At 34.4% G+C, this 72,089-nt stretch overlaps 3 protein-coding genes across 4 annotated transcripts; all 3 read right to left on the bottom strand.

The window, feature by feature from the left end:
* Window positions 1-37,287: 37,287 nt before the first annotated feature.
* Window positions 37,288-38,809, bottom strand: LOC137825168 (senescence-specific cysteine protease SAG39-like). The gene is made up of 2 exons (XM_068630845.1): window positions 38,383-38,809; window positions 37,288-37,871 (listed from the first exon to the last, which is right to left on the bottom strand). The coding sequence occupies exons 1-2, from the start codon at window positions 38,807-38,809 to the stop codon at window positions 37,288-37,290; spliced, it is 1,011 nt and encodes a 336-aa protein (XP_068486946.1).
* Window positions 38,810-44,272: 5,463 nt separating this feature from the next.
* On the bottom strand, window positions 44,273-46,400 carry LOC137829627 (large ribosomal subunit protein uL5). The gene is made up of 5 exons (XM_068636479.1): window positions 46,135-46,400; window positions 45,897-46,004; window positions 45,765-45,807; window positions 45,201-45,396; window positions 44,273-44,655 (listed from the first exon to the last, which is right to left on the bottom strand). The coding sequence occupies exons 1-5, from the start codon at window positions 46,135-46,137 to the stop codon at window positions 44,460-44,462; spliced, it is 546 nt and encodes a 181-aa protein (XP_068492580.1). The 5' UTR covers window positions 46,138-46,400; the 3' UTR covers window positions 44,273-44,459.
* Window positions 46,401-54,568: 8,168 nt separating this feature from the next.
* LOC137828549 (uncharacterized) lies at window positions 54,569-56,190 on the bottom strand. Of its 2 annotated transcripts, XM_068635172.1 has the most exons (3): window positions 55,893-56,190; window positions 55,650-55,732; window positions 54,569-55,234 (listed from the first exon to the last, which is right to left on the bottom strand). In XM_068635172.1, the coding sequence occupies exons 1-3, from the start codon at window positions 56,025-56,027 to the stop codon at window positions 54,658-54,660; spliced, it is 795 nt and encodes a 264-aa protein (XP_068491273.1). In that variant the 5' UTR covers window positions 56,028-56,190; the 3' UTR covers window positions 54,569-54,657. The 2 variants fall into 2 exon arrangements, with proteins under 2 accessions (XP_068491273.1, XP_068491280.1); XM_068635179.1 differs by lacking the exon at window positions 55,650-55,732 and having other exon boundaries at window positions 55,893-56,113.
* Window positions 56,191-72,089: the final 15,899 nt, after the last annotated feature.

The raw sequence follows: 72,089 nt of genomic DNA, 5'->3' as shown, positions 1-72,089 counted from the left end.
AGGGTAAAACCGCAAAAGTTCCCCATGGAGGAAAATTTAAAACTCACTCTTACTGAAAAACCAACTAATCAAAGTCATCTACTGAAGTAGAATATTGGGCCATGGAAAATGCATGTCTGGAGCTAACATGGTTATGTTATATCTTCCGAGAACTCAAGGTTCCAATTAGCATGCCTACACCTCTATATTGTGACAACTAAGCAATACTCCATATTTCAACAAATCCTATATTTCATGAGTGTACAAAGCATATCGAGATAGACTTAGACTGTCACATCGTACGAGAAAAGTTGCAAGCCGCCGGGATAATTAGTCCATCACATATCTCTTCCACATTGTTAGTTAACAAATATATTTACTAAGCCTCTCGTAAAAGATCAAAGATCAGTTTGTGATTTGCGAAACAAGTTGGGATCCATAATATTTAAAATATTTATGTTTATTATGTTTGATTTTGAACTACCTCTATTTTTTGGTTGGTGGTGATGAATATAATGATCTCATAAATAAATTATGTGGGAGTGAAAATGAATTGTAGATAGAGAGGAATAAAGAGTAGAATTAGGAGATAATACATTCATATAATTAGAAATTGTATATTGTAAAGTATCTACGTTATGTTAAATTTTGCACTGCGAGTAATACATAGGAATTTTTATTTTTTTTTATTTTAGAATGTTTGAATTTAAATCATTTTAAAGAATATATAACAAAGAAGAGCAACAACAATATTTTTGAATTTTTTGGGCTAAATAAATTTAAAATATTTTTGTTGGTTTGAAATATTGTACTCTTATATTAGTCAATAATTCTTTAAAAACCACTTTGATGTAATAAAATTTAGATTTTTTTGTTAATTTACCATGGTTTTTATTTCGTGTGTGTCTGGTGAATGTTTTTGTTTTCTTCTCTTTTGTTAATAATAATAAACTTTTGTTGAAATATAATTAACTGAAAACATATGATAGTAATGTGTTTGATTTATTAATTATTCTTTAATGTTAAAATAAGTTTATGTAATATATGGTAATTGATATAATTTAAAAATAAAATAAAAACAATTCAAATTTAACATATTAAAATTTTATAAAACTTAGAAATTTCGTAACTAACCCTCTTAATTATTGAATTTTATAAAAGCAAAAAAAAGTATTGTTTTAAAAGGGTTGTTTTTGTTAATCTGGAAAATGATATTATGTTTGAGTTTGTGGCATGCAATGCAAAAGTAGTGTTTCGGAAAAGATTTGTTAATCTCGTAAATGCTTTGTTGCAACTTTCTTGCTCCTGCACATAACTTCAATCATCTTTCGCTTTTTGAAAGCCCACATCCAACAGTTAAAGGAAGATCTTAGTATTTATAAACCGCTGACAAAGTACATAATATTGCCGAGCTAGGTAGCGCTAGTTTGTAACTCTAGCGGAGGCATTAAGGTGTTGGAATACTTACTATTAGACCAAAGTGCTACCACTTCTATTTCAAATGGAAAATGATAATTTGAAAACTTCTCAGGTATTTCAATCGAAAAATGATGGTTTGTGAACTGCATAGGATAAGTTATAAAAATAAATATATCATTATCCATTTCTATTAGAGGTGTCCACCCCTCACCACCACAAAGGACCTACAAAATTATAGTGCTAGAAACCTTCACCTTTTTTATGGAAGTTCGATAAAAGGTTTAAAAGTTATACCATGACGTGTTAGTATTAGCTTAGCAAATGGCCTTCGTTGCCAAGGACAAACAATTGGCTTGTGAGTATATGGAGTAATTAAAAATTTAATAATATTGTTGTTGCTCTTTTTGATATTAAACTTAAGATTATTTTTTATTTAGGATGTTATCCTCCACCCATGGCTAGATAACGGTATCTTTTTTATCTGAGAAAGCAATCTTATGCAACTAACTAATGTTATAGACCAAGAATTTTCTATTTTCATTTTGCATTTGTATTAATCAATATTTTTTTCTAATTATTTAAAAAAAATCATAATCAAATATATACTATTGTCAAATTATGATGAGATGACGAAAAAACTTTGAAAAAACAGAATCATTTTAATTTATTAAGTTTGAAACCACACATACATAATAATCGTTTTATGGTTTATTTCTGAAGATTCAAGAGTATAATTAAGATGGCAAAATAATGGAGGATGCGTCTTAGAAAATGCAGTTGTGTGATGAGAGGACTTGTGTGAAGACTATACTTAAGTCCATTTTTATATTTGAACACTAACTTTTTTTTTTTCAATAAATAATGAAATGAATAAATTTGAAGTATTTAAAGAATGTTTTATCTCTTATACAAATAACATCACTCCTGATAAATATGCAATACAACAGCATACTACATCTAGTAGAAAATAAAATTCCTCATAAAAAAATGATGTAGCGAGAATAAATTGGGGTATGTTTTGAATTTTTTTTATTAAAATATATACTAAAAATTATTTTCCAATTTTTTATTTTTGAAATTTCATTAATAAAAGGAAACGACCAATAAATTATTTAGAAAGTTAGTAACAGTCACATTTATTAAATAATAATTATTTTTAATTATCTTTATTCCAGAAAAAAAATGTGATAGTAACAATCACATCTTATAACAAAAATTAATTATAAAATTAAATAATAAAATAATCAGATTGTGATAGAAGATAAATCCTATTTAATTTTAGTAATAATTAATATAAATTTAAAGACTATTTATTAATAATGAAAGTTATTTTATATATTAATAATTTTATAATTTTTAAAATAATATTTAATTTAGTCAATATGACGAATTATTATTTTTATTTTAAAATTGTGCTTATGTAAACATATATACTTTATTTTTTAATCATGGTCATGTATGAAAGTTTGCATTTCTTTTAAGTATAACAAGTTATAAGGAAACATACAAAATTTATGATAAAATAATATATATTGGTATTGTATTAATGTGGATATTTTGAACATCGTCAAAATAGGTTGAAAGGATTACTTACTCTTAATTGATCTCACCATTTTGTTTTTTTACTAAATCCTAAAAAAATAGAAAATAAAGGATCTCTAGCCTCAATTGAGCGTAGTGCGATCAAATCTAAATTTTAAAATAGATTAAATTTGGAAGAGAAAGTTAAGTGAGAAAGGAAAGGAGAAACAGAAAACTAGGTAGGAAGAGGTCTCCTTACTGAGAGAGTCATCACCTATTAACAGGTCTTGTTGGACTCGGTCTATTAAGAAAAACATTGAGTGGTTATCATGAGATATAAATGAATTTTATAACAGTAACATATAACTGCTAGTAACTTATAACCGATTTATGGTCTGATTTATGTGTCTTAAATATAATATAATATTAAACGGAAATTTATTATCTAATTTTTATGTCTTTAAATATTATATTAAATGAACGGTTATTGATATTAATATACCGGAGATATCTACAACTTTCTATTTTAACATTTTTTATTTTTTTTGGATTAAAATATGCTGTAGGAATTATTTTCTGTTTTTTTTTTGAAATTCCATTAGTAAAAGGAAACGACGAATAAAATATGTAGAAAAAGATAATAACAGTCACATTTATTAAATATTAATTATATCTTTATTCTGAAAAAAAAATGTGGAACAAAAGATATTAATTATAATTGTACTTTAATAATCTTTATTATAACAACAAATTACAAAGCTAACAATAACTAGGATCAAAACTTTAAGTCACCATTTTCCATGCATAACATAAATTAATTATAAAATTAAATAATAAAAAATCAGATTGTGAAGGAAGATAAACTCTATTTAATTTTAATAATTAACTAAATATAAATTTAAAGACTTTTTATTAATAATAGAAACTATTTTATATATTAATAATTTTTTAATTTTTAAAATAATATTTAATTTACTCAATATTTGATTAATTATTATTTTTTATAAATAATATTTATTTAATAGTTTTTAACAATGCTTTTGTGGTCTTGTACTTTTTTTTATATATTAGTTTCTTCATGTACATTGTTAATGAATTATACCGATGTCAAAATTTATAATTATATCTAATATATGCATATGTGTTAGTATTAGTATTAGTATATTAGTACATATTAGTATATTAGTATTAGTATATAATAGTATATTAGTATTAGTATTTTTACGTTTTTTTAATGAGTATTTATGATTTGTATTAATGAATATTAAGAAAAAATAATAATTAATATTTAAGATTAATAGAGTGCACTAGTTAATTTTAAAAAATCAATTAAATTGATTGCTTTTATGAATATGTGTGATAATGTTAGTATATATATTCCAATAAAACTTCACTTCAACCCATCAAAAAGATATTTTGCAGTATTGAACAGAGTCACCAACTTAACATTACTCAAATATCATTTAACATGAAGCTCGTCACCTCAGTTTTGATCTTGCTACTTGTTCTTGCCATTGAGATTGGTATGTTTTATTTTCCTCATTCGATCTACTCATTATATTGTGCTTACTAATCCTTTAAATTCACTTTTGTTATGAATAAATTTATGAAGTTGAGATTGGTGGTTTAGTATTGAATATTGTGTTTGTGATGTAGAAAATGAAGGATCAATGAAAGTAGTAGAAGCAGGAAGGTGTGATGAGAAGTTGAATGAGGATTGTCAAGAAAGCAAGTGTGACAGAATTGTGTCAGAAAGCATGGAAACTTAGCCAGTGGAAGGTGTAATGCCATAGAAGATTGCATTTGTCGTTTTCCTTGTTAAGTTTTTCATCACCCAACATTTTCTTATATAAATATGACTTTATGTAATCGACAGTGATAGATTCAAACAAAAAAAATTACTCTTTTAATGTTTCATTTCGAATTTAAATAATTTTAAAGAATATATATCAAAGAAGAGAAAAAGCAATATTTTTGGATTTTTTGAGCTAAATAAATTTAAAATATTTTCGTTGGTTTGAAATATTGTACTCTTATATTAGTGAACAATTCTTGAAAAATCACTTTGAGATAATAAAAATTTAGATTTTTTTTTAATTTACCATGGTTTTTATTTGGTCTCTGGTGAATGTTTTTGTTTTCTCCTCTTTTGTTAATAATAATAATTTTTTGGGTTGAAATATAATTAACTGAAAACATATGATAGTAATGTGTTTGATTTATTAACTACTATTTAATATTAAAATAAATTTATATAATAGATGGTAATTGATTTTAAAAAATAAAATTTAATAAATTTAAATTAGCTTATTCAAATAAAATATTTTAAAATAAAATAAAAACAATTCATATTTGACATATTAAAATTTTATAAAACTTGAAAATTCCGTATCTAACCCTCTTAATTATTGAAATTTTAGAGTCCATCTCATTGGTTAGAGTCCATCTTTCGCTTTTTGAGGCCCACATCCAACAGTTATAAGAATATCTTAGTGTGTTTACTTTTGGGGGTGATGGAGGTTGAGGGTGGGATGAATGGGTGTCACCCTTGTTTGCTTCTATTTGAGGGGGAGGTTGAGGGTGAGGGTGAATGGAAAATTGAGGGTATTTAGGATTCTCTTATAATTGAAGAGAAAGGAGAGTGGAATGAGATGAAAAGATATGTCCTTCATGAAATAATATTTATAATGAAAATTATTATTAATAATAATTTTGTGTATATATATATATATATATAACATAACATAATTTAAAGAATCATAAATAACCTTAAAATTATCTAAATAAATTAACTAAGTAACAAAATTAATTTAAATTAATAAAATGAAAAATAATAATTATACTTACATTTAAAATTATATTTAATTATTTATTTGAATTGTATATTTTTTTCTTTTATTTATAAATGAAACTTTAAATTATTTTAATTAACTAAAATATGCACAAAATTAATAATTATTTATTCTTTTTTTTTATATATAAGGGTAAACTTGTAATCTTACAATTTACCCTATTCAAAATAATTTAAAATACTCTTACAACCATCACATCACTCACGTATCTCAATAAACTTTCTTCACACATCCACTCTAACATACCCTAATCCAAACACACTCACTTTTTTCACACTTTATTCTCACACTCTCACTCTCCCACCCCCAACTTTCCGCTGACAAAGTGCATAGATTGCCGAGCTAGGTAGCGCTAATTTGTAACTCTAGCGTGGCAGTAAGGCGTACTTTTACACTATAAGTGGTATTGTGTAGCACAACTTGCTACCACTTCTATTTCAAATGAAAAATGATAATTTGAGAACTTCTTAGGTATTTCAATTGAAAAATGATAGTTTGTGAACTGCATAGGATAATTTATAAAAATAAATATATCATTATCCATTTCTAATAGAGGTGTCACCCCTCACCACGACATCTAAAAAATTATAGTGGTTGAACCTTATTTTTTCAAGAACCACATTGGACAGATAGTGAAACTATTTAATGTATATAGAACACGAGTGTTTCGTCTTTTGAACGGATAAAATGTTTGTTTTCAGCAGATTTTATAAACTAAAACTTTCACTTTTGTATAATTTTATTCTGTATAAGAAAGTTTTGATGAATTAGTAGCTAACTCACAAATTAAAAGAATTTTTAAGAAAAATATTTAGTTAGTCAGTCTTCAACTTGAGTGTAGAATAGTCAAGATTATAATATACAGGTTGAGATATCCTTGAAGTATAAAAAAACAAATGATTTTGATTTAAAAGAAGTAACTTGGATTAAAAATACATAATTAACATAAATAATAATTAAGACCAAAACAAACACAATTAGAATAATATTAATTAAAACAATGAATTTATTTATTATTATATTTCAATTATTTATGATTAAAGTTAATAAGTGTGAATAAAGTTATGTTTATCAAATATCCCCACACTTATCCTTTTGCACTCCTGGATAAAACACTCTACGGACTCAAAAAATAAAAAGAAAAAAGAAAAGCAGTGCAAATAATAAATAGCAAATTCTACGAACGCATAATGATAGACATGATATCATTTCAAGAAATTAAGGAATTAAGAAAAATGTGAATGGAAATTCCTATAATTGAAATCAAAAGATGAATCAAAATTGACAAAACTTCACTAGACACTCTCTAACTCTCAAGTGTTTAGGGTTTGTATTTACACTCAACACTTATGCAGAAAGACACTATCATATGCTTAACAGGACTATAATATTCACAACCTTAACAAGACCGTCTAGCTCAAAAGATTCAACCCAAAACTTCTCATAACCACCTTATTTTTCAAATTTTAAGGAAATCCAAACAACATAGATCAAGAAACCAAGATTTGCAAGAATTATGAAATATGTCATCCATTAGACGATCCTAAAATCCTTATTTATTTTATTTTTTAAAACGAAAGCAAAAAAAAAAAAACTCAAACTCAAACCCAAAAAACAAAAGATAAAAACCTAAATTATAATTTTCCTCCTCCACACTTAAATCATACAGTACCTTGCTTATGTTTGATCACATAAGGAAATTGCTCAGGGAACTCCACCCACTTGGCATGTCTCTTTTTAAGCTTGCTTTGGCTTTTCAAATATTTGAGGGATTCATGATCACTATGTATCACAAACTCCTTTGGAAAAAGATAATGTTGCCAATTTTGCAAGGCTCTTACAAGAGCATAAAGTTCTTTATCATAGGTGGAGTAGTTGACATGACTGCCCTTGAGTTTCTCACTAAAATAAGCTATGGGGTGACCATCTTGAAGGAGAACAACCCCAATGCCTATATTAGAAGCATCACATTCGATTTCAAATGTTTTAGTAAAGTTAGGAAGGGCTAAAATGGGGGCCTTAGTCAAACCCGCATCCTAGGTTTGTCCTTCTAGAAACTAGGTCAAAATGCCTTCCAAAACGGCCAGGAACAAGCTAAAATGCTACCTACACCCCATATTATACTAAAGACACTTTATTCTAGCCTATCTTTGCTATTTGGACCCCTAAAGTGAGCCCAAATTATTTATAAACATATTCTATTTTTCTTAAGGAGACCAAAAGGAAGAACTTCTGATATTCGGGTTTATAACTTCTTCTTCTTTTGCTGATTCTTTCTCAAGGCTTGGTGGGGTCTAGCCTTGTATCTTGAGATGACTAAACCTTTTAGGAAGTGCTTGTTGTGTCCTTAGTTATCTGTCGGCTTGTATCACCTTCACATTTTCCTACCTCAAAGATCACTCCTTTCTCAGGAGTGGAGGACCCTGAGAATCACTTAAAGGCGTTTAGGGCCTAGATGATCATATCAGGCGACTTAGATGTTGTTCGTTGCAAGATGCTCATGGGAACATTTACGGGAACGACCCTCCACTGGTTTAGCAGCATCTTAGATGCACATATAACGTTGTTCCATCAGTTTTCGCGAATCTTCAAAGACCAGTTTTCAGCCAACAAAGTCGACCCTCCACCTGACTACTTGACCTGTTTGATATCAGACAAAGGGAGGGCGAGTCCTTGAAAGACTACCTAAATCGTTATTTCGCCTTCTCAGTTTGACTCCCAACATCGAACAAGGAGATGGTTGTCGTCGCTTTCGTAAAAGGCATGTGGGCAAGCCCTTTTAGTGACTCCCTGATTCGAAATCGAGTTGAATCCGTGGCCAAGGTCAAGGAGTGAGTAGTCACCCACATAGAAGCAGAGGAGGTGGCAATAGTAAAAAACAACAACTCACAGCCCAAGCAGAAGAGGTACAAGAAGAGCGGGTGAGACCACCGTCCAAGGAATACCGATTCATCCACGAATTGATGCTCTGACCAGAGATACGTCCCTTACGTAGCGAAAAAGGCGATACCAAAGAAGGAACGAAAGGAGAGGTGCCCAAGCCATGGTTTCGAGTTTCGCATATATTGCTCATCATCGAGTGTTGTGTTACCTAAAAGAAGACAGACTGAGTGTTGGGAGGACACAGAGACAATTGGTGTGAGTTCCACCGCGCCTGAGGTCATGACACCGAGCAATGCCTCACCTTGTCCTACCAATTAATGAAGTTTGTAAGTGAAGGGCATCTGAACAATGAAAAAGACCACGAGACACTGATCCTAGGAGATTTTAACACTATTTCTGAGGGATTCTCTGAAGGAGAAACCTCGGCATCTAGCCGAAAACGTTACAACCAAGCTGTAATGACTCTGGAAGCCAAGAAGTTCGAGTCTAACATGGTCCCCTCTCTATATTTTGTAGCCTCGGTTTTTGAAGACGTGTTTCCTCACAATGACGACCCTATTGTCATATCGGTCAACACCATAAGACAAACTGTGGATCACAGGAGCTCGACCAATGTGATGTACTGGGAGACGTTTCTAGGATTACAAGTCCCACTGGACCAGCTACGACCTTATGAGGGCTGCCTGGTAGGATTCACAAGCAATCAAGTGGAGGTCCAAGGTTACGCTGACCTCCAAACAACCTTTTCAGATAAGCATACATCCATGACCATTCTTGTAAGGTACATGGTAGTTAATGCACTCTCTTCGTATAACATGCTTTTAGGGCGTCCATCACTAAACAGGTTGAAAGCGATTCCCTCATCCTATCATATGAAAGTTAAACTACCCTCACCAAAAGGGAAAGTCATCATTATGAAAGTAGACTAGAAGATAGCTCGGAAGTGCTACAAAAGTAGCCTGAGGAACAAAAGAGGTACGTATATGAGGGCTACCACTCACGAAGAGCTTGACATTGAGATAAATCTCGTACCCTACGGGGAAGGGCAACCTAGACCAGTGAGGTAGGTAAGAGAAATAGAGATAAATGGGAAGAAGTTCAAGCTTGGAGCTTCATTGCCAAAAGAGGCAGAGGAAAAGATCCCAAAGGTGATTTCTAGGAACATGAATGCTTTTGCGTGGTCGTCGGCTGACATGCCCGGGATTGATCTTGACTACCTATGTCATCACCTCACCCTCGATGAAGGGGTCTGACCCGTCATTCAGATGAGTAGAAATTTCAATGAGGAGAAGTACCTCGTCATCCGTGAGGAAACGCAAAAGCCTCTCACAACTAGCCACATTCGGGAAATCCAGTACCCCGAATGGTTGGCCAAATGGTCTTGGTAAATAAGGAAAGTGGGAAGTGGAGAATGTTGAAGATAGGCTTTGATGACTCCAAATTCTTGAAGTTTTGTTCAAGGCTTTGTTGCTGCTTGTGTGTGTGGTTTTAGGGTTTAGGGTTTTGCGTAGTTTGAATTTGTAATTCACTCATAGATTTGATCCAAAGTTGTTTGATTTTAATCCTTTTTTAAAAAGATGTGTTTTCAAAGAAAAGTGGGAAATCAACCTGTTGAATTGTCATTTAAACCGGTTTTTTTTACACTTAGGGGTTTTTGGAAGGAATTTGAAACTATTTGACTTTGGTTAACCTTGCTGCCAAACCCATTCAATCGGTTGTTTCGAAAAATCAAGCAATTGTTTTTGAATTTTCTTAACAAAATTCTGTTAAGTTAGTTCAATTTGTTTTAATTGATTTAAAACTGATTTGACTCTTGCATTAAATGTTTTTAACAATTGATTCGAGCATATATAATCTGTTTTACGCTCCTGGTTGTTATTGATTCACAAGATTGCTTCCAAATCAAGTTTTTCCAAGATTGCTTAAGACTTTGGATTCTTTCTAAGAGTGGAATAGGATTGCACTGTATTTTCTCCTCTTCAATATGTGATTGTATCAGACGTGATCATTCCTAATACAATCCAAACCAACAAGGAGATGACCAAGGACTCAAATTATCATTCACACTATGAGAAGTCATCTCAACTTTCAAGTGAAAAGCCCACCAAGGATCTAGAAGACCTCACCAGAAAGAGAAATGGGCAAAGACCGGAACATCAATGTTCTTCCTTCTGATCCTCTTAAGAATAAAACAAGTTGTAAATAAATTGGGCTCACTTTAGGGGTCCAAATAGAAAGATAGGTTAGAATAGGGTGCCTTTAGCATAACAGGGGGTGTAGTTATCATTTTAGCTTGTTTTTGACCTAGTTTCTTGAATAAGTGGCCTAAGGTGTGGTTTTGACTTAGTAAACCCCTAAAGGAAGCCCTCTCACATTTACCATCCTATCATTGCTCATGTTGTTTTCCAAGGCACCCATTCCTATAAATAGGGTGCCTTACTCCATTATTTTCATGTTGAAATTTATAGAAGAAGGAAAACTTTGCACCAATTATGTGAGGATTGTTTGCTCTAGAAATAAGTCTATCTTGAGTGAGTTTGAGAGCTCTCAAGTGACGGCCCTCTACACTCCTCTTGGAGGAAACCATACTCCAAGTGGTGTGTCCCTTCTCAATTCACACCATAAGCTTTCTTCTTCTATCCTTTTGCTTCATTTCCATTTCAGTTTCCTTCCATATTTTGTGTTTCCTTTCATGTCTTTTACATTGCACACCATACATCTTGTTCACCCTAATATTTGATTTTCCTCTTTACTTTTGGAAGTGAACCTTCACACGTACTTAATCACTTGGTTAAGTTCGTGTCTAGTAGGGATCTTTCCTAGGTCTCACCATATTATTGCTAAAATCTCAATTCCTTTTCTCTTGACAATTGTAATTATGTAATAACTGTTGGTGTGAAGATTCAGAAGGTTTTCTGAATTTTGTGTTGTGATTGCCAAAGGTGGTGTGTGTTTTGAAGGGTTCAAGATCACCACTTTGGTGTGTGTTGTAATCAAGGTGTGTTGATTGCATAGTGGAATACTCAGAGGTTTTCTAGGGACTAGATGTAGCTCTTGGCTAACAGTGAACCAGTATAAATTTATTGTGTGAATCTTTTCATCCCTCATCTCTTTAAATCTATTTTTTCTTGAAATTTATAATTGCAGCTATAAACAACCGATTGTTTCACAAAAACAACCGATTGATTTTCTGTTGCTTTTGTGAAAACATATTTTAAATTCAGCTGAACAAATTTCTGATTAAGTGATTCTCTTTGGCCTTCATTGTACCTTCAAAATTTGCGAAAATTTTCTATAAACAATTCACCCCCTCTTGTTTAAGCCTACAATTCTAACAGAGAATGTGCGTGGATTTCACCAACCTTTATAAGGCCTGCCCCAAATATCCCTACCCATTACTGAATATAGATTCCTTAGTGGACAATGGCTCAAGATGTGGCTTGCTGAGTTTTTTGGACGCCTTTTCTAGATACAACCAAATTCGAATGCATCCAAGTGATTAAAGCAAACCGGCTTTCATGACTGGGCAACCAATTATTGCTATAAGGTCATGCCTTTCAGCCTGAAGAATGTTGGGGCGATCTACCAAAGGCTCGTGGACAAAATTCTACTACTAATGCTTGGACAGAATGTCCAAGCCTACATGAGGACATGGTGGTGACATCGCTAAAGGCGGATGGCCATATAGACGATTTGGAGGAGTTGTTTGCCATGGTAGGAGCTCACAACTTGAAACTCAATCCTTAAAGGTGTGTTTTCGGGGTCAGAACAAGAAAGTTTCTCGGTTTCTTGCTAACTGAAAGGGTAATTGAGGCCAAGCCGGAAAAATGTTCATCCATCATGGAAATGAGGAGTCCGATCAACGTAAAGGAAGTACAAAGATTAATTGGGCGCGTGGCCGCTCTCTCTTGCTTTTTCTCGGACAACATTGATATGGGGTACCCGTATTTCCAATGCCTAAAAAAGAATGATCGTTTTACCTGGACTTAGGAATGCGAAGAGGCATTCGCCAAGTTAAAAGAGTATTTAGCTAAGCCTCCCATACTCAGCAAGCCTGCACAAAAGCTCCCAATACGTTTGTATTTCTCAGTCACCGACCCAGCTATGAGCTCGGTCATCTTACAAGAGGATGGCAGAGCTCAGAGGCAATTCATTAGCAAGGTTCTACAGGGTGCGGAGACCTGCTACTTAGCTATTGAAAAAGTAGCTTTTTGTGGTGGTCTTTAGAGCTCGATAGTTGCAGCACTATTTCCAGATCTTCACGGAGATAGTCATGACTGACCTCCTTATTCGGAAGGTACTCAAAAAGTTGGATATTGAGGGTAGAATGGTCTGAATGGGCTGTGGAATTATCAGAATTTGATATACATTACGAGCCATGTGGACTAATAAAGGGGCATGTATACGCAAATTTTCTTATTGAGCTCGCCCCTAGAGGATCTGAATCTGATCCCGACGATTGCTTATGGGTGCTCTCTGTTGATGGTTCCTCAAACCTGGAGGGAAGTGAGGTCGACATCATCTTGGAAGGACCAAACGGTGTTCTCATCGAGCAATCTCTCTTATTTGCATTTAAAGCAAGCAATAATCAAGTTGAATACAAGGCCCTTATAGTAGGCATGTTATTGGTAAATGAGCTAGGAACTCGCTAGTTGCTAGCAAAGAGTGATTCATTACTCGTAACAAGGCAAGTGTCTAGAGAATATCAAGCTAAAGACTCACACTTGGCCTCTTACCTCAGGTACGTCAAAATTTTTTATTAAAGGAAAAGAAAGAATAGGGTAAATCCCTTGTGTATATTGAACACATAGGGTTATGTTTATATAGGAAAAGAAACATATGGGCTAAGCCCATTACATAAATATGAGATATCTAACAATATCTATAATATCTCATAATATCAAATAATATCTAATTATATCTAATAATATCTAACACTCCCCTTCAAGCTGGTGCATATAGATCATATGTACCCAGCTTGTTACAAATGTAATCAATCATAGGCCCTCGTAAGGGTTTAGTAAAAATATCTGTTAATTGATTATTTGAATTAACAAACTCAGTCTTGATATCTCCCGATATAATCTTTTCTCGAATGAAATGACAGTCAATCTCAATAAGTTTTGTCCTTTCATGAAAAACTGGATTTGAGCTAATATGAAGAGCAGCCTGATTATCACATATAAGTGTCATTTGAGTAATCTCTCCAAATTGCAATTCTCTAAGTAACTGTTTAAGCCAAAGAAGCTCACAAGTAGCCGAGGCCATAACTCTATATTTTGCTTATGCACTAGATCTTGCCACAACACTTTGTTTCTTGCTCTTCCAATGGAGACACAATAACCAGAAGTTGATCTTCTATCAGATGGAGATCCTGCCCAATCAACATCTGAATAACAAACGACTTTAGTATGGTTATTATGACCATATAACAAACCTTTTCCAGGAGAGCCTTTAATGTATTTCACTATACGAATGACTGCATTCCAATGATCTTCACATGGAGAATTAAGAAATTGACTCACCACACTGACTGCAAAGGAAATATCAGGACGAGTAACAGTGATATAGTTCAATTTTCCAACTAATCTCCTGTACTTCTCAGGATCTGAAAGAGGCTCCCCCTGATTGGGTAGAAGCTTGACATTGGGATCCATGGGAGTATCAACAGATTTTGAATTCATCAACCCAATTTCCTCCAAAATATCTAATGCGTATTTTCTTTGAGAGATAATAATACCAGTATTGGATTGTGCTACCTCAATCCCCAAGAAATATCTGAGTTTGCCAAGATCTTTGGTCTGAAAGTGTTGACAAAGGTGTTGTTTTACTTGTGAGATGCCATGGTGATCACTTCCTGTAAGAACAATGTCATCAACATATACTACAAGATAGATACACCCAACACTCGAGTGACGATAAAAAACTGAATGATCTCCTTCACTGCGAGTCATACCAAATTGTTGAACAACATCGCTAAATTTTCCTGCTTGAGGCCATATAAGGATTTGCGAAGACGACAAACCAATCCAGAAGACTCCCCCTGAGCAACAAAACCGAGAGGTTGCTCCATATAAATTTCTTTCTGCAAATCCCCATTAAGAAAAGAATTTTTAACATCCAGTTGATAAAAAGGCCATTGTTGAAGAGCAGCCATAGCTATGAATAAGCGAACAGAGGCCATTTTTGCTACTGGAGAAAAAGTATCACCATAGTCTAAACTAAAAATTTGGGTATAACCCTTAGCCACAAGACGAGCTTTGATATGATCAATAGTACCACCAGGACCAACTTTGATAGCAAAAATCCACCTATAACAAACAACAGATTTCCTAGATGGTAAAGGAACAAGTTCCCAAGTTCCTAAGTTCCATTATTCTGAAGTGCATTCATTTCATCAAGCATGGCCTGATGCCAACCAGGATGAGCTAAGGCATCACCTACAGATTTTGGAATGGATATAAGAAATAGACGAAAGGTAGGTATAAAAGGGTTGAGATAGTCTATGGTAACTCAAAGCAGTATAATGTGGAGAGGGATTACGAGTAGAACGTATACCTTTACGGATAGCAATAGGAAGATCAGGTTCAACAGTCGGAGGTTCAACTGTAGGAGCCGGAGGGGGATGAGGTGTTGGCACTGGAATAGAGTCTGCTGATGGACGATGAGACATTTGACGACGACTATACACCTGAAGAGTTGGTGGCAGTGGTGAATCGTTAGGTGCACTAGGCACAACAAGAGGAATATTAACTTGATTAGATGAAGAAATTGAAGGAGAAGGACAAGTCTTAAAGTAAAGGGAAGATTCACTGAAGGTGACATCTGCTGAAATAAAATAACAGTTTAAAGACGGTGAGAAACATTTATATCCTTTTTGTGATCTAGTGAACCCTAAAAAGACACACTTGTGTGACTTAGGAGATAATTTATCAAGACCAGGACTAAAATTATGAACAAAACATGTGGACCCAAAAACTTTGGGAGGTAAAGAGTGGAGAGGGTCTTGTGGAAATAAAAGAGAATGAGGAATTTTGTTATCTAAATCTGAAGATGGCATGCGATTAATGAGATAACATGCACTAAGAACAACATCACCCCAAAAACGTTGAGGAACATCACCATGGATTAAAATAGTACGAGTTGTTTCAACAAGATGTCTATTCTTGCGCTCAACTACCCCCATTTTGTTGAGGTGTATAAGCACATGAAGTTTGATGAAGAATACCATGAGAAGCCATAAAATTTTTAAAAGAATGAGAAAGATACTCACGTCCATTATCACTGCGCAAAATTCGGATGGAAATTCCAAATTGATTTTTAATTTCATTGTAAAATATTTGAAATATAGAAAACAACTCAGAACGGTTTTTCATTAAAAATACCCAAGTACATCTTGAATAATCATCAATAAAAGTAACAAAATACTGAAATCCTAAATTAGACTTAATACGACTTGGTCCCCAAATGTCAGAGTGAACTAAGGCAAAAGGAGATGAAGCACTTTGTGAGACACTACTAGGAAAAGAACTACGAATGTGCTTCCCTAACTGACACGACTCACACGATAAAGTAGACACATTAGACAAACTTGGAACAAGTTGTTGCATCTTGGCAAGACTAGGATGACCCAATCGAGCATGAATGAGAGATGGAGAATCCATAATTGCGCCAACATGTGCAGAGATCTGTAGTTGATAAAGTCCATGAGACTCACATCTGGTGCCAATCATCCGTCCCGAACTCCGGTCCTGTAAAGTAACAGAATCTTTGGTAAAAGAAATAACACAGTCAAGGGAACGAGTGAGACGACTAATGGATAATAAGTTAAATGGAGACCCAGGGACATAAAGAACATTATCAATAGATAAAGAAGAAAAAAGATTAATAGTACCAACACCATGTGATGATACCCTATATCCATTGGCCATGGTAACCGAAGGTAAATAACCCGTAGTAGATAGGGAAGAGAAAAAAGATTTATTACCAGTAATGTGATCAGTGGCACCTGAATTTAGAACCCAAGGGCCATGGGAAGTGGAGTGAGTGAGGCCAACAAAAGATGTACCTGAATGTGCAACTGAAGCCGTGGAACTAGGGTTCTGACAATCCTCATACCATTTAAGAAATTCATTGAAAATAGCAGGCTGGCCTGGGGTATCAATTGAAGTATGGTCCATGGTAGAAGGTTGCATAGGGGCAATTTGAGCAACCGCAACAGATCTAGGAGGACGACCATGTAAGGCATAACATCTGTCAATTTTGTGGCCAAGTTTGCCACAATGGTCACACTTGTGACGCCCTTTGCCCGGCTTGTAAAGGCGAGTATGATCATTATGCTGATAGACTAAAGCAGAAGAGTCATCAACACGAGACGTTATATCAGTGGTGTGTTTACCTGGCACGCGCAAAAGGGTAGAACAAGTGGAAGTAAAATTGGGCACAATAGGAGATCCCAAAATTTGATCACGAACGTGAGAATAATCATCAGGAAGGCCATGTAAACCTAATAACATGAAGAACTTGGATCTTTGTTCTAGTTCTTGAGAAGGAGTAGAGGCAGGAGGTAATAACTCATTAAAATCATGAAGAAGAGCATGAAATTTACCTAGATATTCTGCCATTGTACCATCAAGACATTTGGGAGCAACAATTGTGAGAAGATTTTGACCCACACCATAAAGAAGTTGAGTATCATTGGTATATAATAGTTTTGCTTGTTCCCAAACTTCTGAACATGTCTCATAGGTACGAAAAATTTGTTTTAAAGATGAGTGAATGGTCGATTTGATAACAATGCATAATTGAGCATCAATTTTCAACCAACGAAAAACCTCATTTTCAGTAAGAGTAGGATGAGTAAGATGATCAACATAACCTTGACTCTTAAGCTATAATTTAATATCTGATGCCCAAGTGTCATAATTGGTTCCATCCAATTTGTCAATGGAAAGATGAACATTGACGTAATTAGTATAAATAGATGAATCCGACATAATGACGGCAGAAGAAGCCTCAGTGGTAGCGGTAGCGGAAGAAGCCATAGTGGCAGCGGAAGCGGAAGAAGCCATAGAAGATAAGGACAAATCCAGTCACCGGTTAGTTGGCGGCAGTAGCAAAGATGAAGGCTCCGACAGAGATTCCGGCAGCGTCTCCAGCGGAGACTCCGACGAGATTCCGGCGTCGGCTCCGGCGAGTTTTCGATGACGGGTTCGACGAGTTTCTGACGACGGCTCTGGCGAGGGTCCGGTGGCTACTCCGACGAGGTAGTGGTAGCTCCAGCGAGACAGTGGGGCGGTGGCTGGAAAATTCCAGTGAATAATGGGTTCACCAATAAAAATTGAACCCTAAGTCCTAAACCCTAACTGTATGCTCTAGATACCATATTAAAGGAAAAGAAAGAATAGGGTAAATCCCTTATGTATATTGAACACATAGGGTTATGTTTATATAGGAAAAGAAACATATGGGTTAAGCCCATTACATAAATATGAGATATCTAACAATATCTATAATATCTCATAATATCTAATTATATCTAATAATATCTAACATTTTTAAAGAAGTGTTTTCTGCCTTTGACCTCATCTGTGTGCCCAGAGAGCAAAATTCTTGTGCAGATTTGTTATCCAAACTCGTAAGCTTGGGCAAAGGGGGAAGGCACTGATAGATCATCCAAGAGACTTTGGAAGCACCAAGGGTGAGTGTGCGGGAAATACCCGAGGAGAGCAGCTCTCTGGTTATGTAAGTCACCTCAACAGATAGCTGGATGACACCTTATATCCAATACCTAACAGATGGGTTACTCCCTTCAAATCCCATAGAAGCTAAGATCATAAAAAACAATGCAAGATGGTATACAATGGTGGACGGTCATCTCCTCTTATATGGTTTCACACACCCGTTGCTCACATGCATAAGCAGTGACCAATGCGCTCGAGTAATGTCCGAACTCCACGAGGACATTTGTGGAAGCAACATTGGTCGACAAGCCCTATTGCTGAAGGTGATCCGTGCAGGTTATTATTGACCGACGATAAGGGAAGATTGCATGAATTATGTGAAAAGATGTGAACAGTGCCAAAAGAATGTCGATTGGAGCCATTCACCCCCTGAATGAATTACGTTCGATCTCCACCCCATGGCCTTTCCACACATGGGGAATTGACATTCTTGGACCTTTCCCTTTGACCTAATGCCAGATGAAGTACTTGATTATCGCCATTGAATACTTCACCAAGTGGATTGAAGTCGAGCCAGTCGCTCAGATAACAACTTATAAAATCCAACATTTCATGTGGAAAAGTGTCGTGTGTCGATTTGGTGAAACTCGACATCTCGTATTAGATAATGGGACCCAATTTGCTAGTTGCCATATGTCAAGAGTTAGGTATCAAACAAGTATTTGCCTTAGTGGAACACCCACAGACCAATAGTTAAGCCGAATCAACTAATAGAGTCCTACTAAGGGGCCTGAGAAGAAAACTCGAGAAGGCCAAAGGAGGATGGGTAGAGGAAGTCCCTAGTATTTTGTGGTCATATCATACCACTCTGCAGTCCACAACTCGATAAACGTTGTTCAATCTGATATATGGGACCGATGCCATGATACTCGTAGAAATATTCGAAGATTCATCAAGAGTATGGAATTTTGCCTCTGAAGACTCCAACAAACGAAGAAGGTTGAGTTTGGACTTAATAGAAGAAGTGTGTGACCGAGCACGTATAAATTCGAAAGCATTGAAAAGGAGAGTAGAGTAAAGATTCAAAACTAAAGTGAATCGGAGATAGTCTGACCTTGTGCTTCGCTAGGCTCTCCCTTACCAACTTAAGAATAAGTTGTCACCAAAATGGAAAGGCCCTTACCGAGTAGTGGAAGCACTCGAAAATGGAGCATATCGACTAGAGACCATGGATGGGAGACCCATTCCCCGGACCTAGAATGCAGCCAATCTCAAATTTTATTTCAATTAGTTTATTTTATATTTTTGCATGTTTGACTTATTTACATTCTTTAGGACAACATTCTTATTCCCTAAGGAGGGTTTTTAATGAGGTCGTCCATCAATAAAGCACATTTTTGTCATTGGAAAAAATTTATTTGTTTGCAAATCAACTTGGTCGAACTCTAAGGCCGGACCAACTCGACAATATCATTTTCTACAAATTTGCTTGGCCGAACCCTAAGGTTGGACCAACTCGACAATATCGTTTTTTACCAATCTGTTTGGCTGAACCCGGAGGTCGGACCAACTCGACAATATTGTTTTCTACAAATCTACTTGGCTGAATCCTAAGGTCGGACCAACTTGACAATATTGTTTTCTACAAATTTACTTGGTCTGACCCTAAGGACGAACCAACTCGCCAATATTGTTTTCTACGAATTCATTTGGACGAATCCAAAAATCGGAAAAGACCAGTAAAAGCATGTTTTTACATAACAGCTTTGTGAAATTTCAAATCGACTTGGGGTTAATACAATAGAACGCCACACCTAATAAATGTCCTTGACCAATGAGGGAGTGACAAAATTCACTTCAATGTTCTACAAATAAACAAGGTATGAAAGCTCATGAATTTTACTTTTTCAGTTAAGCAAATGAGGTTTAAGTAAGTTATAGTTTTTTCTCTTCACGCTCTTAGGCGCTATATTCAATAAACATGACCCTCAAGATGCTTACCTAGGACGATGGCAAGAATAGTTTGAAGGCAGTATTCTTAAAAGCTTGGAATTAAATAACAAACAAAAAAAAAGATATGTAAATTGTTCAAACAACCACAAAATAAATTAATTTGAAACACTGAAGCACCATCAACTATTTCTTCGTCCACCATGGTTTTACATGGATTAATATCTGACAAATCCATAGAAGGGTGCAAAATGACGGCTTGATCCTTGGCAACTTCGAAAGGTATAAAGCAAGACTAGTGGCAAAGGGATACTCACAAACATAAGGCATTGACTACCTTGATACTTTCTCTCCAATAGCAAAGATGACCAGCGTAAGGTCAATTCTTTCACTTACTTCTATCTATAATTGGGAATTGAAACAATTAGATGTAAACAATGCTTTTTACATAGATAGTTGAAAGAAGATATATACATGGTTGCTCCTCCTGGATTGACTTTTATTCAACTAGCACAAGTTTGTAAATTAAAAAAAAGGTTTTATATGGCTTTAAGCCAGCCAATAGAGAGTGGTTTGTCAAATTGTCATTCTTTTTGCTTTTTGCGGAATATAGTCAATCTATAAAGTATAATTCCTTATTCATTAAATCTTTTGAAGGATCTTTTACATCATTATTGGTCTATGTGGATGATATAATATTGACAGGAAATGATAAAGAGGAGATTTATATAATCAAACAAGCCTTGAATCATAAATTCAAGATTAAGGATCTTGGGGATTTAAGATATTCTACTGGCCAGAGCGCTCAGAGCTCGCTGGTCAGAGCTCAGCACCTACCTCAGTTAGGTCAGCTCAACTTTTACGCCAAGATGAGCCATGTGGTTGGGCTCAAGATACGTGTTAACTCTTTTCTATGTACTTAAACGCAACCCCCTTGGTAAGGCCCAGGCGGTCAACAAGGGGTAGTAATGGACCTAGGGGTGCGTATGGGTCTAGCACGAGAAAAATGTTTCCTTCAAACCTAAGCCCATGTGTGTTAGGGAATAATGGGTAGGTCGCATGTATGATACGTATCGCCTCGCCAAGGGCACCTATGTGAAACAAATTGGACCCCTGATGTTGGTACATGAGTTGGTACCCTGGTAGTTATTCTGTTAAGATTTGATGCACTCCAGAGAGAGAAGGATTTTATTCAGCTGCAGTGCTAAGAGAGTGTGCCCTAAACAAAATATCTTCTTAATGCATAGGCTTTTAGTTGAGAGAGGTCTCTCGTGACAGAAAGTTGTTAGAAGAGGTAGGCTATAAAAAGGACTTGAGATCCCAGGTAAAGGTACGTTGTTTCTAAGACCGAAACTAGTTACTTCTTGTTTCTATAAGACTTGTACTGACTTGATCATAGGAGTGCAATCAATAGGAAGAGCCCCTCTGTCTCAATGGAGCCGAGTTCCAGCATCCGAAGGAAAGCACAAATTTTTCCAGAGATAGACGGAGCCAAAGCTTGGGATTGAAGTCGCCCGGTGACCAGGTCAACCGGCGAGAACATTTGGCACCCACCGTGGGGCCCGATAAAACCAGGTCCCACTCACAGAGCCTTCAAGCGAAATGAGGAACACGAGGCAAGGTCGGGAAGGACCAAAAGGGAACGATAATCCAACCCTACAACAAGTCATGGAGACGATTAACGCTCTTCAAGAGACGGTGGAAGCATCCAAGGATGACCAGGACAGGCTCATGGCGGAGGTTCAAGCTGAACAGGTTCTTACGCAAGACCAGTTTAGATTGGAGCTAGATGCGTCACGAGCAAGCAATGAAGAAGTACGCAAAGCCAATGAGGAATTGCATAGAGACCTACAATGGCTAGGAGAGCGCTCCATGGGAGAACGGAGCCCAACGACACAAGAAAGGGCTCGCCCCATGCCTTTCTCATAGGCAATCATGGATGTTGTCGTGCCGACTAACTTCATGATGCCCAAGACCATCTTCAAAGGTACAAAAGACCCATAGGTCCATCTCACAGCGTTCAACGCTCAGATGATGATCTCGGGAGGAACGGACGCCATGCACTGTAAGTTGTTCATGGGCACGTTCATATGCACAGCGCTGCAGTGGTTCGTTGGCCTCCCAAATGGCCACATCACGTCCTTCGACCAGTTTTCTGCTTTGTTCAAGGAACAGTTCATAGTCAACCGAGCTCGATCGCCTGTCCCTTTTGACCTTTTTAGGGTGAAACAGAGGCAGAGAGAGCCTTTGAAGGACTTCTTGAACAGGTTTGGGGCGTTTGTGGTAAAACTCCAGACTCAGGACGAGGTTTTGATGGTCCATGCCTTTGGGTAGGGTATTATGTTAGGGTCATTTAGTGATTCACTGATTAGAAACTGGGCAAGGACTTTTGGGGAGATCCGACGACGGGTTGTTGCCCAAATCACCGTAGAGGAAGCTGTAACAGTCAAGCGCGGGAGCTCGTACACAGAGCAAGCCAAACCCAGAGAGCGGTCGAGCCCAACCAATGAGGGTGTATGAGGCTGCGATTGGGAAGAGGTCAGACATCTGGCGAGCACCTTATGCGCTGAGAAAGAATCAAACTAGGTCAAAGGCGAAGGACGACTTGCCTTTTCAACCAAAGTTCAAAATGTCTTACAAGGAACTGTTGGCTATGCCAAGTATGGCAGACCACCTGAGGTTCCCCCCAAAGTCTAATAGGAATTTGGGGCTATGGAAGGAGATCTGGTGTGATTTCCACAAGGCCTTCGGGCATGACCTAGAGCACTGCATAACTCTCGGCTACCAGCTAACGGGGCTAGTGAAGGATGGTTTCTTGAAGGAATACCTAGAAGGGAACCAGGACCAGTCGAAGGAGGATCTGCAATCAGCGGTCAGAGCCACGAGGTGCCTTTCGATGGTGAGATTAATACAATCTCGAGAGGATTTTCGGGATGAGGTTGCACCGCCTCTCAGCGTAAGAGTTACGCAAGGGATGTCATGACAGTGGAGGCACGAGAGCTTGATCAGCCGATCGAGCCCGACCTCTGCTTCACCAAGGATGACTTGAGAGATGTAGTCCCACACGAGGACGACCTAGTGGTGATCTTGGTCGTGACAGTGGGAAGAAGGGTACACAGAGTCCTAATCGATCAGGGCAGCTCAGCTGATGTGATGTTCTAGGGGACCTTTAACAAATTGCAACTGTCACCCAACCAGTTGAGACCTTACGATGGTTCCCTATTTGGTTTCGCAGGAGATCAGGTAGAAGTAAGGGGCCATGTGGAATTGAGAACAACCTTTTTTGATGGCACCTCATCTCGTACTACCAGTATCAGGTACTTGGTTGTTAACGCAGCTTCAGCGTACGACATACTTCTAGGCAGACCTGGGATAGGATGGTTCACAGAGAATGCCTCCCTCTTGAGTAAGAATGCCAAGGTTGAATGGCAGGGTTCAAACAGTTAAATCCTCTCTTGCTCTCATGGAGCAAGGTTGAGGTCAGAAAGCGAACCTCTCCCTTTCTTTTAAGCCAAGGTCGAGAATAGCATGGTTCACCAGTATCACCAGTAAGACATCTCCCTTGACCTTAGAGGCAAGAATGAGATCGGCAGGAAGACCTTTCCCTTATCTTGCAAGACAAAGGTCAGAAAAAGCAAGTGAGGATTTTCCTTATCTTCGTCCAACGCAGGTAAGGCCAGCTAAAAGTTTGTGTGCACATCACCATTGCCTTAAGACATTGAAGATTGAAAGAAGGTAAAGCAGGTGGGAGAAAGTGTGCTACTTAAGGTGTAAATATGCGTCAAAGGTGTTGTTAGCAAAGTTAGTGCAAGACACGACAGTTAACAACCAAGACAAAGAAAGCGGTTTAAAGCAGGCAGATTCATAAATAAGAACAAGGTGTATATACAAGATACCGAATGTTCATCAAACTATTAAATTACAACGAAGAAGAGGCTACTCCTTGGCCACTAGTAGCCCATCAACGACCCGCTTTGTCACCTCAAATGGGGAGAGATCCATCTCAGGATGCACGCAGGCAACCTGAGTCATGGCATCTTCGAAGCCAGCGTCATTGGTGAGCTCTTCCTCCGTCTGCTTGAAGAGCTCGACCTTCTGGGGTAACTCCCCCTCTAGTTGGCCAAGTTGGACCTCTCGTTGAGTGGCCCTTTCCTCTAGTTTGGCAATCTTGAACTGCGTCTCTTCAGCTTTGTCCTTCAGCTTGATAACCTCATTCCGAAGAGGCAGAATCTTGGACTGAGCTTGAAGGGCTTCTTGAGATTTGTCAAAGAGGAGCCTCTTGGTCTCCTTTTCGATTTGGCGAAGATTTGCTAACTCCTGGTGTAAGGCAGCTTCGCGTTGGGAGAAGGTCTAGGCCTGGAAGGCTGATTCCTCTCTCAGCTTCGACATCTCGGACTGCAAGTCTTGTACCTTACTCATGGAGAGGCTGAACGTGATGAGGAACTCCCCAAGGCCTTGAGCTGCACGGTCTTGTAGGGGGTCCTCACCCAAGCTCTCCACCACTTCCTGGTTCTTGAAGCACTTGAGGGCCTGCTGCAGGAAGGCGAACAGATAGCTAGCGAGGGGCGCGCCTTGATCAAATCCAGGGGCGCTCTCCCCCCTGCCTTCGAGTACCATGAGGTCGCGGGGGGAGGAGGCACTAGGGGTGTTTTCCCTGAAGGAGGGAATGTGGCCATCAGAAGCAGAGTGGGATGGAGCCACGACGTCATCCCCCCTCTTCCTCTTGAAGACGAGCCTGTGCAGGTATCCTCGTCTTCGGAGGCAGTGGCCTCCACCACCCCTTTTTGCCTCTAGTCGATGGGGGCTGGTTAAGGAGAGATTGGGGTGGAGGTAGCAGGAGGAGGAGTGCCCGCAGGGGTAGAGGCACCCGCATTAACAAGAGCAGCCTTGTGTTTGGAGGTTAACTCGGCCAGTTTTCTCCTCTTCTCTTCATTAAGCACCATATCTGCATGAGAAACAACAAAGCATAAGAAACTAAATCCACACAGCATGCAACTAGCAACAAATACAAAGTAAAAATGGTAAAGGCACCAATGTAGCCCTTAAGGACCTTGGCGTTGAACTTAAGCTTGATCAGCACAGCAGTGTTGAACACCACTCCCAAGCTCGAAAGGAGTTGGCACACCTCATGATCAGGTGGGGCCAAGTCGTCGAGGCTCCTAGGTTTCTTGATTCCCGGTTTTCTCCACCCAGTAAAGTGGAAAACCATCCAACAAGGTGGGGTCATGGATGCTACAGCATATCTTCAAGAACTTCTTCTTAAATCCCTTGTAAGATTGTTGAAAGAGAGTCAGGAGAACTCTCCCTGTCACCCCATTGAAGCTCATCCACAACTTCTTTTCGGGGTTCTTAGCCTCAAAGAAGTAGAGGAAGACGTCCACAGAGGGCGGATGGCCAAGATGGTCGCAAAGGATCGCGAAGGGCCGCACAAAGGCCCAGCTGTTGGGATGCAGTTGGGCAAGGGCCACGTTGACCACTGTAAGGAGAGCACGCTAGAACCCCAAGAAGGGAAGGTCGAGCCTGAGCCGCTTGAAGACGGTGTTGTACATGAAGAAGAAGGGTTCTTCAGGATCCGCATGATCGTCCACACACACAGGAACGCCTTCCCGACAAGGCATAAAAAAGGAGGAGGGTTCGGTGTGGTTTTTGTTCTGGCTATCTCGATAAGAAAGCTAAAAAGGGAGAAAAGAAAGGAAGAAAAACGAGGGTTTAGAAGAAGATGATGGTGTGGCTCAGGAAACCTAGAAAAACAAAGACTCGAAACGAAGACATTGGACATCGGTAACTCGAACAGCAGAGCTGGGCCACGAGAGGTGGATCCCAGACCACACACCAATTATCAGTTAGGGAGAAGCCTAGGTCATAAGAGTCCATGCGTGTGGTGTGGATGACGCGTTCAGGCGTAACACAAGTAAAGAGCCACTGGAAAACATACGACCTGTAAGGGCCACGTTCCAGGGGTTAAACTGCACGCATAGCACGTGAGCAGCTAGGGCACTCCTAGGAAGGGTAACCCCAGAGACCATGTGCACGAGGTGGTACCCAGGTGGTCATCCCGTCAGAGGTTGCACTCCAGTAAGGGAGCCTCACGCGCTAGATTGCCCTAAGAGTGGGTAATAGCGGCGCTAGGGCCCACCCTCAGAAAGCATATTTTGTGTAATGGAAACAGTGAAAACCCTGGACTATATAAAGGGTAGTAACAAACCTAGTAAGGTACGCTATTCATTTGCATCGCTTCGCACACACAGTTTACACAGAGCTTTTACGCTTAACAGTTTTGGTGTTTCCTGGCCCTAAGATTGACATCAGCGTCGGAGTGCAAACGACCTCTAGGGCGCCCTTTGTCTTTGTGATTTCAGGTGTTAGATCGAGAGAAAGACACGAACGAATGCACAGAGAATCGGACGTGGGAGTATCGTGAGACGTACGAAGGCAATCGAGTCAACCGACAGGAACAGATTCATACAAAGAATTTTGTTAAACTTTAAAAAAATTTCAAAAACCTCTCTTAAACAATTCACCCCCCCCCCCCCCTCTCATTTAAGGTCATATATTCTAACAATATATACAAAGGAGTTAAGAGATTGTTCAAAAGGCTCCGAAAGGCAGCTGATTACAAAAAGATTTAACACTCTACTATACTTCTCCTCATCCACCAGTTGCCCATCTACCACAATCTTTCCCAAACCTAGTTGGGAGAAGTCCATCTCTGGGTAGATCCCCGAGGCCTGGGCAACAGCATCTTCGAACCCCGCCATGAAGGAGTTCGCAGCATCGTCAGTGAGAGCTTCCCTTTCTCTCGTCTACTCCACTAGCTGGTCCTCCTCCAATCTTTCTAGTTTTTCTTTGCCCAAATAGCAAAGTCTTCTCGAGGTAAGTGGAGGCATTTGAGGCAAGAGGGGAAGGCACGCGACCATCTGAGGCAGAATGTTCAACATGCTCAGCAGTATCCTTTCTCCTCCTCTTGAAGACTAGCCCTGAGTAGGTCTCCTCGTCATCAGAAGGGGCGACCTTAGCCAAAGCTTTGAGCTTTAGATCTTTAGAAGGAGAAGCTTGGGCAGCAGCCTTCATTTTTTTGGCCCTAGTTGCCAAGTCTTTCTTGTTTCCTAAGCATACTGTTTGCAAGAGAGCAAAGGTAGATCAGCAAACAAGCACACAAGTTAATATCAGTAAAAGCAAGAGAATGGAAGATACCAATATACGCCTTAAGTCCCACTGGGGAGAACTCTTGGCCTATGAGAGTGGCGGTGTCAAAGACCACTTTTAAGCTGGAGAGGGAGAGGCACACCTCTCGTTCCTTTTGGGGCATCTCATCCAAGCATCTGAGGCCTTGGAATCTTGGCTTCTCAGTCCAATACAAGGGGAGCCCATCGAAAAGAGTTGGGTCACTCTTGTTACAGCGGTTCTTTAAGAATTTACCTTTGAAGTTCTTGTAAGATTGTTGGAAGAGTGACAGCAAAGCTCTCCCAGCCACCCCATTGAAGGACATCCATAGTTGGCGACCTAGGCGTTTAGCTTCGAAGAAGTATAGGAAAACCTCCATTAATGGCAGATGGTCGAAGTGAGTGCAGAGGATAGAAAAACCCCGAACAAACGCCCAACTATTTGGATGTAGCTGGGTTAGGGCAACGTTTATTTCAATAAGAAGGGCTTTCTCGAAGTTGTATAAGGGAAGGCGAAGAAGCACTTTTTTAAATCTGAGGCCTTGGAATCTTGGCTTCTCAGTCCAATACAAGGGGAGCCCATCGAAAAGAGTTGGGTCACTCTTGTTACAGCGGTTCTTTAAGAATTTACCTTTGAAGTTCTTGTAAGATTGTTGGAAGAGTGACAGCAAAGCTCTCCCAGCCACCCCATTGAAGGACATCCATAGTTGGCGACCTAGGCGTTTAGCTTCGAAGAAGTATAGGAAAACCTCCATTAATGGCAGATGGTCGAAGTGAGTGCAGAGGATAGAAAAACCCCGAACAAACGCCCAACTATTTGGATGTAGCTGGGTTAGGGCAACGTTTATTTCAATAAGAAGGGCTTTCTCGAAGTTGTATAAGGGAAGGCGAAGAAGCACTTTTTTAAATCTGAGGCCTTGGAATCTTGGCTTCTCAGTCCAATACAAGGGGAGCCCATCGAAAAGAGTTGGGTCACTCTTGTTACAGCGGTTCTTTAAGAATTTACCTTTGAAGTTCTTGTAAGATTGTTGGAAGAGTGACAGCAAAGCTCTCCCAGCCACCCCATTGAAGGACATCCATAGTTGGCGACCTAGGCGTTTAGCTTCGAAGAAGTATAGGAAAACCTCCATTAATGGCAGATGGTCGAAGTGAGTGCAGAGGATAGAAAAACCCCGAACAAACGCCCAACTATTTGGATGTAGCTGGGTTAGGGCAACGTTTATTTCAATAAGAAGGGCTTTCTCGAAGTTGTATAAGGGAAGGCGAAGAAGCACTTTTTTAAAACCATGTTGTAGAAGTAACAAAAAAGACCATCTAAGTCTGAGGATTCATCATAGCAGACTGGCTCATCCTCTCTACAAGGCACTACCCTAAGACCCCTATCATTTTCCCTACCTAGGATACACTTTTTTGGTCGCTCACTCTTCATATAACGTACTATTTCCTCGGACGAGGTGTATATGGAGGTTTCTCCTAAGAGGGTGTCAAAGGCCCAAGGGTACATGGCTCGATAGTCCATCACTCAGTATATCTAAACAAGAAAAACAAACAAGCAAGATAAAAGTGCACGTTCAAGCAATAAGAACAACGCGCATTCAAGAGAAATGGCGAAGCTAGCAGAGATAGCGATCATATTCAAACGAATACAGAAACAGTCCCAGAACAGTTGATACAATCATAATGAAAGCATTAAAATAGTATCAGTACATGATCATCAATCAGAGGTGGGTACCTTGTTTCGTAGAACGAGTTCAGGCGAGGAGATTGCCTAGGATGAGGAAGGAGGTTCAAAGAACTTGAGTAAAGGTGCACAGATTTCGTGGAAAGAAATGGAACAATGAAAAAATGATGAAGTTTTCGAACGTTATAAAACCCCATGTTAGGAAGGGTAAGCGGCAAAGAGTTATGGTCGTTGATGAAAGGCCACGTGTGCGTTTGTGATGGAGTATGGTGAGACGTCCACTCAGAAACGCTTTGTGCGTCACGTCGCGTGCACCGCTATCCACAAGACACGTGAGGCACCAAGGGAGAGCAGATAGCCTCTTCGCAGAAGCAAGCTCAACTCAAGCCTGGGGGGCTTGTGTACTGGCCAGAACGCTCAAAGCTCAATGCTCGTTGATCGGAGCTAAGCACCTGCCTCAGTTAGGTCATCTTGAATTTTACGCCAAGATGGGTCATGTGGTAGGGCTCAAGATATGTGTTAACTCTTTTCTATGTACTTAAACGTAACCCCCTTTGTAAGGCCCAGGCGGTCAGTAAGGGGTAGTAATGGACATAACACGAGCAAAATGTTTCCTTCAAACCTAAGCCCATGTGTGCTAGGGCACAATGGGTAGGTCACATGTATGATACGTAGCGCCTCACAGAGGGCGCCTACGTAAAACAGATTGGACCCCTCATGCTGGTGCATGAGTTGGTACCCTGGCGGTTATTCTGTTAAGATTTGATGCACTCCAAAAAGGGAAGGATTATGTTCAGCTGCGGCGATAAGAGAGTGTCCCCTAAACAAAATATCTTCTTAATGCATAGGCTTTCAGTTGAGAGAGGACTCTCATGATGGAAAGTTGTTACAAAAGGTAGACTATAAAAAGGACTTGAGATCCCAAGTAATGGTACGCTGTTTCTAAGACTGAAACTAGTTACTTCTTGTTTCTATAAGCCCTGTACTGACTTGATCGTCGGAGTGCAATCAATAGGTAAGGCCTCCTCTGTCTCAACGGAGACGTGTTCCAGAATTCGAAGGAAAGCAAAAATTTCGCCAGAGATAGACGGAGCCAGAGCTTGGGATTGAAGTCGCCCGGCGACCAAGTTAACCGGCAAGAACAAATATTTTCTTGATCTTGAAGTAACAAGAAGTAAGAAAGGGATAATGGTTAATCAAAGGAAATATGCACTGGAATTTTTAACAGATGCATGTCTTTTAGCTTGTAAACCTGCACTCTCTCCTATTGATAATCATGCAAAATTTTCTTCTACTAGAAGTGTTCCTTTCACAGATGTTCAAGCCTACAAATGATTGATTGGAAGGCTTATGTATTTCACTAATACCCGACCTGACATAACATTTTTTGTTCAACAACTTTCTCAGTTTCTTGTTAAGCGTACAATTGCTCACTATACTACAACAATTAGAATTCTCATATATATTAAAGGAGCTCCAAGTCTTGGTTTATTTTTCTCTTCCAATACTTATGCTCATCTAAAAGCCTTTTGCGATAGTGATTGGGGCACCTGAAGTGATTAAAGACAATCAATGAATGGTTTTAGTGTGTATCTTGGAAATTCCTTCATATCCTAAAAATCAAATAGTAAGGAACAATATCAAAGAGTTCCTATGAAGCTGAATAGAGTGCAATGACCAATGTTACATTTGAAATTCAATTGTTAACTTATCTTCTTCAAGATTTCAAAGTTCCTTTTGAGTAATCATCTCTTTTATACTGTGACAATGATTCAGCAATATACATTGCAGCAAATCCAGTGTTTCACAAGCGTACGAAACACATAAAAATAGATTGTTAGGGAAAATTGAAGAAGGGTCTCATCCATTTGCTTTCCATTTTACTACAAAAAATGTTGTATACAGTGTCGATGATTTTCGTATAAACTAGCATTTATGAACGCCACAATATACGCGTATGACGGTTTTCCAAACCGCTGGCTAGCACAAAGTTTAATATGGCGGTCTTACGCTACCCGCTGCAACACTCGTCACTTTAACACTTTGTTTAAAGTGGTGGTTTTTATATGTAATTAGTGTTAGTCATAGTTGTCGCACTTTAATTCATTAAAAAGGATTTAAGCACCATTATATAAGGTATAATGTGACGTTTTTTACTGTCAGTATTATAATAAAATTGTAAACATAATACGTCGGTTTCAAGAAATGAAATTTAACCACCACTTTTTTATAATCTGGTTTGCATAATTAAACTAAACATAATATATTGTCATAATAAAAAAATAAAATACTAATAAAATGAAATATTGTATTCAAAAGTTTTATACATAATTTAAAATTAAAACTCACATAATTGATCATCTCTAATAAGTTTTACTTCAACACTTGATCCTATTACTTGATTAGGTGATAGAGCACTACTTCCAATATCTAATACTTGAAATAAATAAGTTTAAGTTAATAATTTTCAATATTTATAATTATAAAATAAAATACAATTTGTGTTTAGTCTGACACATTAGCATACTACACAAAACTAGAAGCATAAGAGTCAAAGACACTGCAGCTTCAAGAGAAATACTAAGTTAAAAAAAAGTGAAATAAGGACTTGTTTGTTTACTGCTTTCAAAAATATTTTTTTTGTCTAAAATTTGTTTCTCCCCAAAGCAAATTTGAAAGTGTTTTTCCCGAATATATTTATTATTTCTAAAACTGTCTCTTGAGCATTTGAATAGAGGACTAGAAGAAAACAGGAGAAGAAAACATGTCCAAGTTGTTACTTGTTTTGGAAACATTTTTTTAACCTAGTGCATTTTAGAACGACAAATTGATTGGAATTAGTGTGGAATTATTTCAGAAAACTAGTTTTAAACAAAAATGTTAAAAGGGAATCAAACAGGCCTAAATCTTCAGGTTGGCATCTGAACTCTACAAAGTAGTAAACTCTTGCCTTCAACAGAATGCAATTTCCATATAAAACCATATATAGATAAACATGAAAACCATTTTAGAATGCAATTTCCATATAAAACCATCTATAGAGAAACTTGATGTAGTTTATGACCTACTATAGGACAATAGTGAAAAGAATATAAAAGGCACAATGAAAACAAAAGAAAATGGAAACAGGGCAACAAAATGAACAAAAAAAATGGAAGATATGATGGAATAAAACTTTTACCCCTCAAAAATCACAACCAACTCCAATGTGAAGTTTTGAGTCAGGATCTGCCACCAATCTTTATTTTCTCCTTTGTTACCCTTATCCAATGAACCTGAAAGAAAACCAAATACAAGTAACTAGAAGAACATGAAAAAAGAGAGAAAAATATTGAAAGAAACACCTTACAACAAGAGATCAACCACTTCGGAAATATAAAGAAAATAAAAATAAAATATTTTAGAGTATTGTAGATGATAACATAAGAATGACTTCCATATTGTAATATATTTCATCCGTTGTTTGTTTGTTTATGTAAATTAGGATTCAAATATTTAGTATAAAATAGTGGTTATGCTGGAATGCTCGATACTTAAACAGGCCAAACAATATAAAATATCCTAGGGAAAAAAATGTATATTTCTAATCCCTATACTTTCGGTCATACAAAGGCAAGATTCTTAATTATATATAATTTGGTCCGCAAACTTGAAAAATATGTGAATTTAAACCTTCCGAACTTTAAAAAACATGATGAATTATTAGAGACAGACTAAATACACATGTTTTTTTGAGGAGCACAACTTTTCTACCACGCTCAACCCAGAGTATGAAAACTAAAAGACATTTTCCAATATTCTATCATATTCTTAATAGAAAGCCGAAAGAAATACACGTATATTTCAAATACCCTAAACTCTAAATTCTAAACACAAATTATATCAATTATATAATAAAATTGAATGCAGTATATATACATACAAGAAGGGGTCTCAAGTTTGACTTGGATCTGTTTTAGTTCAATGGCATCTCTCCGCTGTCTATATTCTCCAGGAAATTGTTCCTCCAAAAAGTGATCTAACTCCAAAAAGAGAACTACTTCATACACATTACGGATGTAGTCAAACAAAAAGCACAAATTGGATGCATTCACTATTTTAATTGTTTCCAAACATAAAACTGTTTTGTAATACATTTTATAAATCTTAATTAGCTCTTTTATTAACCAATTCCTAATAGTTCACATGGTTCAGACAATAACAAAAACACTCAAGCGATAGATCAAAATTGAGCATTAGATCACAAACTAACTATTCTTTTGGCAAGTGAAGGATAAAGGTAAATTAAATTTAACACAACCGCAAATTAAATTTAAAGGACATCTCTATTTTCCATAGGATAGCCATACACAATATTTGTTCACAATAGATTTCACAAATTAAGAACCATAATAGATTTTACAAATTAAGAACCATAATAGATTTCACAAATTAAGAACTAGCACACAGCAAAGGCAATCTAGCAATAGATTTCGAAGACAAGGTTATAGAGCACAAACTTGAACAAATGATGGCGGACAGAAGTTTGAAATCCTTGCGAAAGGAGGCGGCGATGGCGGACAGTGAAGGGCGCGAGAGTGAGGGTTAGGTCTAGGGTGCGCGAGAGTGAGAAGATAATGAATGGAAGAGTGAGTGAATGCGACAATGAAGGAAAGAGTGTTTCACGAAGACAGTGGAAGGAAGGGTTTTGTTCATGAAGAGAGGTTTTCGTTTGTGAAGAGAGGGTTTGTGAAAAGTTGCAAAGATTGGGAAGAACCACGTTTGTAAAGTTAAGTGTATTCAGTTTCCAAGGAGTCAAAGAAGGTTTTCAAAAAAACATTGGGAATAATGAGAAATGGTATGGAAGGAAGGAAAACGCAAGGTTTTATTTCGAAGGAGAATTGTGGCAATTCAAAATGACACATTCTGAAGGATAATTGTGGCGGTTATTAAGATATCGTATTATACGGATACTTGTGGCGGTTATTAATAACCGCCATATTAAAACCATCACTTCATAGATGATTTTTGTAGTGTTTTCAGCACAAAGCAACTGACTGACATTTATACCAAAGCCTTAAGCCCTCAATCATTCAAGAGCATTTGTTACAAGCTCTATCTCATCATATTTGCTCCCCAGCTTGCAGGGGATATCAAAGAATATGGATACAAGACTCTTATAAAGAAGCTAATATCAATTTTGTCTTTTCTAATTCTTAGTTGTTCCTCTTAGTACATATATCTAACCTTTATTTTATGTTTTCTGGTTCTAGCCTTTATTAGCTCTTTATTTTTTATTCTCTCTTTAGCTAGGATGCTTGTATATATTTTGACCATCTGTTTTGATCTCAATTAAAAGAAAGGAGAAGAAATATTTTTTCTCATATTTTTTGCTTTTCTTTTTCTCTTTTGTTCCTCCCTATTTTTTTAGAATACTTTTGGATTGTTATGCGTGAAACGAAGATACATCTCTAAGAAATGGTTGATGACCTCTTCTATTTGCGGGTGGTGCGTTGTGCTCATACACTACCAAAAAAAACAATATTGTTCTTCCGCCAAAAGCAGATACAAATGAACAAAAATTAATGAAAAAACGTTAGATTTGAGTCGACGAAGTAGCAGACAAAAATAGCGTGGAAGCAAAGTACATTTTGCATCAACCGACACAATCAACGCAATTTGTGTGGATCAAGCCAACATAAAATAGACGTAAAGATTGTCGGTTAGACCGACGTAAAAAGGGACGTAATATTGTCGGTTGTGTCGTCAACCAAACCAACATGACATAATATTGTTGGCTGGCCGGTGAAAAAAAAGAGGTAAAAAAACTTTGCGTGGGCTTGGCGACCCTGTTATTTTATACACCCCACAATACTATATGCAATACTTTTTTGAAAAACTTGGGCCAATTATGCTGTCCTTGACTTTTATTCTGTGCAACCCCTATTTATTTTCTACACCCATGACATCACTATTTGCAATATCTTGAAAAATTGGGTCCATTTTGCTGCAATGACTTTTACTCTCTACAGTCCCTATTTATTTTCTACACCCACCAGATTTTAATTTCTTTTAAAATTATATATATATGATAAATATTTTAAACACAACGCAAAAAATAAAATCTTTTAAATGTATAATGTAGTTAATTATTACAAGATACCCAATAAAAAAATAAAAAATACTTCTAAATCTATAACGTAGTTTGTAGTTAATTATTACAAAATAACAATGGAAAAAATAAAAAACTTCTAAATCTATAATGTAGTTAATTATTACAACATAAGCAATTAAAAAAATAAAAAACGCATTTTATTGAATCATCCATTAAACGGTAATAAGTTTCTTTCCTTCCCAATTAACACTTTTTTTTTAATTACCTCTCCTATTATTCTCATTTTTTATTATGACAAAACTTTAACCTTTACCCTAAATCTTATTAAATCAGTTTTAGTCAAAGTGAAATGAGTATTTTGTATATCAATTTTGTAGATAATTTATTTCGAATAGAATTAACATATGCATCGTGATTTTGGTGGTATAAAAATAAACAATTTTAAGCCCAGATATGAATCTAGTACACGTACAACAACTTTGTTCTTTCCAATTTTCACACACATAAGCTTTGTTCTTCCTTATTACAGTTTGTGATTTTTTTAACTTGAAAACAAATTATGTTTGTAGTAAAACTATTCAGATAACCTCAACAACAATCACACAAACAACATTATTCACATCAACAAAAATAATCACACAAAAAAAAGTTAATCAAAAGCTCAGAAATTTTAAAAGTTTACCTCGGAAGAAGGATGGAAGACAAACTTCGAGCTGGAGGTGGAGTTGGACATGGTGGAGCAACTACAGTAAGACACGTTGGAGCTGAAATGAAGAAGAAGAAACAAATTTAAGAAAAATAATAAGATACAGAGAAGAGAAGAGGAGGGAGAAAGAAGAGACAATCGACAGTGATGAGAGGCGAGACTGAGCAGTGAAGGGCAATGGGAGGCGTGACGACAAAGGCAATGGCGGTGAGACTTATGGCGGAGGACAATATTGGAGCTGAAATTAAGAAGAAGAACAAAAATTTAACAAGAATAAGAGAAGAGAAGATAAGAGAAAGGGAGAAGGAAGAGAAGACCGGTGGTGAAGAGAGGTCGAACTGGGCAGTGCCGACCAGTGAGAGGCGTGACGACGAGACTTAGCTTGACTTGGGCTTAGGCCAACTCAAAATCTAACCCAAAATCTATTTTGTATAATCCAAAAATGTATCTAATCTATATCTAATCCATATACAATTAAATGAATCGGACTTAAAATTCAAAAATATGGATTTGTTTTTTAGATAAATCCATTTAAATGGATTAAAAGTAATATAGATTTGGATAATTATAAATTGGATTTGACAATTTGAATTTTTTCCCACCCTTACTCAAATCTATTCATCTTCAACTCACTTCCCCTACATCCAAACTACCTAACTAGGGACTCAATTTTTCCCACTTTTCTTTCCCTTTCCACTCTCACCTTCTTCCAAACAAAACCTTAACTAGTATAACTGTATTATAATATTAATATAAATAAATTACCTAAATTCATATGTATAATAATATAATAATTTCATACTGAAATAAAAATTTTCTTTTAAAATTATTTTTTTAACAATTTAGTTTTCTTCAATTTTTAATTGACTTCTAAAATAATTAAACCATCAATCAATTTAATATTAATATAACATTAATTTAGAAGTTAAATACTGTTTTTTAAATGTAAAGTTAACAAAAAAGTTTCTATTATATATATGAATAAAGTTATGTTTCCCAAACGCACTAAATAGGAATCTTTTAATTATTTTTATTAATATTCAATTCAGACAAAATTTAATACACATAATCAAAATTATTGATAAATTAATCAAATTTTATCCATAAAAATTAATCATATAAGTTAACAAGAATGTATTCGAAAAGAATTGTTAACTCATGTTCATTTATTTCTTTAAAGAATATGTAAGTTATTTTTAAAATAATTGTAATTATAACTGAGTCCATTAAGAGTAAACTGAGAATAGAATAGCAAATCATTGTCTATATTCACGTTCACATTAATATGTGGACTTAAGTACACATAAACAAAAAACAGCTAGCTTCAAACACAATTTTCACACATAATTGAAGTATTCATGCAGTTGGATAAGATGAATCCAAGGCAATTCCACATAAACCATGCTTGGCAGCAATACCTCTCTTCATCCTCACATATCCTTCCTCACCCCATTGTGTGCCCCATGAATTCTTCACTAACCAATACTCAGTTCCATTAGCAATGCCATAACCCACTGCAGTAACACCATGGTCTAGTTCAGTTCCACATTCTCCAGAGTAAATTCCACTAGAGTAAAACATGAAACCAGAACCATCTGCATTGATAGAAACTGACACTGGTTGGTTAGCTACAGCTTTCTGCAGTGCCTTCTCACTATTTGGAGGAACCTTCTCATACCCCTTAATTTGAGCCACTGGGGAGGTTCCTTTCTTGCAACTGCCATCAGCTGCCTTGTAGGGGTAGTTTGCCTCACTGCTGATTCCACCATTTTTTATAATGAATTCAAACCCATCTTCCATGTAACCCCCTTCACACCCTTGGTCTACACCTTTTGTGTCACAGTCCACTAGCTCTTGCTCTGAGAGGGATACTAGTTTGCCTGTGGCTATTTGGTGGATACCTTCAGTTGCAGCCACAGTTGAAAAAGCCCAACAGCTCCCTAGATTTTTTCAAACAAAATTATTCTATGCATTAATCCAATTCCTTTCAATACAATCAAAGAGTGACACAACCAACTAGTGATATTACTTTCTCTCATCTCATTTGTTGTTAATAACAACAATAAGGATATCTTTTTGGTTCAACACAGTGATTCAGTTTTTTTTTTATGTACAAATTCTTTTCTAAGCTACCCCTTCAACTTTTCCTTAGATAGTTAACTCTTCTCTCGCACAATCAGTTATAATTACTCTCTCATCATTAATGGTTTTGAAAAGCAAATCACTTTTGATAACAGCTTTTATAACTGTTTTTTGTAAGTTGAAATATCAATAAAAAAGATATCATTGTAAAAACTATATATATTAGCTAGTGTTTCCTCATATTTTAAACTGATAAATAATCTGAAGCAGAAATGTTTAAAAAGTGACACATAAAATGAGATGAATGAAATATAATGATGATCATTGAACATAATAAAGTACTGATTAAAAGGATGCTCTTTATCTTACCACATTGACCTTGGTTTTTTATTGGAGTAACAGCTCCTTTTTTCCTCCAGTCTATGGCTGCAGGAATAGCAGTCACATTTTCATACTTAAATGGTGTTGTGCTAAACTCGTGAGGCCTCTTGAATCCATTACGGGAAGCCTTGAATTCCTGAACTGTGAGGTCAGCAAAGTGATTAACCCCAAGCTTGTAGGGTTTGTTGCCAACAGCATTGAACGATTCAATGAACTCCACATTGTCCTTGAATATGAGGAAACGTTTTTCCTTCTCTGCAGCGTCCTTATACACTTTGCCATATTCTTGCATCCAGTTTTCATGTCTTTCTCTCAAGGATGTCTCATGCAGCTTGCGGGACATCACTTGGGAAATGCCAACTGCAAGGAGAAGGAATAGAGCTAAAATGTATTGTTTTTGGGTGGTGGAAGCCATTTCTTATCAGCAATAAATGGTTTTTAGTTTTTGAGAGAAAATTGAATTGGTTTTGATATGCATTGAAGGGAGGGACTATGATGGCTTATATAGAGATCGTGGACTTTATGTTATGCAATTATTAATCTGAATATCTGTGCAAGGTTTCTTTCTGATTGAAGATTCCTGTTCCGGCCAATTACATTCAATTTAGTTCTTTAGACGGATAGTTTATGCTGTTGTTATTTTTTTACTATTATTTTATTTGACAAAGAGTAGTAGTTTTTGTTCCTTCTTATTACATGCCTTGCTGAATGGTCAAAATTCATTAAGCTAATGACCAATGTTTTTTCCCTTAAGTTAGAAAACAAAATAACGGCCAACCCACATAATACAAATAAGGGGACATTGTTTGAAATTACAGAAGATTCTTTGTTTATAGTTTTGTTAGGTTCGGTATGGTCAAACATGTTAGTATGATAGAGTTAGCTTATAATGCTTGATTTATAATATATATGAGAATGGAAACTCATTTTATAAACTTTGTTTTTATAATTAAAGTTCACTTTTAATATGATATTAGAGTTATGTAAAGTCTATTCAATTTGAGTTTGTTGAATTTATCAGATCATCCGTTATCGGAATCCTACAAAGACTGGAGATAAGGACATTTCATAGTATATAAGTAGGTGCAAACCTTCTCTTATAAATCGATTTTATAAAGTTGAGTTAGGATTAAAGTCAACTCTTAATCAACATCTTAGGAATTGCTAATTTTTTAATAATAAAATATTATTTTTAAATAATAAAAATAAATATTAATTAAATTTTGAAATAAGATGAGAATATATATTATTATTAAATAGTTTTATAAATTATAATAGTTATTATGGTCTTAGAAATTAAATTACACCAGACTTTAGAATACTTTGAATTTGACTTTTGTTAAAAATAAAACTTGAATTTTATTTATTTGTTTGTGTAATTTTATTTTATCTGCAAAGTTGTGTAATCTCTTCTTTAAGATATCACTTGTATAAAAGTTTAATCTGACCTACAATATTTCTAAAAGTCTATTATTTTATTCAATTTTTAATAGAATATTAGTTTTATTAAATTGAATAGGTTCGATAGTAATTTTAATTTTTTATATTATATTATATAATATATATATAAAGAGATTCTTCTTCGTAACTAGATTTTGGTAATTTTTTTTTATGTTTCTACCCTTATTTAATATATTTCGTTTTATTATTACAATAAAGTATTTTATTATTTTGTATAAATTATTTTTTAATTTTTTAAATTAATGTTAAGTGACCGTTTTTATATGCAAACTAACTTCTTATTATTCCTTTAATTCCTTATTTTAAGGCAATAATAGAAAGAAAGAGAAAACATACTCTCACCCTCATTGAATTCTCACACCAAATCTCACATGTCAAATAAAATAACCTCCATTTCCAATCATTCCCTCCACTCCATTACAAGCAACTCTATTTTTGGTAAAGTTAATCATTCTTTTGTATCTATCATCAAGTGAATCTTAATCTTAACGTGAACATCATTGTACCGTCCCGTCCCCGGGCGTTGACCAAAGTCAAAGTCAAAGTCAACATATGGTGGGACCCCTCAAGGGGCCCAAGGGGAGGAAGTCAACAGGTTGACCGTTTAAGGCGTCGCCAAGATGAGGCGTCGCCAGATGTGGGCGTCCCCAAGATGAGGTGTCGCCAAGGTGAGTCGTCGCCAAGATGAGGCGTCGTCAAGATGAAGTGTCGCCTGGTGTAGGCGTCACCAAGGTTAAGGCATCGCCGGTGCCACCCCCGATACCCATGGGGAGGAGAGACCGTGGAGGGGGCGACACCGCGAGAGGCCTCAGTACCTCAGAACAGTGATAAAGGGAAGAGAAAGGTGGCTTCAAGGCCATAGATCTAGTACCAGTAGGGGGTAACCTGACTCGTGGAGTACCCACGCCACCACTGGGAGACCCTGGGATAGATACGACCCATGAGAGGGCCACGCCTAGGGGAGAACCACGTGCATGGTACGAGAGAAAAGGTAGATACACTCCCAGGGCGAGTGACTAGAGGTTGGGGGGCATGAGTTGGCACCCAGAAGGTCACCCCTTGCGCATATGCACTCCAAGAAGGAGGACTTACACGATGGATTATCCCTAAGATGGGTTACGATGCTGTAAGGCCCTCCACGAAGAGTAACGATCAAGTCAGAAGAACACATAGCAGAGAGCATTGAAACATCATGGTATATCAGTTTTCCTGAAAGTTTGCTAAGGTACGCATTAATTTAGTTTATGTTTCGAACACTTTAAAGCACTTTAAATGCTTTAAACGTTTTAAACACGTTGAACGTTTTTATACGCTTTAAATGCGCTTTAAATGCTGGAGGTATTTAAGAGGGGCTTTAGACGTTTGAGACGGGGATCAGAGTTTTTAGTTTTAACACACAGAGAGAAACCCTAGTTGTCTTGTTAGCGCACCCACTGTACGCACAAGCAGTTAGGGCAGAAAAGAACTAGTTGTTCAGTTATCCAATTTTTGGACCACCTTCAGAACATCCAGTCACGGTGTTCCGATACGGAGGTGCGTCCCTTTGATGTTTCTCGCTAGCTGACTTGATCGTCGGAGTGCAAACGGCCGCGAGGGCTCCCCTTTGTTCATTTCTTTTCAGGTACTCACAGACGGAGTAGAACGAAGGTGCCCTAGCTCGCAAGGACAGGTCACGCACGAAGACGCGTCTGGTCAACCGGCGGGAACAATCATCACACACTCTGATCCCAAAATCACCAATGGAAGAAGAGAAAATGTTTGAAGAGGAAGAAAACCTCAAACCAAAGGAGAAAAAAAAAATAGGTTGATTAATCAATTCAGCATTTTTATTTTACATGTTACTTTTTTCTTTTCAATTTCGACTCATCCAAAATTATTTATATATGTATGTTAAATTTCTATCATTGTAGAAGTTGAGCAGAAGAGGAAAATGCAAATACATAAGTGCAACAACGCCCGTGTTTCATAGGGATGACAATGCGGGGGTGGGCCATATGGACTGACTCATGGCTCGCTACTAAAATGTGCAGGGCGAACTCACTAATCTAGCCCATTGACCCGCTTAGGTCCATCCCGCATAACCCGCAATCCACGTGGGCCAACAGCAGGATAGGGCGGGTTGGTCTGCTAACCCCCATAAATAAAAAAAGTAATTTCTTTATTTTTTCTACAAAAAATATCATATCTCTCACTCACACATTACTATTGCTTTATGATTTTTATTTTATTTTATTTAAAAAAATAAAAATTAATGTACCAAAAAAAAGTATGTTTTGTTTTAATCATCTAAAGAAGTTAATATTAAAAATAAGAGTGAATTTAGTTTTAAGTAAAATTTTATATTTAACATTTGTTAATAAAATAATATAAAGAAAAGATTTCATTAAAATATTTTGTAGCAAAACTTTGATAAGATACTCCATACATTTACATACTAGAAGGAAAACATATGCAAAATAAAACTTTAATTATTTTTTAATCAAACCTTCTAACTACGTTCATACTTGAATGTTTTTATATATTTTTTTATCTTAATTGGATGAATTAAAATAATGATGAAATTTTAATTTTTCAGCAACAGAAATATTTTTTTATAATTAAATTTTCATTTAAGAAAAATATTTTCCTTACGCGAGCTGACCCCAAATCCAGGGGATACCTCTTATGCGCGGCGGACTAGTAAAATAAACTCACACTCTTTATGCGGGACAACCAACCTGACTTACATTTTGTGGACTAAACACAAGGCGAAGGTATAAGGGGCAAACTAGCCCGCATTGTCATCAGTAGTGTTTACGCTACTATATAAGATTGTATTTATATTATAGCATAATAAACTAATACTTATTTTAAAAATAAACTATCTCCAATAAGGATTTTAAATCAATAATCTTATAAGTATTGTTTTTTATGTAGATCAACATATTTAATAATTAAAAAATATAATATTTTAAACGAGATACACTACAAGAAAATCATGAAATAGAAACTAATTTTAGAGACAAAAAATAATTAGTTGCTATAGTGACTAAATTATAGATCATTTTAAAAACTTAAAAAAAATTAGTTTCTAAATTAGTTTCTATTATTGTTAAATAGTTTCTAAATTGGTTAGCTACCAAGGTTTTAACTATCAATTATTTAGATTCTAAATTTGGTAGCAAAAACCTTGGTTATTAATTACATACAAATTTAAAAACCATTTAACAATAATAGAAACTAATTTAGAAACCAATTGGTCTCTAATTTAGTCACTATAGTAACTAATTATTTTTTTTTTTAAATTAGTTTTTATTTAATGATTTTCTTTTATATATATATATAATAAATTTAATATAAAAATAATAAATATTTTATAGATTAACTTACATAAGGTCTAAAGAATTTTTTAAATAACCTAAATTATAAGTTTTTTTTCATTCCAATAAACTTTTAACTGAGATAATAGTTCCATGTCAAATAACTTAGCATCTTGTCATCTCTGCTGAGAACAAGTTTCTTAACATTTGTGCATTCTTTGCATTGAGTAAAATGTGCTAGTTGCGGCATTATTGGCCTTAGTTCGTTGAAGATGTGCAGAATTTGGTAAATGGTGCACTACCATTGAATAAAAAATGTTTTTTTCCCTTACAAACGGAGTAATGAAAATTCACAAGCAACTCTGTGTAAATGTACGTGTTTCAAATTTCAATTAAATTTAGATGTGTTAATGGCCGAAAGTATTTTGTATAATATCCTGTGGAAAAATCTTTTATCAGTATACATATATATTCTATTTTACTCTTAAATGTAATAATATTTTATCAATCATCAAAGAAATGTCTATTTCGAAAGTAACTGTATAGCGAAAGATAGTTTTCTTCCTTTCTTTTTCATCAAATTACACTATTCTCTTCCATTACTTCTCTCTTTTATTTGCATTTTTTTTCTTTTTGTTAGCATAAAATCAAAAAAGAAAAAAAAAAGAGCATGGAAGGATTAAACTAGTCTAACGTAATGACAACAGAATAAAGATCAAAACATAAAGATAAGATACTAAGTTATTATTTTCTCAAAATTTGCAACTTTTATATCAGTTAGTCCCAAAGCCTTTCAGATTTGCTGTCACAGAATCCCGGATAACATACAAACTTCTTTGTAATTCATCTCTTTTGTCTCATTCTTCAGAATAGCACATAAGTAATTACGAAATAGTTTCGAATAAAATACTTTTAACAAAACAATCTTGTAAAAATATAAATTAATTTGGAATGCAACCACATAAATTTGTGAGTTAGTATAAAACTTTTCCAGTGTCCATCGATGAATGCTGATGGCGTGATTTCACTCTAGTGGTTTGACATGTTTTGGAAGTGAGGGAAATGATGCAGACAGGCATCATTACAAAATAAAGAAACTAAATCGTTACTAAGCAAAATTGCATAACGAGGGGTTCACAACTTCGCAATAAAGTGTCATTTAACAGTGCTATTGTTAATACATGTGCTGCAAAAACTTAAATGACAAACATGGATTCAAAACCTGCTTCAAAATTAAGATCCTATCATAGAAAGATGGAACTATAGTTGACAAAACTGATAACACACTCCCAAAGTGAACTCAATCTAAACAATTGCCTGCGACTTGTTAAGGATCACTCCCTCATATTTCACCTGGAACCACTTCATAGAATCCTCTTTTGTGACACGGTGCTGAATTCCAACACGGGACTTGCACCTTCGGCGACGGCCAACTCGGTAGCCAGGACGCTCCAAAACAACAAAGAAATCCATTCCATAAATACCAGTTGAAGGATCATACCTGAAACAGTCAAATGTCAAGAACCAATAATTTGTGTGTAGATTGAAATATTCACAATCATCAAACAAATTGAAAAAATAATCTGACATGAGGTGAAATTAACCAAAAGTTAGTAGAGAAAAAACGCAAGTGAAGGAACCAGGAAGTGAATAGAATGGCAATGTTATTTAAAAGACAACACAAATTGCAAAACCAGTTTATTAATTTCAGATAACATCGTCAAAAATCTAATTAACAAACCAACCAAGCTCAGTAAGTCCTGCTTCCTTAAAAGCATCAAGCACCGCAAAACATCTTTAATACAAGGAATTCTAGAACATCTATATTTTTTAAGCAAGTTAACATTTGTTTCATATCGTAGAATGCACACAAAGGGGAAGACATATATGACATCCAAAATTGAGTATGCATAGCACAACCCAAACAAGATCATCAACTTCCCATCCTTTCAGACCTAAAAAAGTCATACCTTTAAGCAAATTAGCATTGTTTCATGTCAAGCAGAAACAACAGAACGAAAATCCAGTAGTTGATTTTCAACTTACTTGATTCCCAAATCAATATGCTCTTGAATGCCAAAGCCAAAGCAGCCAGTATCGCTGAAGTTCCTTCTGAGAAGTTCATATTCCTTCACCTTCAAACCACTCTCCAAAAGTTGCATTGCCTTGTCACCTCTAACAGTGACATAACAAGCAATCTTCTCGTTTCTTCTAATCCCAAAAGAACGAACAGTGTACCTTGCTGTCAAAACCAACAGGAGAAAAATTTCTTAGCAACCAACGGTAAAAACACACACATCTTATATTGAATAACCATTACGATTAAACACTAATAGTAAAGTAAAATTACAATTTAAAAAACTTAACACGTTTGGTCTGTCGAGCTTGAAAAACATAAAGATTTAGATTAGCTTGTTAGGATGAAAAAACTAGAAGAGCTCGATAACTTCTCCACTAGAACAGCTCTACATTCCCAATAAAGGAGACTCAAAAACACTTCTAGACATATACTCATGTGACATCATAAACATACACCGAACACAAATTTGAGATCTATGCCCAATACCAGAATGATCAAACGACCCATTAAAAACCTAATGGAGAACTAACCTTTGGAGAACACTGGGGTTTGGCCACTCAGTTGTTCCAACACCTGCAAAACCCAAAATAAAAACACTATAAATAAAAGTTGAATCTTTTTTTCAAGAAAAAAAAGTGGAAACTATGTGGAATGAAGTGAACCTTTGCTGCCCTGGTAAGGCGATCTCCACTCTCGCCAACAGAGATATTTAGGACGAGCTTCTGCACCTTTATCTCCCTCATAGGGTTCGACAGTTTCTTCTCTGAAGCCTAAAGTTTCGTTCATTCCGATTCACAACAAACCCAAAAAGTAAAAAACAAAATGCAAATAACATTCAAATTTGAGAAACAGTGAATTTGATTTTGAAAGAGGAAAAATGGAAACGAAGAAAGGGTTTACCATTGTTGGAGGCTATTAGGGTGCACCGTTGCGGCGGCAGAGGGAAGAGAAGAATTAATAACGAAAACCCCAAACAGAAGGGTCTTTATGAGTTGTGAATATATAAGCAGAATAAGAAAACGACGACGTTACTCAGTCCTCTTGCAAAGTGTAAATTTGGGTCAGACGGACCCATTTGAACTCAATGGAAAGGCCCAACAAATTTTTCGTTGCAAATTACAATTCGCCCATGGTATTCACACTCCCTTTTATTCTTTTCATCTCCCAGTTTTTTCATAATTTTCTATAGAAAATACCAAAATATATTACGAAAACTAGTTTTGTGATTTAACTGATATAAAAAATTATTTTTTATATGTTTTAATTTTTATTTTTGATTGTATAACTTGATAACTTTTATGAGTTGAATGATTAACTTGTTATATAAAATATATATATTAATGTATTTTATTTTATCGATTAACCTTTTATTTGTTTTAAATAGCTTTGAATAATTTGATAGATAAAATGTATCGTAAAAGTATTAAGTGAACATGTCATATATATAATACATAACTCGGATACATAATAGTACATTTGAAATTAAATACACTAATATATATATAATAACTTTTATTTTAATTAAATTGTATATTTTTTGTTTGTTTTACTGATTAAACTCGCAAGTTATATAAGTTCAGACCAGCTACTATGGGGACGTGAAGAAGGAGCATGAGCTCTTGCTTCTATTGTGTTATCATAGTTTTACGTTTACGAAATGAATAGAAGGTAAAACGGGACTCATGTTGAAAATGGGTCAGTTTGGATTTACTCACTAGTCAAAAACATGTTAGAAATCTTGATCTGTGGGTTGTTTCTTTTATAAAAATAATTTAAATAGATAAATTTAATTTAAAACATAAATTTATTAAAATTGCAATTTAAATGTTATTTTTTGTTAAGCTTATATAAAACAAATCAATAATAATAATAATAGACATGTATTTTGAAATTTAGATAATAAAATATTAAAAAATATATAAAAGAAACTTTGATCTTAAATTTTAATAAGAATGTTAGAAAATAAATGTTGCCAAAAAATAAGCATATGAACCATAATTATTAAAGAAAAAGAGAGATGAACAAAGTGAACTGTTTATTATAAACTATTTATTATTTTTGCTTATTTGAAATAAGAAGAGTATAAAAGTATTTATATACTTTTGTAGTAAAAGCTATTGTTAATAATAACGGATAGCTGTAAAAGTTAAAAGAGATAAAAATTAACAATTATTTATTCAATCTAATAACTCCCTCCCTTAAACTTAGAAGATTTTCTTAATAAAAAATACTCTTTAGCTTGAGTTTATCTTTAAGAAAAGTAAAATGAGCCTAAGGTTTGGTCAACACTTTAATTGATAAAAATCATCCACTTCAAAAATTTCGACTAAGAAGGTAAACACCTCACAAAGGAAGAACCAACATTTGAGAAAAAAAGAAAGAACCAACGAGAAAAGAATATTCAAATATTTTTCTTCTTTTGGATTTGTAAAAATATATAGGAACTAGTATTTTTTTTTTAAAAAAATATACATAAGTGAACCTAATTTGGGTTTGAATAGGTTTTGATTTGGAGAGTCTAAGGCCCAATTAAAATTTAAGGTGTAGCCCTTTCCATTAGAAAGGTCAAAAACCATAATTGAAAAGGCATAAAGAGATTGTACAAGCTCACCTCCAAGGCCACATAACCAAGCAACCTCCAAGGCCACATAACCAAGCAACAAGTGGAGGAGCATTGGAGCTTATAAACACTTGAAAAATCAAATAATTGAGCAATGTGGCGGCTTGCTTTACATGGAGTGACGAAAATATTAGTCACACATTCCCTAGTGCATGAATGTTTTGAGCATCTCCTCTTGTAAATAGAGACCTACCCCCTTCTTTTATTCACTTTGGAAATGAATAAGAATTGTACTTGCATAAAAGTTTGTCTTCTTGTTTTTCAAAGTCACTTAAAAATGGAAGTATTCTTCTTCTAAGTTCTCCACCAAGGAACCCTCCTTGGAAATAGGTACCTCTCAAGTTTCTCTTCTGAAGCTTGGAGAGAAGTTTTAACTTATTTTTTATCTTTTGTTGATGCTTGAAGGGTGTTTATATCATTAATTGCCCACTACAAAAAAAATCAGTATTATCTACGGATTTTTACCCACAGATATGAGTTAGTAGGTAAATTCAACATTACCTACGAACATTACCCACAGATTCTGAATTCGTAAGTAAATTCAACATTACTTACTAACTATTATCCACGGATTTTATTACCTACCAACTTTTACCTACGGATATCTATTACCTACCAACTATTACCACAAATATCTATTATGTACGAACTATCACCCACCGATCTCTATTACCTACCAACTATTATCATAATAATTATATACATAATATTAAAAATATTTATATAATATGAGAAATTATAAAATCATAATTAATATTCATAAATAATAATAATCATAACTAATTTATAAACATTATTAATATTATAAAATTAATAATATTAATATAATAATTTAAATAATATAATTACTATTATATTAATAATATGATTAATATTAATAATAATAATAATAATAATAGTATTAATGTTATTAGTAATATAAAAAAATTAATAATATCAGTAATAACAACATTAATAATATAAATACTATTAATAAAAAAAATATAAAATTAGCATTATTTATAATATTAATAATATTAACACTATTTATAATATTTAATAATATTAATAAATATTTAATAATATTTAATAATATGAATAATATTTAATATTATTAATAATATTTAATAATATTAATAATATTGATAAATATTTAATAATCTTTAATAATATTAATAAATGTAATAATATTAATAAAATTAATAATATTAATAAAATTAATAATATTAATAATATTAATAATATTAATAATATTAATAATATTTAATGATATTCATAATATTTAATAATATTAATAATATTTAATAATATTAATAATATTAATAATATTAATAATATTAATAATATTAATAATATTAATAATATTAATAATATTAATAATATTAATATAATAATATTAATAATATTAATAATATTAATAATATTAATAATATTAATAATATTAATAATATTAATAATATTAATAATATTAATAATATTAATAATATTAATAATATTAATAATATTAATAATATTAATAATATTAATAATATTAATAATATTAATAATATTTAATAATATTAATAATATTTAATAATATTAATAATATTTAATAATATTAATAATATTTAATAATATTAATAATATTAATAATATTTAATAATATTAATAATATTTAATAATATTAATAATATTAATAATATTTAATAATATTAATAATATTAATAATATTTAATAATATTAATAATATTAATAATATTTAATAATATTAATAATATTAATAATATTTAATAATATTAATAATATTAATAATATTAATAATATTTAAATTAATAATATTAATAATATTAATAATATTAATAATATTTAATAATATTAATATTAATATTAATAATATTTAATAATATTAATAATATTAATAATATTTAATAATATTAATAATCTATACCTATATATAAAGGGGATTCCCCTCTTAACTGCTCTTAATTTTTTTTCCTATTTTATCTTTATATTAATATTTAATTTTATTATTGTATTATGGTTTTTGTGTCATTTCTTATTATCCTCTTAACTGCTCTTAATTTTTTTTCCTATTTTATTCTTATATTAATATTTAATTTTATTATTGTATTATGGTCATTGTGTCATTTCTTATTCTCCTTTTAACTGCTCTTAATTTGTTTTTCCATTTTATCTTTACTTAATAATTTATTGTATTAATTTATTTTGTTTGTTATTATTTAACTGGAGAGTGAAGAGTGGAGAGTGGAGAGTGGGGAGTGGAGAGAGTGGAGAAATTGATTAGTTACTTTTTTGTTTTAAAGATCTTCTTCTCTATGGAGAGTGGAGATGATTTGTTACGTTACTTTTCTGATTTAAACTGATATTCTCCACTACACATAACTCACGTATCCTACTTCCCACTTTCTCTTTCCTATATAGGTACCTACTTCTCACTTTCTCTCTCCACTACACATAACACATTTTTTTTTTTACCATACTTCTCACTTTCTTTTCTCTTTCCTTTTCACTTTCATGGAAAATCATACTTTCATTTCTTTGATTAATCTTGCACTTTTCATTGATTGTTTGTGAGTTTTTGGGTTTTTTTTTTTTGCAGTGGCTTTGGATCGGTGATTGAGAAAATCTCGACAAACTATGGTGTTCTAGGAGCATCTCTTCAAGGTTTATTTGTTTTCAAGAAACTATGCAGGTTTTGTTGTCTAATAATTATGAAGGTTTCGTTGTGTCTAATGAGGGTCTAGCCTATACTCAAGACTGAAAAAGATATTGATGTAAGTTCTTTAGAAGAAGAATTTGTCGAAGACCTTCTTGAGCAACATAATGAGATTGAGTTTGCAAATCAATGACATATGATCTTAACAACCTACTTTTGCGTTGTTCCCTTTTTGTTTTCTTCCTTTTCTTCTTCTTTGGGCAATTCATTATCCACCATGAATTTGAATTATATGCATATATATTACGGTATGTAGATGTACAATACATTTCATTTATTTCTTCTGGGGAGAAGAATACTGTGCAATTTTGAGAGAAAGTTGGTTGCGAAAGAATCCTATTTCAATGGGTATCAAAAAAGTGCAACAAATCTAATACATATACCTCAAATTTTTATATCTTAATTATAAAGCATTAAAGTTAAATACATATTAATTATTGTTTTTATGATCATTTAATATCTGTTGTGATTTTCTTCTGCCTATCATAATTATGTGGTGTTGTTACCGTCTTTGTAATTTGATAACATAGAACCTATATTTTCTCAATATTGCACTACATTATAATTTAAACCTTTTTAACTTTTTTGCTTTGCTTTATATTAAATTATAAAAAAAATTGGAAAGTGATAACTTCTCATACTCTAATTTCACCTCCGCAATCATAGAATAATGTTTTTTCATCATTACTCTAATTCAAATTTGAACAGCAAAATTAGTATGTAAAATGTTTCAATTTTTTATTTTATGCATTATCTAATTTGGTTTATATTTTTATTTATGAAGATCTGATTTTTTTTTATATTGTGGAACATAATTTAATGAGAGGTCTTTTAAAATTATTATGTAAACCATAATAAACATAATTTTACTAAATTTAATGAGTTTTAATAATATTCAATCAATATGCATTTAAAAAAATATTTTTATGACATAATTTTCACAATCTATGTTAAAACAAAATGACTATATATATATGATCGTCTATATATTTGATTTAAAAGGTTAAATATTACTATAATCACTAAAACAATGTATTAATTAAGACCTAAGTTTCTTTTAGTTTGAAATACTAATTAAAATCAAACTACTATAGATTTGATGAATAGTCAAATCAATAAAAATAAAAAATATTGATACATAATAATAATAACATTAATAGCAAAAATAAAAAAAATAAAAAACACAATAATTATAAAAATAAAATATTAGATATATAATAATAAAAATAAAATATAGATATACATTAAAAACAAAAATAAAAAATGCGGATACACAGGCGCGAGAGCGCCTGTGTTCCCGCTAGTATTTAATAATATTAATAATATTTAATAATATTAATGATATTTCGTAATATTAATAATATTTCATAATATTAATGATATTTCGTAATATTAATAATATTTCATAATATTAATGATATTTCGTAATATTAATAATATTTCATAATATTAATGATATTTCGTAATATTAATAATATTTCGTAATATTAATAATATTTCATAATATTAATAATATTAATAATATTCATAATATTTCATAATATTTCATAATATTAATAATATTAATAATATTCATAATATTAATAATATTTCATAATATTAATAATATTAATAATATTAATAATATTTCATAATATTAATAATATTTCATAATATTAATAATATTAATAATATTTAATAATATTAATAATATTAATAATATTAATAATATTTAATAATATTAATAATATTAATAATATTAATAATATTTAATAATATTAATAATATTAATAATATTAATAATATTTAATAATATTAATAATATTTAATAATATTAATAATATTTAATAATATTTAATAATATGAATAATATTTAATAATATTAATAATACTTAATAATATTTAATAATATTAATAATATTAATAATACTTAATAATATTAATAATATTTAATAGTATTAATAATATTAATAATATTTAATAGTATTAATAATATTAATAATATTTAATAGTATTAATAATATTAATAATATTTAATAATATTAATAATATTTAATAATATTAATAATATTAATAATATTAATAATATTAATAATATTAATAATATTTAATAATATTAATAATATTTAATAATATTAATAATATTTAATAATATTAATAATATTTAATATTAATAATTTTAATAATATTATTAATAATAATAATATTAATAATATTTAACAAAATTAATAATATTTAATAATAATACAAATATTTAATAATATATAATAATATTAATAATATTTAACAATATTATAATATTAATAATAATAATGATATTAAATATATGAAGAATGTTATTAATTATATTAATATTGATAATCATACTCATAAGTATAATAATAATAATGATAACATGACAACAAAAATTTGACTGGTGTAGTGGGTAATCCGTAGGGAATGTTGATTTACCTACGGATTTTGGCTGTTGCAATTTAGAACAACGTAGAAATCCATGTTAATTTAATCCAAGTTAAACCAAAACTTGTTAATTTGATTGAAGTATAATGTATATCATACAAGAGAAAAGGGTTTAGAGATATAAGTCCTAAAATTTAGTTTAGAGAAGCTATATCTAACCTATTTATTATTAGATTAAGTCCTTACCACTAGGCCAAAAGTTATAGCTAATAGTCAGAGTGCAACTCTTTCTACTTCAAAGTGTAGCAAATCAAGCATCACAATTTGATTGTGACTTGACCCACCTAGCCTCTACCATGAAACAATTGATGCATCCTCAGAAATCTCTTTCTCAACAATTGTCCCTCTAGGAATCAAACTTTTCAATTGTAACTTAGTACAGTTGGCCTACATTACATGATAGTTGATGCCTCAATAACAATCCATTCCTAAACAATTGTCCACAAGAGACTTAAACTCTTGACCTTGATTCAGCTACACTCTTAAGTAAAAAGAGGTGCATTCTAACTATAAATTTTGACTTTTGGTCTAATGGTAAGCGCTAAATCCAACAAGTGGTATAAGAATTGATGGTTTGTGATGGAGGACCATCCCAACATATCTAGCTACCTTGTAAATATAGTAAAAGTATACTAGTTTTAATTCAAGGCCTTGTAATTTGGGACTTGTATTTGGGCCATGGATAGAATGGGTTTAATAACCTAACCTTAGATGGCACTTACGAGACTTGTGGGAAACTTGCTCCACAAGTTAGGGTTAGGTTAGGGTTTGTGAAACTTTGCATGCAAGTTTCCCTTCCCTATGACTCACATCCTCTTGTATTTTCAACCTTGACTTGGATAATGTAATTTTGCTCAATTTCTTGCAAACTTTCTACTTGTCTTGGTTCTCTATAGCGTAGTGTTTTTCAAGACACTCTCTAGACTCCTGCTAAGTGTTGCCTAACCTCACTCTAGGAACTCAAACACTCATTCCATCTCACAAAACGTGAGTCTACTCTTTTTCTCAAACGCTTTTGCCATTGTTCATCAATCAAAGAAGAAGATCTATGGATAAGCATGAAACTACTTCCATTTGTTCGTCTTGGTGACCGGCTTAAAGAGTGGGTGAAGAATCCTAGGTTGTGGATTTCTTGCATCAAAAGTCTTTCTAGCAAGTGTTTTAGGAAAGTGTGTCCCGTTAAGATAAATGATGCTATAAGTAAAGATCAAGATCGAGAGGGAGTGTACTACAGTGGAAGAGACTCATTTTTGAGGGAAAGATTATTAGGAATCCAAGTGTAATGAGTCTCACATTTAGTAAAAGCACCTAAAAATTTGAACACCATATATGAAAAAAGACCTATAAATCCATTGTCTTAAGGTATTAAGTCTCTTAAATGAGTTTGACTTGTGTCTGATTACTCCAAACAGTTTATATGATTGCATTTAGTAGTAGTTATTAATCATCAACGTGTTATTTTTTCAAATCAACTAAAAGCACCATGGATCAAATAGTGAAAAACAAACCTTGCGTCATTAAGTACATGTATCTCATTTCCAACTCACAAGTTCTGCCTATCAAAATTTATAGTATATATGTTGTGCCAAAAGAGAGAAAACATCCATATATTTTGGAACCTGCAAGCAAATTTTCCAACAGTGTCATAAGCTTATATATGTGTACATTATTAAGTCCTACTGCCCAATTGAAAAGCTTCATCCATGGCCCTCAAAACTGAAAAAAACTCTCCATTAACGAGGTTGTTAGATTCCAAAGTGGCCAAGTCATTGTTGTTGAAGGATGAAGGGTTCCCACATCCCATCTCACAAATCACAAACCTACAAACTGGGCACTGACCCTTAGTTGTTAGCCATGGCACTATGCAATCCTCATGAAACATGTGCTTGCATCGAGTGAGCATCACCTCTTCACCAGTCTTAAAATCTTCCAAGCAAATAGCACACCTCTTACCATCTTCATCTTTTTCCTTCTCCTTCTCTTTCAAAGGTTTTTCTTCAGCATTGTTTCTGTAATATAAACCCAGGTTCGTAGCATACCTCTTTAGGGGAGGGTGATGGTCATACACTACTTTCTTAAGCTTGCTCAAAGCTGTTGATTTGGAAATTTCAACCACTGGGGGAGCTTGTGTGGTTGTTTGGAATGTATATCTTGAAGGAGGCTGAAGGAAAATATCTCTGAGCCTTACCATATCCTCATTGTGAATATGAATTTGTTGTCTTCTAGGTGCTGCTGCTGCTGGAAAACTGCAAATTATTCAAAATTTGGTAAATCAGCTAAGCTTTTCTACCAAACTTAAGCCAAAAAATTTCAAGGTCATTAAACTAAATAGCATATCAAGGGTGGAGGGCAGGTTGCTTTAATATGGAATTCAAATCTTAGTGTTCATTACCAAAAAATAAGCTCTTGAGGTCTTCCTTTTCCATTCTTGTGAGAATGGTATTTTTTGTTAATTCTTTTAGCAGTTGAAGAAATTGTAGAGTCCTGATTTTGTAGGAATTATTTCTCACTAGATTTTACCTCAAGGGTTTACATTAACTCTAAAACTCTGAAATTTCTGGTAATTTAAACATGCATCCATATGAACACATTTTCTCACACAGATTACCATATTTGTGAAGTCTAAACATATAAGCAAATTAGTTTGCGATTTGGCCTTACTAAGGTATACTGTGTTGGAATCCTACAGGATGTCTGAATTCCCAAACCCGTTGTCGAGGTATTACATCTGCAGTTCTTTCATCCTGTTAATATTATGAACCAAGATTATGTACAAGCTATCATCCTCAAACAATGATGGTTCCATTTTGTGCTTCCATGAACATAAATTTATTTAGTCTTTTTCTTCTTCTTTCATCATGTACTAAAATCCTTGAGACTAAAACAAGAACAGAATAAACTTACGGTGGCATGAGCAGAGTTAGATCTGTAAAACACAGGCACTTCATTGGATTCATGATGATTGTAAGTACTGCCATCATAGGATCTAAAACCTCTTTGCCGTGGCAGAGGTGTGAAGTTCTGCCTGTGGCGGCTCATGATTTCACCTTCCTCCTCAATGGACCATGCACAATACTTTTCTTTATTTGGGGTGCAAATATAGCTTCATGTGTCAACTTGGAAAATTCATTTGGGTGAAAGCAAGAATATATGCTTGCTGATGATGGTGTCACTTCTACTCTTACTTTGTTCCTTGGTTTTCTATTCTGATTCAAAGCCTGTTGCTCAAAGATAAAGGAAAAGAAATCAAGGGGGAATCGTATTCTCATGTGTTGATGGATGCTTTATTAATCAATATCATGCTTATTGGAAAGTTTTCAGAATATAGAAATGGCTCCAATAAAAGGAATAAAATGAGAGGTTACATCACATTGGGATTTGGATATTAGACATAAGGAATGTATCTAGATTATGGATGAGAATAATACATTTTTCTTATATACACACAAATCTAACACCTCATATTTTCACACTCTCTACAACTAACAATTATAATAGATTTTAAAAAATGAGATCAGACAAAAATGGACAATGATATGTTTTTAAGATTTGTGTACATGTAACAATACTTGGAGAAGATTGAATATCAATGGAATGGAAAGATAATTAAGATTGAATTATATTTAAAGACACAACGGACTATTTGATTTCTAAAAGTTTATTATTTTTTTTTATAAAAGACTTTTATGTTAGGCATCATTATGTTATTTGACATATCAGTTAGGTTGACATCTCAAGTAACAACAATAATTTGTTATCACATGAAAAAAGTATTATTAAAAAAAATAAAAAATACAAAAATATGGGAGAACTAGACAAAAACTCATATGTTAACAAAAACGATACATAGGTAGATTATACCTATTAATAAAGAATTCTAAAAACAGACTAAATGGAAGCCTATTATACCAATAAAATGATTCTCTATGAATAAATCCTAAATTAGCCAACTTATCAACACACACATTCTCTTTACGAAAAATATAAGTAACTCTAAATCTGATTTTTCCACAGTAATATTTGATCCCTAAAAACTTATGACAATTTCAAACTAATTCTTTAATGTTAATAAATTGCAAAAGAAGTTTGAAAATAGTTTTTATTCTCGCTTTTAATAAAGTATACTATGTTATTATTAAAATGTAATTTAATATATGCATTATATATATATACCAAATTACATTTATATAATAATATATAGAGACTATATTTTAATGATAACGTATATATGAGTTTTCTTTTAAAATATACGAAAATAAAATTTATTTTAAGAGAATTTATTTTAATTTATTTGAGTTCAAAAGTTCAACTTTAAAACTATATAGAATATCCCATCATTTTCTTAAAACAAGCAAATTTAAAGTAGATATGTATAAAACTTATTAAACTTAGTTCTTTTATCGGTAAATAGTAAATTAAATTAACATGTAGCACTTGAGGGTATCTCAATCCTTCTTATACAGAAAAGAGGTAAGATTACTAACATAACCTATAACACATACCCAAGATAAACAAAACAAGTGTATACTATTCATGCGAAAAACCTCTATGATCCCAATTGCTTTATATATGTTTACCAGTAACTCCTTCCAAGCTCTATACAGGCAACAAATACTTACAACCAAAGATCAACAAAAACAACAGTTGTATACTACTCCTACAAACACAGTGTGAATCCACTTATCTAATGAAAAAAAAGCAAAACAAATTACTACATAGAGATACGCCACGCACAACCTATGTGAAAACCTTGTAGAGGCCAAAAGCTTATTCCATGGACCTCAAAAATGAAAAAAGCTCTCCATTAATGAGGTTGTTAAATTCCAAAGTGTAGCAGAGCTACGTGGGTGGGCGAATGAGTGCAGCAGAACAGATTTCTAGGCAACATTGCTTAACAAACTGCAATGGGAGGAACTCAAACCCTATCCTTGAATGACTAAAAACTTGAACCACTATACAGACAAGATTTATTTTTCATATTATGCTTATTATTATAATTATTATAAATCTTAATATTAATATTATTAATACTATAAACATTATTAATATTATTCATATTATTAATATTTCATTCATATTATAAATATTATTATTATTAATATTAGTAATATTAATGATATTAATATTTGTATTACATAGTTCGTAGGTAATGCTGAATTTACCTACAAATTTAGGTCTATGTGTAATAATTCGTCGGTAAATCTGATTTTTTTGGTAATAAATCCCATCAGGCTAACCAACATAATTTGATGCAGATTTTGGCAAAGATGTGCTTATTTAATTTACCTACACCTTGAAGCCATTTCCAGCACAAATACATAACATATGCAATATGTAACCCAAGTCTAAATAGAATACTAATCACATAGTTGTCACTAGTGAAAAATGAAGAAAAGACTGCTATTTATTTAGTGCGGTTTTGTGTGCTTACACGCATTCGTAAAAAATGCGGTGGCATTTTTGAAATTATGTTGATTTACAAATGTGGCTATTGGTAAAACCGCATTTGTAAATCAAGCGTTTTGATTTACAAATGCGGCTATTGGTAAAGCCGCATCTGTAAATCTTTTTTACCCTAACATTTGGAGCGCGCCACACTTTTTCATACTTTCTTTCACCTCTACGCGTTTCCTTTCACTGTTCCTGCTCCGTTCCAACTCGCGTTTGCGCCATTTCTGCTCCATGCACTAGTGCAGAAATGTAAAACAAATGCGGCTATTTTAAATTTACAAATGCGGTCATAGAACCGCATTTGATCAGCACGCATTTGTAAATCTGGCATTTACAAATGCGGTCATAGGATCGCATTCATAAATCACATTTACAAATGCGGTTACTTAAAATAACCGCATTTGTATATTATTCTGAATGAGGGATGAGGGTTAGGGGTTTAGGATTTATGAATGCGGTCTTGGTAAAAACCGCATTCATAAATCACATTTACAAATGTGGTCATTTACCAAGACCGCATTTGTAAATAGTGAATTCACATTTACAAATGCGGTCTTGGTAAATGACTGCATTTGTAAATAGTGTTTTTTTTTAAAGTGCAATTTGTATTGTGCAGAAACCATATAATTTAATAACCTGCATAATGATCAAACCCAGTCAGACAAATACATAAATATAGTAATCAATTGAAATCATCAAAATGTACATTTACAAGTGATCAAATTACATATAATAAAACCACTATTGTTTACCTATGCTAGAGTTATAAAAATTAATGAAATATGTGGACCAAGAATCTCTAACATATGAAATGCCTTCCTCATTCATTGGTGTTTCTTCTGTGAATAACTGCATTGCAAAGTTGACATAAATTAGTTTTTAGATATATATATGTTCAAGAATTATAAAAATGATTTAACATATATAGTACCTCTTTCAAACCAATTTTAACACCTAGTCTTATAATGGTAATCATCCATTGCATAATGTAATAGCCACACTCATAGCTTCCTGGTTGTTTATTACACTATAATTCAATAAAAAGTAATATGTTAGTATATTGATAAACAATGATAATAGAGAAAGAAAAAAATTACAAACCTTTATTCTTATGTAGTTCAAATTATTTGAACTGGATCGACCTTTTAGGATGTTATATCCACGCCATGAACTGGTAAATACAAAAAACCTCGTTAGTAGATGGTTAATTAGTAACATACAAAGTTATGTTTATACTATACTTACGTATCAATGATATCCTTAAATTTTGTGGGAATCTTCTTGGGTAGGGAACAAAACCACACAGCAGTCTTATCAACCATTGATAAGACAAGTAACTGCCAATGATGCCTATATCATCAATGAAAAGAGTTAGTAAATATTTAAAACATGAAATAATAATAATTGATGACATATAATTAAACTTACTCATTATTATAAGGGCATAAATAAATTTGTTTTCCCTCTTTTTTCCAGGGTGTTAGTGATGTATGCTTGAGTCTCATATGAGTTTGGTCCAACGGGATTAGTATATGCAGGATCTAAGAATCCATACATATTTTCCTTCCCCTCAGTGATACAGACTCTATGCAAAACCCTACAAGTTTTTAGTTAAAGCATAATCAATAATAATTTAACATAAAGTAAATTGAATAATAGGTAAAGATACTTACATCATAAAAAATTGAATTATACTTATATTGAGCTCCTGTTTCCCAGATATAAATTCTGATAAATCTGTGTTGTAAATCATTAGTGGCAGTTCAGTGCCATCGCATTTCCTCTCATCTGCATGCCATCTAAGATTCTTAGCATCGTCTGGGTTTGGAAACAAACGCTTCATCCTTGGAATGATGGGAAAATACCACATAACCTTCATTGGGGGTCCATGCTTTTCCATGTCATCAATAGAATCATCATCTTTTTGTTTCAACTTATAACGTGATAACCCACACCTCGGACAACTTTTCAAAAATTCAAAATCTTTCCGGTATAATATACAATCATTAGGACATGCATGTATCTTTTTGTACTCCATACCCATTGGACAAAGAATCTTTTTGGCCTCGTAATTACGATTAGGTAGACTATTTCCCTCTGGAAGCATATCCTTCAACAGCTGGAGCAATTCCGTGAAGCTTTTATCAGTCCATCCGTTTATTGCCTTCAAATTCATCAATCTTAACACTTAATGCACGGACACCTGATCTTTGCTCCATCATGACCACTAATAATCGCGTTACGCTGCGCAAATTGTATAAATTCCTCTACTCCCCTTTCGTACTCATCACTTATACGAACAACATTAATCCAACCTCGATCCATTATATATTCTGGAATAGTTAGGATTTTCTAATAATTAGTATTCTATTCTATCTCACACATTTGCCGAGGGTCGAACACCCCGGACTCAATCCAAACACGATAATTCTATTCTAAAAGTAACAATAACTAACATAACATAAAACTTTTATTAAAATGTAATTGACAACTAACTAAATATATATATAATATAAATGTAAGAAAATACAAATTATATAATACAAATTTATATATAATAATATATAAATTAATTGTTTCCGTAACTAATTTATTAAATTATATATAAATTATAATAAACAAAAATTCAAAATACACAGAAATATATAAATTATTAGTTATTAGTTATAAATTCCAAGTTGTATTAGTTATTAATTAAATATATATTATAATACAAAAAAATAAAAATTCAAAAGATTAAATAAAAATTCAAAATATTAAATATAAATTCAAAATATTAAATATAAATTCAAAATATTAAATAAATATTAAATACAAAACCAACCTTTCCGTCGTGAAGAAGCTTGATGGTGATCGGAGTGGAAGACAAAGGCGAAGGCGACGGCGGAAGCTGTGGCGGTGGCGGAGCAGGAAAACAGCAGCGAACACGAATGGAACATTAACCTAAGTGCCACAAACGAAGTAAGGAAACGAAAATGACAATGGCAACGAAGTGAATAATGAATGATGCGAAAACGAAAACGAAAACGAATGAGTGAAACTGAAACTTACAAAACGCAGAGAGAAGAAACTAAACTGAGCGCAAAACGTTGAAACGAAGAGCGGAGAAGAGGAAAGTGAAACTAGTGGCGCGCTTCAAATTTTTAGGGTAAAATTGTTTTAGAAATGCGGTTGTAGGGTAAGACCGCATTTGTAAAACAATTTAATTTCAAAAATGTCACCGCGTTTTTTACAAATGCGTTTAAGCGCAAAGCCGCACTAAATAAATGGTCGTTGTTTTACATATCTGCACTAGTGATGTAAGTTCTTCGTCCTCATCGTTTTGTGTTGCATCGAATGTATACAAATTTTTTTCGTTTTTCTTTGGTTTAGTAGTTATTGTTACATTGCCTTCGTGTTTGATGGGTTTTTCTCTTTGCTCCATCGCAACTTCACTGTCCACCACTGCCTTCGCTGCCGCTGCCCTCGCTTCCGCTCCTTGTGCACTCATCACCAACGAAGCCTTCTCACACAAGGTTGGTGGGTTTTTTTAAATTTTTTGATTTTTTTGAATGTTATGAATTTGTTTTTTTTATGTATTAATTATAATTTTTTTTTAAAATTTATATTATTCAGTAATTATTATAATTTGTACTTATGTTATGTTAGTTGTTAGTTTTGAATAGAATTATCGTTGTTCTATTGAGTCTGAGGGTGTTCGACCCTCGACAATAATACGTGCTGAGATTGAGTCCGGGGGTGTTCGACCCTCGACAAACATGTGAGATAGAACCCTGATTCTGAATGACTATTGCAAAATATATAATGGATCGAAATTGGATGAATTGTGTTCACATAAGTGAGGAGTACGAAAGAGGAGTAGAAGAATTTATACAATTTGCACAACATAACGCGATTAATAGTGGTCATGATGGAGCAAAGATCAGGTGTCCGTGCGTTAATTGTTTGAATGGAAGGATACTGGATGTTAATATAATGAGGGAGCACCTGCTATGTGATGGGTTTCTTCGATCTTATACAACTTGGACATGGTATGGTGAATTATTAAATTTACCATGTGTTTCCGTAACTGAAGAATATGTGGGTTCTACCATGGATGAAGCAGTACACGATGATGGAGATGATGATCGATTGGAGGACATGATTCGTGATGTGGGAGCTGAGTGTTTTGCAAAAGCGCATGGATATGGAAGTATGTCAAGCGATGGAGAGACTCCATTGTATCATGGACCAACTAACTTCACACGGTTGTCGGCGGTGTTAAGATTGGTGAATTTGAAGGCAATAAATGGATGGACTGATAAAAGCTTCACGGAATTGCTTCAGTTGTTGAAGGATATGCTTCTAGAGGGAAATACTCTACCTAATCGTAATTATGAGGCCAAAAAGATTCTTTGTCCAATGGGTATGAAGTATAAAAAGATACATGCATGTCCTAATGATTGTATATTATACCGGAAAGATTTTGAATTATTGAAAAGTTGTCTGAGGTGTGGGTTATCACGTTATAAGTTGAAACAAAAAGATGATGATACTATTGAAGATATAGAAAAGCATGGACCCCCAATGAAGGTTATGTGGTATCTTCCCATCATTCCAAGGATGAAGCGTTTGTTTGCAAACCCAAACGATGCTAAGAATCTTAGATGGCATGTAGATGAGAGGAAATGTGATGACATGTATCGACATCCAGCTGATTCTATTCAGTGGAAGAAATTTGATGATGAGTTTCTAGAGTTTGGTAAAGAATCAAGAAATATCCGACTTGGTTTAGCTACAGACGGAATGAATCCGTTTGGTAATATGAGTACAAATCACAGTTCATGCCCTGTTTTACTAGTTATTTACAACTTACCTCTTGGATTGTGCATGAAGCGAAAATACATGATGTTGTTTATGATGATATCCGGTCCGAAACAGCCAGGGAATGATATTGATGTATATCTAAGTCCTCTAATTGAAGATTTGAAGTTAATGTGGGACCAGGGTGTTGAAGTATTTGACGGATTTGCTAATGAAACTTTCAAGCTTCATGCCATGTTATTTTGCACCATCAATGACTTTCTAGCATATGTTAACTTATCAGGTATAGTGTTAAGGGTCATAAAGCATGTCCAATATACGAAGAAGACATTGCTTCTCAATAATTGAAACATGGAAGGAAAACGTATATCTTCGGCATCAGAGGTTTCTTAGAAGTCATCATCCTTACCGGAGGTTGAAAAAAGCCTTTAATGGACACCAAGAGGCTAGTGGTCCACAAACTCCATTAATTGGTGTTGAGGTTTACGAAAAGGTAAATAACATAGACCACACCTTCGGTAAGTAAAAAAAAAGACATCTGTGACAAACATTTGGAAGAAGAAATCAATCTTCTTTGATCTTCCGTACTGGTCGAGGTTAGAAGTCAGACATTGTATAGATGTAATGCATGTTGAGAAGAATGTGTGTGATAGCTTAATTGATACACTTTTTAACATTAACGGGAAGACGAATGATGGTCTAAATGCTCGTTTAGATTTGATTGAGATGAACATACGCGACGAGTTGGCACCCATAGAAATGCGTAAGCGTACATATTTGCCCCCAACCTGTTACACAATGTCAAAAGATTAAAAACTGAGTTTTTGTCAATGTCTAAAGGGTGTGAAAGTACCACAAGGACATTCCTCAAATGTGAAGAGCCTAATGTCAATGCAAGATTTGAAGTTAATTGGGTTGAAGTCTCATGATTGTCACATCTTGATGCAACAGTTGTTGCCGATAGCTATCCGTGGGATCTTACCAAAAAATGTTAGACATACCATAACCCGTTTGTGCTCATTCTTCTCTTCAATCTGTTTTAAAGTCATTGATCCCTCAAAACCAGATGAACTTCAAAATGAAATTGTTGTTATCTTGTGTGAATTGGAGATGTTTTTTCCTCCGTCTTTTTTTGACATCATGGTTCATCTAGTGGTGCATCTGGTAAAAGAGGTTGGATTGTGTGGACTAGTGTACTTAAGATGGATGTATCCTATTGAGCGGTATATGAAAATTTTGAAAGGTTATGCGAAAAATCATTATCGTCCAGAGGCTTCAATGATTGAAAGGTACATAGCTGAAGAAAGTATTGAATTTTGTTCAGAGTGTTAGAATATATGGCTTTAAATTAGAGGGGGGGGGGTGAATTGTTTAAAGAGGGTTTTCACAAACTTTTAAGCCTTGAATGAAATTACTTCGAGAAAACCTTGATTGAGAAATCAGTTTTTCAAAACACAAAGCTAAAAGCACAGCATTAGTAAAACAATCGGTTGTTTCGTAGAAACAATCGGTTGTTTATACCAGTAAACAAATATCAAAACTGAATTTAAAGAGTTAGGGATAGAGAAAATGTACACAGATGTTTATACTGGTTCACTCTAAACCTAGAGCTACATCCAGTCTTCTCAGAAACTACTGAGGAATTCCAATAAGCAATCACACCTAGATCACTTACACCACAACCAAGAAAGTGACCTTGATCCCCTCAAGACACACACTTCTCTTGGCCAACACACCAACACTAAGAATGCTGATCTTGATCCCCTCAAGAACACATAACAATCCTCAGCAAACACACAAAAGCAGATGTTTTACAGGATTCAAGAATTACACTTGTTACAGAAGTAAATCTGAAATCAATACAAGCAGAAATCCTATCTCACACTCTTTGATCAATCACAATCTCTAAGCAATCTCAACTCTTTGAAAAACTCAAAAACTTGTATTCAAAAGATTGTTACTCAAATCTGTTTTTCTGAATATATTCAAAGATATTGTTTGTTATCAAATCTTAACAAACTTATTCATTGCATTTAATGATTGGTCAAAACATTTAAAGACTGGAGCGTAAACAGTTAAAGCATTTAAAGCTCAGTCAAAGCAAAGACAGTTTTTCTGTTATGGTACCAAAACAAACAATCGGTTGTTTCCTCAAATCAATCGGTTGTTTTGGTTTTAACAGCTCAACTATTTGAAAAACAGTTTTAAATCTTTTCTAAAAACATCTAAGTATAAAACAGTCGGTTGTTTCGACAAAACAATCGGTTGTTTTTCACTAAGTTTGAAAAACACTTTTTCTTTTAAAAGATTGAGAATGCCTATGCTTTGGATTCAATCTAGAGTGGATTACAAAACTCAAAATACCCCAGATCCTAACTAAGACAACTCAGCAACAGCAAGCACAGCCAAACCTTCAACATCCTTCAAAGGGTTTGGATTCTTCAAAGCTTGAACACCATTTGGTTCAACAATCTCCCCCTATTTGATGAAGACAAATCCCTGGTGCTTGTGTTTGATCTGATTGAATCTGAAGCAGTACCTGCAAAATTAGCATTTATACTATCCAATGCTTCTTACAACAGCATGTCAGATTTTTATACATTCAAAGCATAAAACATGATAAACAATCGGTTGTTTACATGAAACAATCGGTTGTTTCTATCAGCAACAGTAGAAAACAGCTTTAAATAAGAGATTTTAACAGGTTATACAGTTTCAGATAAAGATATACAAGAACCAATTAATTATCCCCCTATTTGTCTTCACAAATAGACTTTTAGCATGTATCAAAACAGATTTAGGAGAGATTATTAAGATCAAGGATACCTAACTCATTTCTTAGGAAGAAAAACCACTCTTTTGGTAATGGTTTCGTGAAGATGTCAGCTAACTGCAATTTGGTCTCCACAAACTTTACTTCATAGTTCCCATTGTTTACATGATCCCTGATGAAATAATGCCTTATCTCAATATGTTTGGTCCTTGAGTGCTGAATCTGATTTTTGGTAAGATTGATGGCACTTGTGTTATCACACTTCAAAGGAACTTTGTTGATTTGTAATCCAAAGTCTGCAAGTTGTTGTTTGAGCCACAAAATATGTGCTCAACAGCTTCCAGCAACAATATACTCAGCCTCAGCAGTAGAGAGAGCAACACATGCTTGCTTCTTGCTATGCCATGAGATTAGGCTTGAGCCAAGAAGGTGGCAAGTGCCACTTGTGCTCTTTCTATCTAGCTTGCAACCTGCAAAGTCAGAATCTGAATAACCAATTAAATGAATTGGAAAGTGAGAAGGATACCGTAACCCAACAGATGATGTTCCTTTCAGATATTTCAGAATTCTTTTTGCAGCTTTGAAGTGTGACTCTTTAGGATTTGCTTGATATCTTGCACATAGACACACCGTAAACATGATGTCCGGTCTACTAGCTGTTAGATAAAGCAAAGAGCCAATGAATCCTTTGTATTTCTTTTGATCTACATTCTTTCCAGCAGCATCAACATCCATAGAACAACTTGATGGCATTGGAGTGCTTGCTTCTTTGCAACTGTACATTTCAAATTTCTTGAGAATCTCCTTGCAATATTTTGATTGACATAGAAAGATCCCATCCTTTGTTTGCTTAACCTGCAATCCAAGAAAGAAAGACAGTTCTCCCATCATAGACATTTCAAACTCACCTTTCATTGCAGTCACAAATTCTTCACACAAACTATCTTATGTAGCACCAAAGATGATGTCATCAACATAGATTTGCACAAGAATTATTTCTGCATTTGACTTTTTGATGAAGAGAGTCTTGTCTACCATTCCCCTTTCATAACCATGAGATAGCAGAAAGTTGCTAAGCCTCTCATACCACTGTCTTGGAGCTTGCTTCAGTCCATACAAAGCTTTCTTTAACTTGAAGAGATGGTTCGGATACTTATGATCTTCAAAGCCTGGTGGTTGATCTACATAAACTTCCTCATTGATGTAGCCATTCAAGAAGGCACTTTTGACATCCATTTGGAAGAGTTTGAAACCACTCATACAAGCAAACACCAGTAGCAGCCTCACAGCCTCCAATCTAGCAACAGGAGCAAAGGTTTCACCATAATCTATGCCCTCCTTTTGATTGTAGCCCTTGGCAACTAGCCTTGCTTTGTTCCTTGTGATCACATCATCTTCATCTAACTTGTTCCTGAAAACCCATTTCGAACCAATAATATTCATTTCATTAGTTCTAGGGACAAGAAACCATACCTCATTCCTTGCAAACTGATTCAACTCTTCATGCATAACTTCAACCCACTTCTCATCCTTGAGAGCTTCCTCAATTGACTTTGGTTCAATTTGAGAGACAAAAGTTGTGTGCCTGCAGAAGTTTGAGATGGAGCTACGTGTGGAGACACCTTCCTTTATCTGCCCTATGATGTTTTCCACTGACAGATCTCTAGGAATCCTCCACTCTTTGGACAGCTCACTCTGTTGCAGAATTTCAATCGGTTGTTTCTGCGAATCAACCGGTTGTTTTTCTGCACAGATTTCCAACTTCTTCAAACTGATGCTCTGTTCATCTTCTTCAGCACTGGTCTTCGGGATTTGGATGTTTCTGTGATCTACCTCATCAAAGACAACGTGAACTGATTCTTCTACAGTCATCAACCTCTTGTTGTAGATACTATATGCATAACTAGTGAGAGAATACCCTATGAAGATGCCAAGATTTGCTTTCTCATCAAACTTTCCCAAGTTTTATTTTCCATTGTTGAGAACGAAGCAACTGCAACCAAACACTCTGAGATGGTTGATGTTAGGCTTCCTTCCATTGAAGAGTTCATATGGAGTTTTCTTCAAGATGGGCCTAATAAGCACTCTATTCATCACATAACACGAAGTGCTCACTGCATCCGCCCAAAAGTACTTAGGAAGAGATGATTCACTAAGCATTGTCTTTGCTAGCTCTTCAAGAGACCTGTTCTTTCTCTCTACCACTCCATTATGATGTGGAGTCCTTGGAGCAGAGAAGTTGTGCATAATCCCCATCTTCTCACAGTATTTGCTGAACTTCTCATTTTGGAATTCTCCTCCATGATCACTTCTAATAAAGCGTATGTTGCTGTTCTTTGTATTTTGCAACCTTCTTGCTAACTTCTTAAATGCAGAAAGGCATCTCTCTTTGATTCCAAGAAAGAGTCCAAGTGTACCTAGAAAAGTCATCAACAATAACAAGAGCATAATAATTTCCACCAAGACTCATAGTTCTTGAGGGTCCAAAGAGATCCATGTGAAGAAGTTCAAGAGGTTTTAAAGAAGAAACAACTTTTTTGATTTTGAAAGAACTTTTCACTTGTTTCCCTTTTTGGCATGCTTCACAAATGTGATCCTTCTCAAACTTGAGTTTTGGTAGCCCAATCACAAGATCCCTTGAAATTAACTTATTCAAGTGATTCATGTGAATATGAACAATTCTTCTATGCCAAAGCCAAGATTCATCTTGCTTGGATAGAAGACATCCAATTGAACATGGTGAAGAGATATCTAGAAGATACACATTATTAACTCTCTTACCTACCAACATTACCTCTTTGGTGTTGGGTAGACAGATTTCACATGTGTTTGACTTGAACATCACTTGATATCCTTTGTCACATAGTTGGCTAATGCTCAACAGATTATGCTTTAGGCCTTCTACATAAAGCACATCATGGATGACCAAGATGTCTTTGTCTCCTATGGATCCTTTCCAAAGAATCCTTCCTTTGTTGTTGTCCCCATAGGTGACATGACCTTCTTGCTTAAAGGAGATGCTCAGGAACTTTGATTTGTCCCCTGTCATGTGCTTGGAGCATCCACTATCCAAGTACCACTATTGCTTGCTCTCCTCCAAGATTCCCTACAAAAAAGATTTTCAAGTACAAAGATTTGGTCCCCTTATGAATGTGGGTCCATTTGGTTTACACTCATCAATAGAACCTTTACTACACTTAGGAATCCACTTCATAAAGCCCTTAGGAACAACATATTTTCTGATTTTACAGAACCTCACAGAATGGCCTCTTTTCATGCAATAGAAGCATGTAACAATCGGTTGTTTCGATGGTCCAATCGATTGTTTTTTTGGCATTTTCGAAAATGATTTTGAAAATATATCTTGTTTGTTTTGTGGGTTAAAACCCAATCCAGATTTTCCAAAAACACAGTTTTGAGATGCCAAGACATTCTCAAAGTTGGATTGGCCTTTAGAAAGTTTATCCACAGTTTTAACAAGATAGTGGACCTTCTTTTCAAGATTTTCTCAATTTTCACAAACTAGAGCATCACACTTGCAAGAGGAGTTTTTGTAGATGATTTCAAGATTTTCAAAATCTGTTTTTGAATTTTCTAATTCCTCTTCCAGTGATCTTACTCTGTTTTCAAGCCAGCTATTCTTTTCTTTTAACCGATTGTTCAAGAGGGCCAATCGGTTGGCTTCTTCATGCGTTTCTTGAAAGGTTTGAAGCAATTGACCATAATTTTTAGAGTTTGATGAGTTAGATGAACTTACACTACTTGAGTCATCTTCCTTTCTGGCCATGTAGCAGAGATTGAGGCTTTTCTTGTTTTGCCATCTTTTCCTTCTTGCTTGGCTTTTTGACCTTGTCTCCTTTGGTTCATTGTTTCCATGAGCAGCTTTGAGTGTGTCCCACATCTCTTTAGCAGTTTTGCATTTTGACACCCTGAAAAACTCATTAGTATCAAGTGCAGAAGCTATTATGTTTTGAGCAGAACAATCAAGCTTGACCATTTTACATTCATCATTGGTCCATTGAGACCAAGGTTTTGCAATGAAAGAACAATTCTTTTTAAACTTTGGAATGTAAGGACCATTCTCAATTGAATCCCAAATTCCTTGATCACTAGATTCTACAAAGATTTTCATTCTGGCTTCGCAATACTTGAAGTTCAATCCACAGAATAAAGGTGGTTTGTAGATTGAAGCACCTTCCTCAAAAGATTGTTTTCCAGCCATAGAAAAAAGATTTTTGGATCAACTTGAATAACTTTCAAGAACCAAGCTCTTGATGCCAATTGTTAGAATATATGGCTTTAAACTAGAGGGGGGGGGGGGGGTGAATTGTTTAAAGAGGGTTTTCACAAACTTTTAAGCCATGAATGAAATTACTTCGAGAAAACCTTGATAGAGAAATCAGTTTTTCAAAACACAAAGCTAAAAGCACAACACTAGTAAAACAATCGGTTGTTTATACCAGTAAACAAATATCAAAACTGAATTTAAGGAGTTAGGGATAGAGAAAATGTACACAGATGTTTATACTGGTTCACTCTAAACCTAGAGCTACATCCAGTCTTCTCAGAAACTACTGAGGAATTCCAGTAAGCAATCACACCTAGATCACTTACACCACAACCAAGAAAGTGACCTTGATCCCCTCAAGACACACACTTCTCTTGGCCAACACAACAACACTAAGAATGCTGATCTTGATCCCCTCAAGAACACACAACAATCCTCAACAAACACACAGAAGCAGATGTTTTACAGGATTCAAGAATTACACTTGTTACAGAAGTAAATATGAAATCAATACAAGCAGAAATCCTATCTCACACTCTTTGATCAATCACAATCTCTAAGCAATCTCAACTCTTTGAAAAACTCAAAAACTTGTATTCAAAAGATTGTTACTCAAATCTGTTTTTCTGAATATATTCAAAGATATTGTTTGTTATCAAATCTTAACAAACTTATTCATTGCATTTAATGATTGGTCAAAGTCTTTAAAGACTGGAGCGTAAACAGTTAAAGCATTTAAAGCTCAGTCAAATCTAAGACAGTTTTTCTATTATGGTACCAAAACAAATAATCAGTTGTTTCCTCGAATCAATCGGTTGTTTTGGTTTTAACAGCTCAACCATTTGAAAAACAGTTTTGAATCTTTTCTAAAAACATCTAAGTATAAAACAATCAGTTGTTTCGACAAAACAATCGATTGTTTTTCACTTAGTTTGAAAAACACTTTTTCTTTTAAAAGATTGAGAATGCCTATGCTTTGGATTCAATCTAGAGTGGATTACAAAACTCAAACTACCCCAGATCCTAACTAAGACAACTCAGCAACAGCAAGCACAGCTAAGCTTTCAACATCCTTCAAAGGGTTTGGATTCTTCAAAGCTTGAACACCACTTGGTTCAACACAGAGTACATGACAAAAGCAAATCCAATAGGTCTTCCAGCTAATTCATGGCACCACAAGTGTTCTACAAGTAAATGTTTACATGGTGTGAATATTGTAAGCAAATCTCGATCAGAAGTCTTGCAAGAACATTTGTACATATTGAATAACACAGATGAAGTTATACCTTACATAGAAGCTCATAAAGCCATTGTGAAGGCAAATAACCCAAGACAAGCAGAGAAATGGGTCTTGATGGAACATAATAGAACTTTCATGTCTTGGTTTAAAAACGAGGTGTTCAAGGAATCAGCGGCATCAGAGACCTTGACCTGGTTGGCTGCTGGATTGAAGTTTGATGTCATCTCATGTACAGCGTACGAAGTGAATAATTGTATATTTTACACGAAGTCCATGGATGAAAAGAGTACAGTTCAAAATTCTGGTGTTACTCTTGAAGCCGAGTCAATGCAGTTTTCGACTTCGAAAGATACAAATCCAGTACTTGGATCAATGACGTACTATGGGTTTATAGAAGAGATATGGGAGGTTGACTACACTAAGTTTTCCGTTCCAGTTTTCAAGTGTAAATGGGTTGACAATAAAAGTGGGGTTAAAATTGATGAATCAGGATTCACACTAGTGGACTTTCAAAAGATAGGGTATCGAGATGAGCCATTTATAATG

Source organism: Phaseolus vulgaris, chromosome 11 (assembly GCF_000499845.2).
Source record: "Phaseolus vulgaris cultivar G19833 chromosome 11, P. vulgaris v2.0, whole genome shotgun sequence".
Taxonomy (NCBI): domain Eukaryota; kingdom Viridiplantae; phylum Streptophyta; class Magnoliopsida; order Fabales; family Fabaceae; genus Phaseolus; species Phaseolus vulgaris.
This window is presented reverse-complemented; position numbering and strand designations above follow the sequence as displayed.

Coding starts and splice junctions, on each gene's coding strand:
- LOC137825168 (XM_068630845.1), bottom strand. CDS start 38,809: ATGGCTTCCACCACCCAAAAACAATACATTTTAGCTCTATTCCTTCTC. Junction 37,872..38,382: donor AAAAAACCAAGGTCAATGTG/GTAAGATAAAGA, acceptor GAAAAAATCTAG/GGAGCTGTTGGGCTTTTTCA.
- LOC137829627 (XM_068636479.1), bottom strand. Junction 45,808..45,896: donor GCCTTACCAGGGCAGCAAAG/GTTCACTTCATT, acceptor TGGGTTTTGCAG/GTGTTGGAACAACTGAGTGG. Junction 44,656..45,200: donor CATATTGATTTGGGAATCAA/GTAAGTTGAAAA, acceptor TGACTGTTTCAG/GTATGATCCTTCAACTGGTA.
- LOC137828549 (XM_068635172.1), bottom strand. CDS start 56,027: ATGAGCCGCCACAGGCAGAACTTCACACCTCTGCCACGGCAAAGAGGT. Junction 55,733..55,892: donor CTAACTCTGCTCATGCCACC/GTAAGTTTATTC, acceptor TAATATTAACAG/GATGAAAGAACTGCAGATGT. Junction 55,235..55,649: donor TTCCAACACAGTATACCTTA/GTAAGGCCAAAT, acceptor AATAATTTGCAG/TTTTCCAGCAGCAGCAGCAC.